The sequence below is a fragment of the Lynx rufus genome, unplaced genomic scaffold (assembly GCF_022079265.1).
Source record: "Lynx rufus isolate CCGP_SWC_20201006 ecotype Redwood Valley unplaced genomic scaffold, mLynRuf1.p SCAF_18, whole genome shotgun sequence".
Lineage (NCBI taxonomy): Eukaryota > Metazoa > Chordata > Mammalia > Carnivora > Felidae > Lynx > Lynx rufus.
The window spans coordinates 27175742-27245598 of NW_025814832.1; the positions used below are offsets into that span (position 1 = coordinate 27175742).

A 69857-nucleotide genomic window follows, 5' to 3' on the forward strand; every position below is an offset into this window, starting at 1 on the left:
TTGAGTTACAAAAGATTGTGACTTTCATCTTAATGCCAACTCTTTCTCTCTCACACTGGCTTTGATGAAGCCAGGTCCTACGTGAGAGATCCTTGCAGCAAAGAACTGAGCATAGTCTCCATTCAACAACCAGCAAGGAAGCGAGGGCCTCCCACCTGTGGCCCTAAAGGATCTGAATCCTGCCGCATAAATGTAGTTGGAAGTAGAGTCTTCCCCAGGCGAGACCTCAGATGAGACCCCAGTGCTAGCCAGCACCTTGAGTGCAGCCATGTGAAACCCTATGAAATGGAGAGTCTGGGTGGGCCATACCTGGATTTGGATCCGCAGAAATAGAGAAAATAAATGTCACTATAAGCTGCTAAATTTGGGGGTAATGTTACATAACAGTAGGTAACCAGTATAGATTTATCTAGGACCACGGCACACACAGGTGAGAAGGGAGGCATCGAAAGGTGCCAAGAAATAGAAATGCTAAAATGGATATAGTCACAAGGCCACAAAGCCCACGTAGCCATTCCCTAGGAGGGTCTGGGGCACTCTCTTTACCACGCTATTAGGGAATCATCAAGTACCGGTGTCAGCGGCCTCTTGGGAGAGGAGTGCCTATTGTCTAACGTTGGAGGTTGTGGTAGGGAATGCTGTGACCAAACTGTGCTCCCTAGGAAGAATGGGGATGGTCATAGCTCTGAATGACTGAGTCATGTGCAGGACTTAATTGTAGGAAGTAATGTGGGTATAATTATGTGATTGCCAACAAGGTTGGAATGACAAAGGGGACAGAATGATATGTGACCCTCAGGGATCTATCAATATGGATAATAAAGCATGATGTCCCTCATATAGGATATAGGCAGACAACTCAGATACACCTTTATAAAAGAGAGAGAGAGAGAGAGAGAGAGAGTGTGTGTGTGTGTGTGTGTGTGTGTGTGTGTGTGTGTATAGGTGTGTGCATGCAATTAAAGGAACAAGAATAAAAGAACAAAGGCTGAGACCGTGAACCAATGGAAAGTCATGATCCCTGGCAGAGTGTACAGAGTCAGGCTATTAGTAGACCTAGAAACCATTAACCTAGAAATGAAGAGGCCAGTCGTCTAGGATGAAGGGCTGCACAAGTATATATCATAGAATTTCTTTCATCCTTACTCAAGGAATCTATGGCCATTGGTTCAGCAGAAACAGGAATACTCATGTGTTTGCAGGCTGTCGGATGAGATCTGAGCTGAACTCACTACTGGATACGTACAATCGTTCATGGTTCCTATTTAAACACCTTGATCTAATGTCAGAGTTAAAGGAGAAGGTTCCTCACTACCTTCATCTCAGTGATCCATTGGGGGGAATTTGTGCCACCTTCTACCATAATCGTAGGCTGTGAACATCTAGAGGTCTCGGCTCTAAGACAGGAAAGCTACCTGGAAGGGACATGGTAAAGTTCTGTGTGGAATTAACCTCCGGCTGCCACCTTATCCTTTTGGACTTCTAGTGCCTAGACATAGGAGCTATGGGAGCCACAAGGAATATGCTTAGCATATTACATGTTTAGGCGATCTACAGGGACATTCGTGCAGATGGACAAGTAGTTGTAGTCTGAAGAGGACACAGGAACCATGGGTTCAGAACTCTCAGGAATGGAGACCATGGTCACTATACCAGGCAAGTCAGCTAAAGGAGTGCAGAAGCTGCCCATTAACTCTCATCTTCTAGGTTTTTATAGAAACTGTGGCAAACGACCCGGAGCAAGGTTACTGAGAGAAATGCATAGATATGGGCAGAAGCAGGAGTAGGTATACGATATCCCATTCTGATTCTCTTTGCCATACATGCCGCCATCCACAAGGTAGTGCGAGTGTGGGCTACGCGTGGTTCACACTGACCACGCACTATCTGCAGGTAACTGTCTCAGGCTCTAGGGTGGGGGACACCTGGAGTTCTTGCTCTCCATCCTTTCCACTCACCAAAGGATGTGGACAGGTAGCGATAGGTGACGTAGGAGCACAAAGGCCCAACCGCTTTTTCCACTAAGATGAGCAAGTCCGTGGCCCAGTACACACCCTTCATCTGTGGGTCAGAATACGGGGGTGGAGTTGAACTGAAAGCACCCTTTGTCTTAGCTTCTTTTACTACCCTGTGCTGACTCCGCTTTGCACTGGGTCTCCTGAGAGCACCTCCTTCCTTATGCAGTACTGATGCAGGAATACCCGCTGTAGGCTCTGGTGTTTTGAATGCAACGTGAGAATCGCAGTTTGGTGCGGTCCGCCTCAAGCATAGCCTCCTTGAGAGAGACACTTCCTAACATGGTGAGCTGTTTTATTCGTGGGAGTGTCTCCTGTCCCTCGGGATACATGATCTTTCAGGAATTGGACACAGGAAGTCTAAAACCAAGTGTGCACAAGCTGTGAGAAGCAACAGCATCCTATGAAAAGATTCAGTGGTTCAGCGGAGAATAAGGTCGAGAGCCCACGGTGTCACCCAGTGACCGTTCATATCATAGGGACATGTTTGAAGGCACTGTTCCTGAGACTTGGAACACTGGTGTCAGGTCGACCTCAGGGTCGGAGCTCAAAACAGAGGCTTGAGAGCAAGTAGATTGTCTGGGAGGTGGTGCCAAGTAGTGCTCTAGGGATACTGTGAAGTGATCCAGGGAAGGGTGGAAACCAATCCAGGTTGATTTCAAGAGCAGGTGAGTCCTGTGGGCATCGGGGGTTCGTTCAGTGCTACCGAGGCCCTCTGGTCTCACACGCCCACTCCAGGGGCAAGAGGCTAGAGCACTTATCCACCAACTACTGGCCACCTTTCGAACGCTTCTCCCAGGCACTTGCCTTCCCTGCTCTGTCCTGTGATATACGTTTCTTCACGTAGACCGAGCCCTCCGCAGAGTTCCAGGTGCTTGCTGCAAGCCACCATCCTACTCTGTTAGCGTGGGAAGCGCCGAGGTGATAGAGGTGAAAATCCTGAAATCGCCTGCTATGATCTGCTCGTTGTGCAGAGAATAGTAGAAGACCTGACAGCTAAGGGTGACCGTTGAAGAAGGAAAAAGAATGAGACACGATTTCTTATATTTATGCCTGGAAAATCAAGATTTATTTGACATACAGAAACGTCTCCATATGAGAAAATCTGGCAGTAGCTGATACATCAATCAGAATGGCATGTTAACATATATCAGATAATACAATCTTTGTAGTGATTTGGGGTGGAGTTAGTAACAAGGAGGTGAGGAGGGAGTGGGCGGTAGGGAGGTATATTCCAAGGCCAACCAGTTGAAAAATCACTGGGAACTGAGGTTTTACAGTTGGCCTCACATGATTCAGCTCCCAGTTGGACGACATGAAGGAGATTGGCTGATGAAAAGAGCAGGGTGCAGGTCAGGGCACTCAGCAGCAGCAAGAGCCACTAGAGCAGGTTGGTGGGTGGTGGCAGGGGGTCTAGCAACAGCTGGGGCGGCAGCAGCTGGACACACAGCAGGTGGGGCGGCAGCAGGTGGTCCGGCAGCAGGTGGTCTGGCAGCAGGTGGGGCGGCAGCAAGGCTGGCAGCAGCTGGAGCCACAGCAATTCGAGCCACAGCCGCTGGAGCCCCCACAGCAGGGGCGGCAGCAGCTGGACACACAGCAGGTGGGGCGGCAGCAGCTGGAACCACAGCAGCTGGAACCACAGCAGGTGGGGCGGCAGCAGGTGGTCCTGCAGCAGGTGGTCTGGCAGCAGGTGGGGCGGCAGCAAGGCTGGCAGCAGCTGGAGCCACAGCAGCTGGAACCCCCGCAGCAGGGGCGGCAGCAGCTAGAGATGCAGCAGCTGGGGCGGCAGCAGCTGGAACCACAGCAGCTGGAACCACAGCAGCTGGGGCGGCAGCAAGTGGTCCTGCAGCAGGTGGTCTGGCAGCAGGTGGGGCGGCAGCAAGGCTGGCAGCAGCTGGAGCCACAGCAGCTGGGGCGACAGCAGGTGGTCCTGCAGCAGGTGGTCTGGCAGCAGCTGGGGCGGCAACAAGTCTCCTGGCCACAGCCCTGGTCAGAGCAGACGGAGCCACAACAGGAGTTGACCATGGTGTCAGAGGGTGGAGGTTCTGGGATGGTTTCCAGGAGAGTGAGGGGCTTGAGTCTGACGTCTCCTCGTGCCATGGCCTCTTATATACTGCCCGTCCATGGTGAGTTGTCAACACATCTTCCTTGTGTTTGTTTACCTAATATTAACTAATTATCAGATTACACAATAATGTTTGTGCATGTAATGGTTTAAACTTGTGGGAAACAAAATTTCTTTTCTCGATGTGATGAATTCTCCCTGGTCTGTGTTTCCTCCTGATTCACACCCACTGGCATCTTCCTGACCACTTTCTCCTCATCTTCCTCCACCGTGGGCTGTCACGTGATAGGTGGCATTTGCAATTACATTTCGTACTCTCCCTCCTGTATCCCCTAGCAGGTGGGATAAGGGCAGTCCTATTTTTGGTGGTGCATTTCTTCCAATGGTCAGTGGCATGAGTAATGATCTGCGTGTGACAAGAAGAAAAGGCCCTCTTTTGTGGGGCAGTTTTGAGCAAAGGGGACAGCTGTATATTTATATGACGTTGCTGATTTCTAGCCACTGGACTGGATTTTGTTGGATGTTTCTACCTTGGATCACGTCCTCTACCCTACAACCGTGGCAGACAATTATCTGTATGGTTCCCATCACTGCCATGCTTCATAGTTCGTGAAGTGTTAACCTTGGTGTCATGTATGTTTGTTTTTATTTCTCCAGATGCTCTTATCTTGTGGAAGACATTGCTTTATTTTTGTTTCTTATTCTTTTCTTAATATGAAATTTGTTGTCAAATTGGTTTCCATCCAACACCCAGTGCTCATCCCAACAGGTGCCCCCCTCAATACCCATCACGAACCCACCCCTCCCTCCCACACCTCCCCCCCCCCATCAACCCTCAGTTTGTTCTCAGTTTTTAAGAGTCTCTTATCTTTTGGCTCCCTCCCTCTCTAACCTTTTTTTTTTTTTCCCTTCCCCTCCCCCATGGTCTTCTGGTAAGTTTCTCAGGATCCACATAAGAGTGAAAACATACGGTATCTGTCTTTGTATGACTTATTTCACTTAGCATAACACTCTTTTCACTTAGCCTAATACTCTCCAGTTCCATCCATGTTGCCACAAAAAGGCATATTTCGTTCTTTCTCATTGCCACGTAGTATTCCATTGTGTATACAAACCATAATTTCTTTATCCTTTCATCAGTTGGTGGACATTTAAAGGCTCTTTCCATAATTTGGCTATTGTTGAAAGTGCTGCTATCAGCACTGTCAACAATAGCCAAATTATGGAAAGAGCCTAAATGTCCATCAACTGATGAATGGATAAAGAAATTGTGGTTTATATACACAATGGAATACTACGTGGCAATGAGAAAAAATGAAATATGGCCTTTTGTAGCAACGTGGATGGAACTGGAGAGTGTGATGCTAAGTGAAATAAGCCATACAGAGAAAGACAGATGCCATATGGTTTCACTCTTATGTGGATCCTGAGAAACTTAACAGGAACCCATGGGGGAGGGGAAGGAAAAAAAAAAAAAAAAGGACGTTAGAGTGGGAGAGATCCAAAGCATAAGAGACTGTTAAAAACTGAGAACAAACTGAGGGTTGATGGGGGGTGGGAGGGAGGGGCGGGTGGGTAATGGGTATTGAGGAGGGCACCTGTTGGGATGAGCACTGGGTGTTGTATGGAAACCAATTTGTCAATAAACTTCATATATATATTAAAAAAAAAAAAAAAAAAAAGAAATGCTGCTATCAACATTGGGGTACAAGTGCCCCTGTGCATCAGCACTCCTGTATCCCTTGGGTAAATTCCTAGCAGTGCTATTGCTGGGTCATAGGGTAGATCTATTTTTAATTTTCTGAGGAACCTCCACACTGTTTTCCAGAGAGGCTGCACCAGTTTGCGTTCCCACCAAGAGTGCAAGAGGGTTCCCGTTTCCCCACATCCTCGCCAGCATCTATAGTTTCCCGATTTGTTCCTTTTTGCCACTCTGACTGGCGTGAGGTAGTATCTCAGTGCGGTTTTGATTGTGTTTCCCTCATGAGGAGCGACGTTGAGCATCTTTTCATGTGTCTGTTGGCCATCTGGGTGTCTTCTTTAGAGAAGTGTCTATTCATGTTTTCTGCCCATTTCTTCACTGGATTATTTCCTTTTCGGGTGTGGAGTTTGGTGAGCTCTTTATAGATTTTGGATACTAGCCCTTTGTCCGATATGTCATTTGCAAATATCTTTTCCCATTCCGTTGGTTGCCTTTTAGTTTTGTTGATTGTTTCCTTTGCAGTGCAGAAGCTTTTTATCTTCATGAGGTCCCAATAGTTCATTTTTGCTTTTAATTCCCTTGCCTTTGGGGATGTGTCAAGTAAGAAATTTCTGCGGCTGAGGTCAGAGAGGTGTTCTCCTGCTTTCTCCTCTAGGGGTTTGATGGTGTCCTGTCTCACATTCTGGTCCTTCATCCATTTTGAGTTTATTTTTGTGAATGGTGTAAGAAAGTGGTCTAGTTTCATCCTTCTGCATGTTGCTGTCAAGTTCTCCCGGCACCATTTGTTAAAGAGACTGTCTTTTTTCCGTTGGATATTCTTTCCTGCTTTGTCAAAGATTAGTTGGCCATACTTTTGTGGGTCTAATTCTGGGGTTTCTATTCTATTCCACTGGTCTGTGTGTCTGTTTTTGTGCCAATACCGTGCTGTCTTGATGATTATAGCTTTGTAGTAGAGGCTAAAGTCTGGGATTGTGATGCCTCCCGCTTTGGTCTTCTTCTTCAAAATTACTTTGGCTATTCGGGGTCTTTTGTGGTTGCATACACATTTGAGGATTGCTTGTTCTAGCTTCGAGAAGAATGCTGGTGCAATTTTGATTGGGATTCCATTGAATGTGTACATAGCTTTGGGTAGTATTGACATTTTAACAATATTTATTCTTTCAATCCAAGAGCAAGGAATGTTTTTCCATTTCTTGATATCTTCTTCAATTTCCTTCGTAAGCTTTCTATAGTTTTCAGCATACAGATCTTTTACATGTTTGTTTAGGTTTATTCCTAGGTATTTTATGCTTCTTGGTGCAATTGTGAATGGGATGAGTTTCTTTATTTGTCTTTCTGTTGCTTCATTATTAGTGTATAAGAATGCAACTGATTTCTGTACATTGAGTTTGTATCCTGCGACTTTGCTGAATTCATGTATCAGTCCTAGCAGACTTTTGGTGGAGTCTTTCGGGTTTTCCATGTATAATATCGTGTCATCTGCAAGAAGTGAAGGCTTGACTTCCTCTTTGCCAATTTTGATGTTTGATGTTTCCTTTTGTTGTCTGATTGCTGATGCTAGCACTTCCAACACTATGTTAAACAAGAGTGGTGAGAGTGGACATCCCTGTCGTGTTCCTGATCACAGGGGGAAAGCTCTCAGTGTTTCCCCATTGAGGATGATATTAGCTGTGGGCTTTTCATAGATGGCTTTTATGATGTTTAAGTATGCTCCTTCTATCCCGACTTTCTCGACGGTTTTTAATTAAGAAAGGATGCTGAATTTTGTCAAATACTTTTTCTGCATCGATGGACAGGGTCATATGGTTCTTATCTTTTCTTTTATTAATGTGATGTGTCACATTGATTGATTTGCAAATGTTAAATCAGCCCTGCAGCCCAGGAATGAATCCCACTTGATCATGGTGAATAATTCTTTTCATATGCTGTTGAATTCGATTTGCTAGTATCTTATTGACAATTTTTGCATCCATATTCATCAGGGATATTGGCCTGTAGTTTTCTTTTTTTTTTTTTTTTTTTTGCTGGATCTCTGTCTGGTTTAGGAATCAAAGTAATGCTGGAAGTTTTCCTTCCCTTTCTATGTTTTGGACTAGGTTGAGAAGGACAGGTATTATCTCTGCTTTGAATGTCTGGTAGAATTCCCCTGGGTAGGCATCTGGTCCTGGACTCTTGTTTGTTGGGAGATTTTTGATAGCTGATTCAATTTCTTTGCTGGTTATGGGTCTGTTCAAGTTTTCTATTTCTTCCTGTTTGAGTTTGGGAAGTGTGTGGGTGCTTAGGAATTTGTCCATTTCCTCCAGGTTGTCCAGTGTGTTGGCAGGACATAGTATTTTTCATAGTATTCCCTGATGATTGCTTGTATTTCTGAGGATTGGTTGTAATAATTCCATTTTCATTCACGATTTTGTCTATTTGGATTATCTCCCTTTTCTTTTTGAGAAGCCTGGCTAGAGGTTTATCAATTTTGTTTATTTTTTCAAAAAACCAACTCTTGGTTACATTGATCTGCTGTACAGTCTTTTTAGATTCTATATTGTTTATTTCTGCTGTGATCTTTATTATTTCTCTTCTTCTGCTGGGTTTGGGGTGTCTTTGCTGTTCTGCTTCTGTTTCCTTTAGGTGTGCTGTTAGATTTTGTATTTGGGATTTTTCTCGTTTCTTGAGATAGGCCTGGATTGCGATGTATTTTCGTCTCAGGACTGCCTTCGCTGTATCCCAAAGCGTTTGGATTGTTGTATTTTCATTTTCGTTTGTTTCCGTATAGTTTTTAATTTCTTCTCTGATTGCCTGGTTGACCCATTCATTCTTTAGTAAGGTGTTCTTTAACCCCCGTGCTTTTGGAGGTCTTCCAGACTTTTTCCTGTGGTTGATTTCAAGCTTCATAGCATTGTGGTCTGAAAGTGTGCACGGTATGATCTCAATTCTTTTATACTTATGAAGGGCTGTTTTGTGAGCCAGCATGTGATCTATCTTGGAGAATGTCCCATGTGCATTCGAGAAGAAAGTATATTCTGTTGCTTTGGGATGCAGAGTTCTAAATATATCTCTTAAGTCCATCTGATCCAGTGTATCATTCAGGGCCCTTGTTTCTTTATTGGTCCTGTGTCTAGATGATCTCTCCGTTCCTGTAAGTGGAGTGTTAAAGTCCCCTGCAATGACCACATTCTTATCAATAAAGTTGCTTATGTTTGTGATTAATTGTTTTATATATTTGGGGGCTCCCATATTCAGTGCATAGACATTTATAATTGTTAGCTCTTCCTGATGGATAGACCCTGAAATTATTACATAATGCCCTTCTTCGTCTCTTGTTACGGCCTTTAATTTAAAGTCTAGTTTGTCTGATGTAAGTATGGCTACTCCAGCTTTCTTTTGACTTCCAGTAGCATGATAGATAGTTCTCCATCCCCTCACTTTCAATCTGAAGATCTCCTCAGGTCTAAAATGAGTCTCTTGTAGACAGCAAATAGATGGGTCTTGTTTAGTTTAGTTTTGTTTTGTTTTGTTTTGTTGTTTTTATCCATTCTGATACCCTATGTCTTTTGGTTGGAGCATTTAGTCCATTGACATTTAGTGTTATTATAGAAAGATATGGGTTTAGGGTCATCGTGATGTCTGTAGGTTTCATGCTTGTAGTGACATCTCTGGTACTTTGTGGTCCTTGAACATTTCACTCACAGAATCCCCCTTAGGATCTCTTGTAGGGCTGGTTTAGTGGTGATGAATTCCTTCCGTTTTTGTTTGTTTGGGAAGACGTTTACTTCTCCTTCTATTCTGAATGACAGACTTGCCGGATAAAGGATTCTCGGCTGCAGATTTTTTTGTGTTCCTCACATTGAAGATTTCCTGCCATTCCTTTCTGGCCTGCCAAGTTTCAGTAGATAGGTCTGTCACTAGTCTTACCGGTCTCCCTTTATATGTTAGAGCGTGTTTATCCCTAGCTGCTTTCAGAATTTTCTCTTTCTCCTTGTATTTTGCCAGTTTCACTATGATATGTCGTGCAGAAGATCGATTCAAGTTACGTCTGAAGTGAGTTCTCTGTGCCTCTCGGATTTCAGTGCCTTTTTCCTTCCCCAGATCAGGGATGTTCTCAGCTATGATTTCTTCAAGTACACCTTCAGCCCCTTTCTCTCTGTCTTCCTCTTCTGGAATTCCTAGTATACGGATATTGTTGCGTTTTATTGCATCACTTAGTTCTCTAATTCTCCCCTCACACTCCTGGATTTTTTTATCTCTTTTTCTCAGCTTCCTCTTTTTCCATAATTTTATCTTCTAATTCACCTGTTCTCTCCTCTGCCTATTCAATCCGGGCTGTGGTCGCCTCCCTTTTATTTTGCACCTCATTTATAGCATTTTTTTTTTAGCTCCTCCTGACTATTTCTTCGTCCCTTGATCTCTGTAGCAATAGATTCTCTGCTGTCCTCTACACTTTTTTCAAGCCCAACGATGAATTTTAGGACTGTTATTCTAAATTCTTGTTCCGTTATGTTGCTTAAATCGTTTTTGATCAATTCGTTAGCTGTCGCTACTTCCTGGAGTTTCTTTTGAGGAGAATTCTTCCGTTTCGTCATTTTGGATAGTCCCTGGGGTGGTGCGGAACTGCAGGGCACTTCCCCTGTGCTGTCTGGAGTAACTTGTGTTGGTGGGCGGGGCCGCAGCCAGACCAGATGTGTGTCCCCAGCCCACCGCTGGGGCCACAGTCAGACTGGTGTGTACCTTATCTTCCCCTCGCCCAGGGGCAGGACTCACAGTGGAGTGGAGTGGCCCCTGTGTGGGCTACTTGCACACTGCCAGGCTTGTGGTGCTGCTTTCATGGGATCTGGCGTATTAACCGGGGTGGATCCGCAAGGTGCACGGGGGTGGGAGGGGCGGGCTCAGCTCGCTTTGCCGTCGGTGGTCCCCTGAGGGAGGGGCCCTGCAGCACCAGGGAGGGAGGCCGACCCGTCCGAGGGATGGATCCACACAAGCACAGCGTTGGGTGTTTGTGCAGTGCAAGCAAGTTCGGTGAACTGGTTCCCTTTGGGGTTTTGGCTGGGGGATGGGAGAGGGAGATGGCGCTGGCCAGCGCCTTTGTTCCCCGCCGAGCTGAGCTCTTGTCTTCCAGGGCTCAACACCTCTCCCTCCCGGTGTCCTCTCGCCCTAACTCTCTCCGAGCAGAGCTGTTGACTTATGACATGCCGGATGTTAAGTCCCGCTGGCTGTCAGAACTCACACAGTCCGGCCCCTCCGCTTTTGCAAGCCAGACTCGGGGGCTCTGCCTTGCCGGGCGGGCTTCCCCTCCACCGCCCCGGCTACCTCCCGCCAGTCCTTGTAGCCCGCACCGCCTCTCCGCCCTTCCTACCCTCTTCCGTGGGCCTCTTGTCTATGCTTGGCTCCAGAGAGTCCATTCTGCTAGTCTTCTGGTGGTTTACTGGGTTATTTAGGCAGGTGTGGGTGGAATCTAAGTGATCGGCAGGACGAGGTGAGCCCAGCGTACTCCTACGCCTCCATCTTCTCCCTGTTTCTTATCTTATTCTTAATAAAATTATTCTGCATCAATTCTGGAAAAAAAAAAAAAAAACCCAAGTTTGAATACTCAGCAAGTTCCTCTCCTGAGGATTTACCTTTCGCTGGCAAATCTACAGCAAACAGTTTTTGGATCTATTTCAAATGTGAATGGATTGTAGTCAGTTCGGGTTCTTTTAGTTACTATTTCTGCTTATTCTCCATTTTGTGATAGTCCAACATAGCACACAGCAAATCTTTTGAAAGACTTATTACATATGGTTGAGACACATCCGGGAAGACCACACTTAGAGACCTACTACTTTGTTCTGTTCATTTTAGCATTGGGGAAGTGCCTCTCTCAAATTACTGCCAGGTTTTAAAGCCTATATGTTGAGTGGATTTGTTGAGATACACACATTGACAGTTACTGGCATTACAGGTGTGATGTGGAGTCTCCTACCCAGGTATTTACAGTTAACTGAAAAGATTACACACACACACACACACACACACACACACACACACACACAACTGTAATAAAGTATGAAACGGTTACATCAAAGGTGGGAATAGTAGTGTAATTTAAGTAAAGAGTTGTGTTTTAGGCAAATTAGCCAAGATGACAGTTTAGTAAAGACATAGATTTTATTCATAAATAATTGTAGTCACCATTTCTAACTTACTTTTACGATTTACTATAAATTTTAGGTGAAATGTACACACATTGGAATGCACAAATCCTGACTGTATTCATCCAGTGCGATACGTTTTCAAAAACTGATGCACATCCATGTAATCCCCACGTTTATCAAGAAGAAGAACATGCCCTTAGACCAAAAAGTCCCCACTTGTCATTTAGTAAACTCCCTGGTACCAGAGGCAATTGCCGTCTCAATACATTTCTCACCGTCACATTGTTTTGATCTAGAACTCCAAACAAATGATAATATATAGTATAATTTCTGTTGTGTCCTCCACTTAGCTTGGCACATGCTAATGTTGATGCAGGTATCACTAGATCAGACCTGTCCTAACAAAGTACCAAGGTTTATGATAGCTATTACCAATTACTTTCATGGTAGGGTAACCAACTTTCATTTAAGCTCATCATTTTTAATAACATAAACAGAGTAAGAAATTGAGTTCCTCCTGGTTTTCAAAAAAATTTCATATTGTGGAAAACATACATATACTAAACCGTGTAAAACATATAAATACAAGTCATTATGGAGCAAATCGTCTCTATGCACAACACTTGAGTCGAGAAATAGAACACTGCTCTCAAGATGGCTCTTCCTATGTCTTTTCTTGGTCATAATTCTCCTTCCATCTTATAGATGGCTACTATGCTGATTTCTCAAGTAACCATTTCATCTATTTTCTTTATAGTTTTATTACCTAGGTATAACCCCGAAACAATAGAGTTTAGTTTTAAATGTTTTCACATTTTATATAAGGAAATCTTACTATGTATGTGTTTGGATTCCTTCACTCAATTATGTAATGGTTCTAGTAGGAAGCCTCCAAGGTGGCCCAATAATTTCAGCCTCTTGGTGTTCAGAGTCTCATGTAATTTCCTCCCCTTGAGTAACTTGCTTCTATCCACAGGATATGACAACATCGAGTGACTGAGTTACAAATGATTGTGATTTTCATGTTAATGCCAACTCTTTCTCCCTCTCTCGCTGGCTTTGATAAAGCCAGGCGCTATGTGGGAGAGATCCTTGCAGCAAAGAACTGAGCGCAGTCTCATTCGACGACCAGCAAGGAAGTGAGGTCCTCCCTCCTGTGGACTGTGAAGAATTGAATCCTGCCAATGACCACATAAGTGAACGTGGAAGTGGATTCTTCCCCAGACCATACCTAGATGAGACCTTAGTGCCAGCCAGCACTTTGAGTGCAGACTTGTGAAACCCTATGAAATGGAGAGCCTGGGTGGGCCGTACCTGGATTTTGGATCCACAGAAACAGAGAAAATAAATTTGAGTGTCACTCTGAGCTACTAAATTTTTAGGTAATGTTACATAACAGTAGGTAACCGGTACAGATTTATCTAGGGCCACGGCCCACACAGTTGAGAAGGGAGGGATCAGAAGGTGCAGAGAGAAATAGAAATGCTGAAATGGATATAGTCATAAGGTCACAAAGCCCACGTAGCCATTCCCTAGGAGGGTCTGGGGCACTCTCTTTACCACGCTATTAGGGACTCATCAAGTACCAGTGTCAGCAGCCTCTTGGGAGAGGAGTGCCTATTGTCTAACGTTGGAGGTTGTGGTAGGGAATGCTGTGACCAAACTGTGCTCCCTAGGAAGAATGGGGATGGTCATAGCTCTGAATGACTGAGTCATGTGCAGGACTTAATTGTAGGAAGTAATGTGGGTATAATTATGTGATTGCCAACAAGGTTGGAATGACAAAGGGGGCAGAATGATATGTGACCCTCAGGGATCTATCAATATGGATAATAGAGCATGGTTTCCCTCATAATAGGAAATAGGCAGCCAACTCAGTTTCACCCTCATATACGCAAAAGCCTACAAGCACGTGTGTGCGCGTGCGCGCACGCACACACACACACACACACACACACACACACACACGCACATACAAACACACACAGACATATACACCTACCCCTGGTTCTGCCCGTGTCTGTGCATTTCTGTCATTAACCTTGCTCCAGGTGGTTTGTCACAGTTTCTATAAAAACCTACAAGTAGAGAGTTAATGGTCGGCTTCTCTGCTCCTTAGCTGACTTGCCTGGCACAGTGACCAAGGTCTTCATTCCTTATATTCCTTATTCCTTGTATAGGTGTGTGTGTGTGTGTGTGTGTGTGTGTGTGTGTGTGGCATTAAAAGAACATAAGAATAAAGAACAAAGGCTGAGGTCATTGATCCAATGGAAAGTCATGTTCCCTGACACAGTTGGCAGAGTCAGGCTATTAGCAGACCTAGAAACCATTAACCTACAAATGGAGAGGCCAGTCCTCTAGGTTGAAGGGCTGCACGAGTCCATATCTTAGAAATTCTTTCATCCTTCTTCCAGAAGTCTATGGCCATTGGTTCAGCGGAAGCTGGAATACTCATGGGTTTGCAGGCTGTTGGACATGGGATCTCAGTTGAACTCACTGCTGGATACCCACAATCCTTTATGTCCCCTATTTAAATACCTTGATCTAGATGTGAGAGTTAAAGGAGAACTTTCCCCATTACCTTCATCTGAATGATCCACTAGGGGGAATTTGTGCCTCCTTCTACCATAATTGTAGGCTGTGTGCCTCTAGAGGTCTCAGCTCTAAGACAGGAAAGCTCATTGGAAGGCACGTGGGTAGTTCTGATTGGAAGTAAAATTCTGGCTGCCACCTTACCCCTTTGGGTTTCTAGTGCCAGGAAGGCAGCAGTCAACGTTAGGAGCTACAGGGGCCACAGGGAATATTTTTAGCATTCAGGTGATCTGCAGGGACATTTGTGGCATTCCTATTCCCGGCATTCACTGCAGATGGGCAAGTAGTGTAGCCTGAAGAGGACATAGGACCCATGGGTTCAGAACTCTCAGGGATGGGGACCTTGGTCACAACACCAGGCAAGGAAGCTAAAGGCAGAGAGGAACTGCCCACTAACCCTCATGCTGTAGGTTTTTACAGAAACTGTGACAAACCACATGGAGCAAGGTTAATGAGAGAAATCCACAGACATGAGCAGAACCAGGGGTAGGTATACAATATCCCATTCTGATGCTCTTTGCCGTACGTGCCCTCATCCACAAGATAGTGTGAGTATGGACTATGAGTGGCTCACACTGATCACACACTGTAGGTAAGGGTCTCAGTCTCTGGGGTGGGGGACGCCAGGAGTTCTTCCTCTCCATCCGTTCCACCCATCAGAGGATGTCAAAACGTAGTGACAGTGATGTAGGAGTACAATGGCCTAACCCCTTCGCCCCTGTGACGAGCAAGTCCGTGGCCCAGTACACACCCCTCATGTGTGGGTCAGAATACGAGGGCGGAGTTGAACTGAAAGCACCCTTTGTCTTAGCTTCTTTTACTACCCTGTGCTGACTCCGCTTTGCACTGGGTCTCCTGAGAGCACCTCCTTCCTTATGCAGTACTGATGCAGGAATACCCGCTGTAGGCTCTGGTGTTTTGAATGCAACGTGAGAATCGCAGTTTGGTGCGGTCCACCTCAAGCATAGCCTCCTTGAGAGAGACACTTCCTAACATGGTGAGCTGTTTTATTCGTGGGAGTGTCTCCTGTCCCTCGGGATACATGATCTTTCAGGAATTGGACACAGGAAGTCTAAAACCAAGTGTGCACAAGCTGTGAGAAGCAACAGCATCCTATGAAAAGATTCAGTGGTTCAGCGGAGAATAAGGTCGAGAGCCCACGGTGTCACCCAGTGACCGTTCATATCATAGGGACATGTTTGAAGGCACTGTTCCTGAGACTTGGAACACTGGTGTCAGGTCGACCTCAGGGTCGGAGCTCAAAACAGAGGCTTGAGAGCAAGTAGATTGTCTGGGAGGTGGTGCCAAGTAGTGCTCTAGGGATACTGTGAAGTGATCCAGGGAAGGGTGGAAACCAATCCAGGTTGATTTCAAGAGCAGGTGAGTCCTGTGGGCATCGGGGGTTCGTTCAGTGCTACTGAGGCCCTCTGGTCTCACATGTCCCACTAGAGGGGATAGAGGCTAGAGCACTTATCCACCAACTACTGGCCACTGTTTGAACGCTTCTCCCAGGCACGTGCCTTCCCTATTGTGTCCTTTGCGATCTGCTCCTTCATGTAGACCGAGCCCTCTGCAGAGAGTTCCAGGTGCTTGCTGTAAGTCACCATCCTACACTGTTTGCGTGGGAAGGACTGAGGTGATAGAAGTGAAAATCCTGAAATCGCCTGCTATGATCTCCTCGTTGTGCAGAGAATAGAAGACCTGGCAGCTAAGGGTGACCATTCACGAAGGAAAAAAGAATGAGACACGATTGTTTATATTTAATGCCTGGAAAGTTAAGATTTATTTGCTATATAGAAGCATCTCCATAGAGAACATCTGACAGTAACAGATACATCAGTTAGGATGATATGTTATCGTATATCAGGGAAAATACAACCTTTGTACTGAATTGGGATGGACATCATAAGAAAGAGTTGGGAGGGAATTGGGCGGTGGGGTGGTACATTCCAAGGCCAACCGGTTGAAAAATCATTGGGAACTGAGGTTTTACATGATTCAGCTCCCAGTTGGACGACATGAAGGAGATTGGCTGATGAAAACAGCAGGGGGTCTAGCAACAGCTGGGGCGGCAGCAGCTGGACACACAGCAGGTGGGGCGGCAGCAGGTGGTCCGGCAGCAGGTGGTCTGGCAGCAGGTGGGGCGGCAGCAAGGCTGGCAGCAGCTGGAGCCACAGCAATTCGAGCCACAGCAGCTGGAACCCCCACAGCAGGGGCGGCAGCAGCTGGACACACAGCAGGTGGGGCGGCAGCAGGTGGTCCGGCAGCAGGTGGTCTGGCAGCAGGTGGGGCGGCAGCAAGGCTGGCAGCAGCTGGAGCCACAGCAGCTGGAACCCCCACAGCAGGGGCGGCAGCAGCTGGAGCCACAGCAGGTGGGGCGGCAGCAGGTGGTTCTGCAGCAGGTGGTCTGGCAGCAGGTGGGGCGGCAGCAGCTAGAGATGCAGCAGCTGGGTCTGCAGCAGCTGGAGCCACAGCAGGAGGGGCAGCAGCAGCTGGACACACAGCAGGTGGGCCGGCAGCAGGTGGTCCTGCAGCAGGTGGTCTGGCAGCAGGCGGGGCGGCAGCAAGGCTGGCAGCAGCTGGAGCCACAGCAGCTGGAGCCACAACAGGAGTTGACCATGGTGTCAGAGGGTGGAGGTTCTGGGCTGGTTTCCAGGAGAGTGAGGGGCTGGACTTTGGAAGTCTCCTTGTGCCCTGGCCTCTTATATACTGCTCGTACCGGGTGATTTGTCAACACATCTTCCTTGTGTTTGTTTACCTAATATTTAAGTAACTGTCAGATTACAGAATAATGTGTGTCTATGTATTGGTGTAAACTGATGGGAAAGAGATTTTCTTGTTGGATGTGAGAAAGTCTTTGTGGTCTGTTTTTCCTCCTGACCTACACCCACTGGCATCCTCTGGACCACTCTCCTCTTCTTCCTGCACAGCAGGCTGTCATGTGGTAGGTGGCATTTGCAATTACATTTCTTGTTTTGCTCTCCTACACCCCTAGCAGCAAAGGGTTAAGGCAAACCTGTTTTGGTTTGTGCATTTCTTCCAATGGTCAGTGGGAGGGAACCCCATCTGCATAGTGTGGAGGTGGCATGGGACAAGAGGAAAAGGTCCCATTTTATGGGTCAGTTTTAATGAGGAAGGGAGTCAGTGTCGATGAACGCGTGATGTTGGTAACCTCTGCCACTGGAATGGGTTTTCTTGTTTCTAACTTTAATGTTTCTATCTTTGGATCACGTTCTCTACCCCAAAGCCACGGCAGACAATTAGGTGCATGGTTCCCATCACTGCCATGATTTGTAGTTCATTGAGTGTTATCATTGCCGTCATGTATCTTTGCATTACATTTCTCTGGAAGGTCTTTAGATTGTGGAAGACACAGCCTTTACAAATTCTTATCTCATTCTTAATTAAGAATATTCTTCAATAGAGAAAAAAAAAGTTGAATAATCAGAATGCACTCTCCTCAGATCTTATCTCCATAGCTGGGAATTCTAGAGTGCACGTTTGTTTGGATCCATTTAAATTGTGAATGGATTTTAGTGCAGTCAAGTTACATAGTTGGTCTTTATGCTTATTCCCCATTTACTAATAGTCCAACTTGAGGATGCAGCAAGTATCTGAAGGGCTCATAAGATATGGTGCGACAAATCTCAGAAGTTCTGAATATGGCGCTAGGGGTGTGGGCTGAAATTTGGCATTTCTGACAAGTACCCAGATGATGCTGAAGGCCCCAGGATGACACTTAGAGGCCTGTTCCTTTGTCCTGGTCCTTTAAGCTCTGAGGAGGTGCCTCTGTGTAGTTCCTGCGTGCTTTTAAAGCCGACTTGTTGAATGGCTAACCCGAGATACACACATTGCCAGTTGTTGATGTTCTATGTACCGCTTAGGGTCTCCTCCCCGGAAATCCACAAGCTACTGAGAAGCCCCACCATGAACACACTTACAGATAACTGCAATGTAGTATTGAAAGAACCGTCAAAGGAGTTCGCAGGAGTATGATTTAACTAGAAGAATTGTGTTTGAGGCAAATCAGCCAAGAAGACAGTTTGGTAAAACCATAGAGTTACTCATAAATAAATTACTTAGTCACTGTTTCTTGTTTACATTTTGTGATTTATTTCACAACGTAGAAGGAATTTACACACAGTTGAACCTATTTATCCTAAGTGTACTCATCCATAGTGATGAGTTACGATACACAGAAGCAGGTCCATGTAATCCCCCCATCTCTCAGTAGAACATTTCCATTATGGCAGAAAGTCCCCACTTGTCCCTTACTAAAGTCTGAACTACCATAGAGGCAATCACTGTTTTCATGTATTTTTCACTGTAGAATAGTTTTGATCTAGACCTTTGAATAGATGATATGTAGTATATATCTCTAGCATATATACTGTTTCTAGAGAATATGTTATTTCTCCTCTGTTTGGCACCATTAACATGCCTATGCCTATGTGAATCACTAACATTGGTGCATATATTAGTGGTTCATTTTGTGCTATACGAGAGAAGTATCAAGACTTATCCTAACTGTTTCCAATGTATGTCATGGTAGGGTAACCAGGCATTCCTTAAGCCCATCTTTCATTTTTAATCTTAAATAGAGATGCATTTCGGTTCACCCTCAAATTTAAAAAAAGTCTTTCATATTATTTAAAATGCACATATGCAGTGTGTGCAGCATGGTCTTGGCTTTGGGAGTTGATTCCCTTGGTTTGTCACTTGCATGCAGCACTTGGTGCTTGTCCCATTGGGTGCCTCCTCTGTGCCCATCACCCATTTTCCCCACCCCACTGACCCTCGGTTTGTTCTCTGTATTTAGGACTCTCTTGGGCTTTGCCTCCCTCTCTAGAGACAGAGGCTGTTAAGGGCACAGAACTAACTAAGGATCCCTGGAGGGGCTTGAGTGGGGGGATGGGCTAAGTGGGTGATGGCATTGGGGAGGGCACTTGTTCGGATGGGCACTGGGTGTTGTATGTAAGTCAGGAATCACTAACTTCTATTGCTGAAACCATTACTACCCTGTATGTTCACTAACTTGGATGCAAGAAAAGAAAGAAAAGAAAACAAAAGGAAAGAAAGAAAGAAAGAAAGAAAGAAAGAAAGAAAGAAAGAAAGAAACAGAGGGAGGGAGAAGAAAGGGCGGAAGGAAGGAAGGAAGGAAGGAAGGAGGAAATCTGAGACTCGGCAATGAGTGGGTGGCCCTTCGCTGTTTCCATTGCAGATCCTAGATCTATAGAAACTATACAATTCATCTACAGAGGGAAAAGAAACAAAAAACCAGTATGATCTCTGATGTCAAAATATAGGTCTACATGTCACTACTCTGTAGACAACCAGGCTTGATTTCCATTTCTGGCTGCACTCTGAAAGCTGGGTTCCTGGCCATGTAAGAGGAAGTGCTTAAGGAGGCCAAGACATGGCCAAGTAAGTACTGGTAATTCATCTCCGCATGGCAAACAGAATAAACCCATTATAAAAGGCATTATTTTAGCTTAAGAGCAATATATTCCCATGTGTTTAAGTAAGAGTAGGTGGTATTTTTACTTTACATTTTGGCAGATTTGTTGTGAAAAAATTCAGGCCATACCACATCATCTGAAGAGCAGAGAATACGTCCAATAGTTGGACAAGGATCTGTCCCTTGGTACTGAGCTAGAGTTAGAAGGAAAGCATGGACATTGAAGAGCCCATCAAGAAATAGAAAATTTGGGGGCGCCTGGGTGGCGCAGTCGGTTAAGCGTCCGACTTGAGCCAGGTCACGATCTCGCGGTCCGTGAATTCGAGCCCCGCGTCAGGCTCTGGGCTGATGGCTCAGAGCCTGGAGCCTGCTTCCGATTCTGTGTCTCCCTCTCTCTCTGACCCTCCCCCGTTCATGCTCTGTCTCTCTCTGTCTCAAAAATAAATAAAAACGTTAAAAAAAAAAAGAAAGAGAAAATTTGAACAGACCCATAACCAGTAAAGAAATCGAATTAGTAGTCAAAAATGCCCCAAAACACAAGAGTCCAGAGCCAGATGGCTTTCCAGGGGACTTCTACCAAACATTTAAGGAAGAGTTCATACCTATTCTCTTGAAGCTGTTCCAAAAAATAGAAATGGAAGGAAAACTTTCATACCCTTTCTATGAAGCCAGCATTACCTTGATTCCAAAACCAACCCCATTAAAAAGGGGAACTATAGACCAATTTCCCTGATGAACATGGATGCAAAAATCCTCAAGATATTAGCCAACTGGATCCAACAATACTTAAAAAAAATTATTCACCTCGCCCAAGTGGGATTTATACCTGGGATGCAGGGCTGGTTCAATATCTGCAAAAAAATTAACGTGATTCATCACATCAATGGAAGAAAGTTCAAGAACCGTATGATCCTCTCAATAGATGCAGAGAAAGCATTTGACAAGATACAGCATCCTTTCTTGATAAAAACCCTCAAGATAGTAGGGGCAGAAGGATCATACCTCGAGGTCATAAAAGCTATATATGAACAACCCAACACTCATACCATCCTCAATGGGGAAAAACTGAGAGCTTTCCCCCTACAGTCAGGAACACGACAGGGATGTCCACTCTCACCAGTGTTATTCAACATAGTATTGGAAGTCTTAGCCTCAGCAGTCAGACAACACAGAGAAATAAAAGGCATCCAAATGGGCCAGGAGGGAGTCAAACTTTCACTCTTCGCAGATGACATGATACTCTATATGGAAAACCCAAAAGATTCCACCAAAAAACTGCTAGAACTGATTCATGAATTCAGCAAAGTTGCAGTGTATAAAATCAATGCACAGAAATCGGTTGCATTCCTATACACCAACAACGAAGCAACAGAAAGAGATATCAATGAATCGATCCTGTTTACAACTGCACCCAAAACCATAAGATACCTAGGAATAAATCTAACCAAAGAAGTGAAAAATCTATACACTGAAAACTATAGAAAGCTTATGAAAGAAATTGAAGAAGACAAACCCAAAAAAGGAAAAATATTCCACGCTCCTGGATAGGAAGAACAAATATTGTTAAAAGGTCAATACTACCCAAAGCAACCTACATATTCAATGCAATCCCTATGAAAATACCACCAGCATTCTTCACAGAGGTAGAACAAACAATCCTAAAATTTGTGTAGAACCAGAAAAGACCCCGAATAGCCAAAGCATTCTTGAAGAAGAAACCCAATGCAGGAGACATCACAATTCTGGACATCAAGCTGTATTACAAAGCAGTAATCATCAAGACAGTATGGCACAAAAACAGACACTCAGGTCAGTGGAGCACAATAGAGAACCCAGGGAGGGATCCACAGACTTATGGCCAACTAATCTTTGACAAAGCAGGAAAGAATACCCAATGGAATAAAGACAGTCTCTTCAGCAAGTGGTGCTGAGAAAACTGGGCAGCGACATGCAGAAAAACGAACCTGGACGACTTTCTTACACCATCCACAACAATAAACTCAAAATGGATGAAAGGCCTAAATGTAAGACAGGAAGCCATCAAAATCCTCAAAGAGAAAGCGGGCAAAAACCTCTTTGACCTTGGCCACAGGAGCTTCTTACTCAGCATGTCTCTGGAGGCAAGGGAGACAACAGCAAAAATGAACTACTGGGACCTCATCAAAATAAAAGTTGCTGCACAGCAAAGAAAACAATCAGCAAAACTAACAGGCAACGCACGGAATGCACGGAGAAGATATTTGCAAACGACATATCAGATAAAGGGTTAGTATCCAAAATCTATAAAGAACTTATCAAACTCAACACCCCCAAAACAAATAATCCAGTGAAGAAATGGGCAAAAGGCATGAACAGACACTTCTCCAAAGAAGACATCTGGGAAATACAAATCAAAACCACCATGAGATACCACCTCACACCTATCAGAATGGCTAACATTAACGACTCAGGTATAAACAGGTGTTGGCGAGGATGTGGAGAAAGAGGATCTCTTTTGCACTGCTGGTGGGAATGCAAACTGGTGCAGCCACCTTGGAAACCAGTATGGCGGTTCCTCAACAAATTACAAGTAGAACTACCCCACGACCCAGCAATTGCACTACTAGGTATTTACCCAAGGGATACAGGTGGGCTGTTTCGAAGGGACATATGCACCCTAATGTTTATATATATGTATATATATATGTGTGTGTGTGTGTGTGTGTGTGTGTGTGTATATATGCGTGTGTGTATATATACATATATATACACCCACACACATCCACAATGGAGTATTACTCGGCAATCAAAGAGAATGGAATCTTGCCATTTGCAACTATGTGGATGGAACTAGAGGATATTATGCTAAGCAGAACTAGCAAGTCAGAGAAAGACAACTATTACATGACTTCACTCATTTGAGGACTTTAAGATACAAGACAGATGAACATAAGGGAAGGGAAGAAAAATATAAAAACAGGGAGGGGGACAAAACATAAGAGACTCATAAATATGGAGAACACAGAGAGGGTTACTGGAGGGGTTGAGGGAGGGGGGATGGGCTAAATGGGTAAGGGACGTTAAGGAATCTACTCCTGAAATCACTGTTACACTATCTGCTAACTAACTTGGATGTAAATTAAAAAAAGTAAATTAAATAAAAATTGTTTTTTAAAAAAGAGCCCATCTGTGACCCACTGGCAAATGCAATCTCTTTCTAAACCTTTCTAAATCTCTTACCCACTGGTAAATGTCAGTGGATCTCACCGTGAAAACTGAGAAATAGAAGAAAGCTTACCACTTCTCAAATCCTATTAGAAAAAAACAACTGTTATATATTATATTTTTCCACGGAGGAGCCAGCTCACATATTAACATATGCATTCTTTTTCTTGCGAAGACGCCATGGACGCGTTCATTTGACTAACAACACCCTAATATTGCATTTTTACAATGGAAAAAAAATGCACATATGGTGTAAAGCATACAAAGTACATGTACGTGATAAAAAATAGTTATAGGGGCGCCTGGGTGGCTCAGTTGGTTGAGCGTCCAGCTTCGGCTCAGGTCATGATCTCGCATTCTGTGGGTTCGAGCCCCATGTCGGCCTCTGTGCTGACAGCTCAGAGCCTGGAGCCTGCATCCGATTCTGTGTCTCCCTCTCCTGCCACTCCCCCGCTCGTGCCCTGTCTCTCTCTCTCTCGCTCCCTCAAAAATAAGTAACCATTAAAAAAATAGTTATAGAGCAAACATGCACGTATCAAAACCTGGAGTCAAGAAATAGAACCTTGTTACTACTAAGAAGGCTCTTCTGTGCCTTTTCTTGACCACGAACATTTTTCCACCCTCCAGATGATTATTATGCTGATTTTTCAAGTAATCTCTTCATTTATTTTTCTTGCAGTTTCATTACCTATGTAGGCATCCCTATATGATACAGCTTTATTTCGCATCTTTCTGAATTTTTATAGGAATGAAATCTTACTGTAAGTGTAACTTTTTTACTCAGTATTATGGAAGAGTTTGGGTAGGTAGCTTCCAAGAAGGTCCAATGTTTTCCACCTCTTGGAGTTCATGGTCTCATGTAATTCCCACCCCTCAAGTAAACTGCCTATCAACAGGATATGACAACATCAAGTGATTGAGTTACAAAAGATTGTGACTTTCATCTTAATGCCAACTCTTTCTCTCTCACACTGGCTTTGATGAAGCCAGGTCCTACGTGAGAGATCCTTGCAGCAAAGAACTGAGCATAGTCTCCATTCAACAACCAGCAAGGAAGCGAGGGCCTCCCACCTGTGGCCCTAAAGGATCTGAATCCTGCCGCATAAATGTAGTTGGAAGTAGAGTCTTCCCCAGGCGAGACCTCAGATGAGACCCCAGTGCTAGCCAGCACCTTGAGTGCAGCCATGTGAAACCCTATGAAATGGAGAGTCTGGGTGGGCCATACCTGGATTTGGATCCGCAGAAATAGAGAAAATAAATGTCACTATAAGCTGCTAAATTTGGGGGTAATGTTACATAACAGTAGGTAACCAGTATAGATTTATCTAGGACCACGGCACACACAGGTGAGAAGGGAGGCATCGAAAGGTGCCAAGAAATAGAAATGCTAAAATGGATATAGTCACAAGGCCACAAAGCCCACGTAGCCATTCCCTAGGAGGGTCTGGGGCACTCTCTTTACCACGCTATTAGGGAATCATCAAGTACCGGTGTCAGCGGCCTCTTGGGAGAGGAGTGCCTATTGTCTAACGTTGGAGGTTGTGGTAGGGAATGCTGTGACCAAACTGTGCTCCCTAGGAAGAATGGGGATGGTCATAGCTCTGAATGACTGAGTCATGTGCAGGACTTAATTGTAGGAAGTAATGTGGGTATAATTATGTGATTGCCAACAAGGTTGGAATGACAAAGGGGACAGAATGATATGTGACCCTCAGGGATCTATCAATATGGATAATAAAGCATGATGTCCCTCATATAGGATATAGGCAGACAACTCAGATACACCTTTATAAAAGAGAGAGAGAGAGAGAGAGAGTGTGTGTGTGTGTGTGTGTGTGTGTGTGTGTATAGGTGTGTGCATGCAATTAAAGGAACAAGAATAAAAGAACAAAGGCTGAGACCGTGAACCAATGGAAAGTCATGATCCCTGGCAGAGTGTACAGAGTCAGGCTATTAGTAGACCTAGAAACCATTAACCTAGAAATGAAGAGGCCAGTCGTCTAGGATGAAGGGCTGCACAAGTATATATCATAGAATTTCTTTCATCCTTACTCAAGGAATCTATGGCCATTGGTTCAGCAGAAACAGGAATACTCATGTGTTTGCAGGCTGTCGGATGAGATCTGAGCTGAACTCACTACTGGATATGTACAATCGTTCATGGTTCCTATTTAAACACCTTGATCTAATGTCAGAGTTAAAGGAGAAGGTTCCTCACTACCTTCATCTCAGTGATCCATTGGGGGGAATTTGTGCCACCTTCTACCATAATCGTAGGCTGTGAACATCTAGAGGTCTCGGCTCTAAGACAGGAAGGCTACCTGGAAGGGACATGGTAAAGTTCTGTGTGGAATTAACCTCCGGCTGCCACCTTATCCTTTTGGACTTCTAGTGCCTAGACATAGGAGCTATGGGAGCCACAAGGAATATGCTTAGCATATTACATGTTTAGGCGATCTACAGGGACATTCGTGCAGATGGACAAGTAGTTGTAGTCTGAAGAGGACACAGGAACCATGGGTTCAGAACTCTCAGGAATGGAGACCATGGTCACTATACCAGGCAAGTCAGCTAAAGGAGTGCAGAAGCTGCCCATTAACTCTCATCTTCTAGGTTTTTATAGAAACTGTGGCAAACGACCCGGAGCAAGGTTACTGAGAGAAATGCATAGATATGGGCAGAAGCAGGAGTAGGTATACGATATCCCATTCTGATTCTCTTTGCCATACATGCCGCCATCCACAAGGTAGTGCGAGTGTGGGCTACGCGTGGTTCACACTGACCACGCACTATCTGCAGGTAACTGTCTCAGGCTCTAGGGTGGGGGACACCTGGAGTTCTTGCTCTCCATCCTTTCCACTCACCAAAGGATGTGGACAGGTAGCGATAGGTGACGTAGGAGCACAAAGGCCCAACCGCTTTTTCCACTAAGATGAGCAAGTCCGTGGCCCAGTACACACCCTTCATCTGTGGGTCAGAATACGGGGGTGGAGTTGAACTGAAAGCACCCTTTGTCTTAGCTTCTTTTACTACCCTGTGCTGACTCCGCTTTGCACTGGGTCTCCTGAGAGCACCTCCTTCCTTATGCAGTACTGATGCAGGAATACCCGCTGTAGGCTCTGGTGTTTTGAATGCAACGTGAGAATCGCAGTTTGGTGCGGTCCGCCTCAAGCATAGCCTCCTTGAGAGAGACACTTCCTAACATGGTGAGCTGTTTTATTCGTGGGAGTGTCTCCTGTCCCTCGGGATACATGATCTTTCAGGAATTGGACACAGGAAGTCTAAAACCAAGTGTGCACAAGCTGTGAGAAGCAACAGCATCCTATGAAAAGATTCAGTGGTTCAGCGGAGAATAAGGTCGAGAGCCCACGGTGTCACCCAGTGACCGTTCATATCATAGGGACATGTTTGAAGGCACTGTTCCTGAGACTTGGAACACTGGTGTCAGGTCGACCTCAGGGTCGGAGCTCAAAACAGAGGCTTGAGAGCAAGTAGATTGTCTGGGAGGTGGTGCCAAGTAGTGCTCTAGGGATACTGTGAAGTGATCCAGGGAAGGGTGGAAACCAATCCAGGTTGATTTCAAGAGCAGGTGAGTCCTGTGGGCATCGGGGGTTCGTTCAGTGCTACCGAGGCCCTCTGGTCTCACACGCCCACTCCAGGGGCAAGAGGCTAGAGCACTTATCCACCAACTACTGGCCACCTTTCGAACGCTTCTCCCAGGCACTTGCCTTCCCTGCTCTGTCCTGTGATATACGTTTCTTCACGTAGACCGAGCCCTCCGCAGAGTTCCAGGTGCTTGCTGCAAGCCACCATCCTACTCTGTTAGCGTGGGAAGCGCCGAGGTGATAGAGGTGAAAATCCTGAAATCGCCTGCTATGATCTGCTCGTTGTGCAGAGAATAGTAGAAGACCTGACAGCTAAGGGTGACCGTTGAAGAAGGAAAAAGAATGAGACACGATTTCTTATATTTATGCCTGGAAAATCAAGATTTATTTGACATACAGAAACGTCTCCATATGAGAAAATCTGGCAGTAGCTGATACATCAATCAGAATGGCATGTTAACATATATCAGATAATACAATCTTTGTAGTGATTTGGGGTGGAGTTAGTAACAAGGAGGTGAGGAGGGAGTGGGCGGTAGGGAGGTATATTCCAAGGCCAACCAGTTGAAAAATCACTGGGAACTGAGGTTTTACAGTTGGCCTCACATGATTCAGCTCCCAGTTGGACGACATGAAGGAGATTGGCTGATGAAAAGAGCAGGGTGCAGGTCAGGGCACTCAGCAGCAGCAAGAGCCACTAGAGCAGGTTGGTGGGTGGTGGCAGGGGGTCTAGCAACAGCTGGGGCGGCAGCAGCTGGACACACAGCAGGTGGGGCGGCAGCAGGTGGTCCGGCAGCAGGTGGTCTGGCAGCAGGTGGGGCGGCAGCAAGGCTGGCAGCAGCTGGAGCCACAGCAATTCGAGCCACAGCCGCTGGAGCCCCCACAGCAGGGGCGGCAGCAGCTGGACACACAGCAGGTGGGGCGGCAGCAGCTGGAACCACAGCAGCTGGAACCACAGCAGGTGGGGCGGCAGCAGGTGGTCCTGCAGCAGGTGGTCTGGCAGCAGGTGGGGCGGCAGCAAGGCTGGCAGCAGCTGGAGCCACAGCAGCTGGAACCCCCGCAGCAGGGGCGGCAGCAGCTAGAGATGCAGCAGCTGGGGCGGCAGCAGCTGGAACCACAGCAGCTGGAACCACAGCAGCTGGGGCGGCAGCAAGTGGTCCTGCAGCAGGTGGTCTGGCAGCAGGTGGGGCGGCAGCAAGGCTGGCAGCAGCTGGAGCCACAGCAGCTGGGGCGACAGCAGGTGGTCCTGCAGCAGGTGGTCTGGCAGCAGCTGGGGCGGCAACAAGTCTCCTGGCCACAGCCCTGGTCAGAGCAGACGGAGCCACAACAGGAGTTGACCATGGTGTCAGAGGGTGGAGGTTCTGGGATGGTTTCCAGGAGAGTGAGGGGCTTGAGTCTGACGTCTCCTCGTGCCATGGCCTCTTATATACTGCCCGTCCATGGTGAGTTGTCAACACATCTTCCTTGTGTTTGTTTACCTAATATTAACTAATTATCAGATTACACAATAATGTTTGTGCATGTAATGGTTTAAACTTGTGGGAAACAAAATTTCTTTTCTCGATGTGATGAATTCTCCCTGGTCTGTGTTTCCTCCTGATTCACACCCACTGGCATCTTCCTGACCACTTTCTCCTCATCTTCCTCCACCGTGGGCTGTCACGTGATAGGTGGCATTTGCAATTACATTTCGTACTCTCCCTCCTGTATCCCCTAGCAGGTGGGATAAGGGCAGTCCTATTTTTGGTGGTGCATTTCTTCCAATGGTCAGTGGCATGAGTAATGATCTGCGTGTGACAAGAAGAAAAGGCCCTCTTTTGTGGGGCAGTTTTGAGCAAAGGGGACAGCTGTATATTTATATGACGTTGCTGATTTCTAGCCACTGGACTGGATTTTGTTGGATGTTTCTACCTTGGATCACGTCCTCTACCCTACAACCGTGGCAGACAATTATCTGTATGGTTCCCATCACTGCCATGCTTCATAGTTCGTGAAGTGTTAACCTTGGTGTCATGTATGTTTGTTTTTATTTCTCCAGATGCTCTTATCTTGTGGAAGACATTGCTTTATTTTTGTTTCTTATTCTTTTCTTAATATGAAATTTGTTGTCAAATTGGTTTCCATCCAACACCCAGTGCTCATCCCAACAGGTGCCCCCCTCAATACCCATCACGAACCCACCCCTCCCTCCCACACCTCCCCCCCCCCATCAACCCTCAGTTTGTTCTCAGTTTTTAAGAGTCTCTTATCTTTTGGCTCCCTCCCTCTCTAACCTTTTTTTTTTTTTCCCTTCCCCTCCCCCATGGTCTTCTGGTAAGTTTCTCAGGATCCACATAAGAGTGAAAACATACGGTATCTGTCTTTGTATGACTTATTTCACTTAGCATAACACTCTTTTCACTTAGCCTAATACTCTCCAGTTCCATCCATGTTGCCACAAAAAGGCATATTTCGTTCTTTCTCATTGCCACGTAGTATTCCATTGTGTATACAAACCATAATTTCTTTATCCTTTCATCAGTTGGTGGACATTTAAAGGCTCTTTCCATAATTTGGCTATTGTTGAAAGTGCTGCTATCAGCACTGTCAACAATAGCCAAATTATGGAAAGAGCCTAAATGTCCATCAACTGATGAATGGATAAAGAAATTGTGGTTTATATACACAATGGAATACTACGTGGCAATGAGAAAAAATGAAATATGGCCTTTTGTAGCAACGTGGATGGAACTGGAGAGTGTGATGCTAAGTGAAATAAGCCATACAGAGAAAGACAGATGCCATATGGTTTCACTCTTATGTGGATCCTGAGAAACTTAACAGGAACCCATGGGGGAGGGGAAGGAAAAAAAAAAAAAAAAGGACGTTAGAGTGGGAGAGATCCAAAGCATAAGAGACTGTTAAAAACTGAGAACAAACTGAGGGTTGATGGGGGGTGGGAGGGAGGGGCGGGTGGGTAATGGGTATTGAGGAGGGCACCTGTTGGGATGAGCACTGGGTGTTGTATGGAAACCAATTTGTCAATAAACTTCATATATATATAAAAAAAAAAAAAAAAAAAAAAGAAATGCTGCTATCAACATTGGGGTACAAGTGCCCCTGTGCATCAGCACTCCTGTATCCCTTGGGTAAATTCCTAGCAGTGCTATTGCTGGGTCATAGGGTAGATCTATTTTTAATTTTCTGAGGAACCTCCACACTGTTTTCCAGAGAGGCTGCACCAGTTTGCGTTCCCACCAAGAGTGCAAGAGGGTTCCCGTTTCCCCACATCCTCGCCAGCATCTATAGTTTCCCGATTTGTTCCTTTTTGCCACTCTGACTGGCGTGAGGTAGTATCTCAGTGCGGTTTTGATTGTGTTTCCCTCATGAGGAGCGACGTTGAGCATCTTTTCATGTGTCTGTTGGCCATCTGGGTGTCTTCTTTAGAGAAGTGTCTATTCATGTTTTCTGCCCATTTCTTCACTGGATTATTTCCTTTTCGGGTGTGGAGTTTGGTGAGCTCTTTATAGATTTTGGATACTAGCCCTTTGTCCGATATGTCATTTGCAAATATCTTTTCCCATTCCGTTGGTTGCCTTTTAGTTTTGTTGATTGTTTCCTTTGCAGTGCAGAAGCTTTTTATCTTCATGAGGTCCCAATAGTTCATTTTTGCTTTTAATTCCCTTGCCTTTGGGGATGTGTCAAGTAAGAAATTTCTGCGGCTGAGGTCAGAGAGGTGTTCTCCTGCTTTCTCCTCTAGGGGTTTGATGGTGTCCTGTCTCACATTCTGGTCCTTCATCCATTTTGAGTTTATTTTTGTGAATGGTGTAAGAAAGTGGTCTAGTTTCATCCTTCTGCATGTTGCTGTCAAGTTCTCCCGGCACCATTTGTTAAAGAGACTGTCTTTTTTCCGTTGGATATTCTTTCCTGCTTTGTCAAAGATTAGTTGGCCATACTTTTGTGGGTCTAATTCTGGGGTTTCTATTCTATTCCACTGGTCTGTGTGTCTGTTTTTGTGCCAATACCGTGCTGTCTTGATGATTATAGCTTTGTAGTAGAGGCTGAAGTCTGGGATTGTGATGCCTCCCGCTTTGGTCTTCTTCTTCAAAATTACTTTGGCTATTCGGGGTCTTTTGTGGTTGCATACACATTTGAGGATTGCTTGTTCTAGCTTCGAGAAGAATGCTGGTGCAATTTTGATTGGGATTCCATTGAATGTGTACATAGCTTTGGGTAGTATTGACATTTTAACAATATTTATTCTTTCAATCCAAGAGCAAGGAATGTTTTTCCATTTCTTGATATCTTCTTCAATTTCCTTCGTAAGCTTTCTATAGTTTTCAGCATACAGATCTTTTACATGTTTGTTTAGGTTTATTCCTAGGTATTTTATGCTTCTTGGTGCAATTGTGAATGGGATGAGTTTCTTTATTTTTCTTTCTGTTGCTTCATTATTAGTGTATAAGAATGCAACTGATTTCTGTACATTGAGTTTGTATCCTGCGACTTTGCTGAATTCATGTATCAGTCCTAGCAGACTTTTGGTGGAGTCTTTCGGGTTTTCCATGTATAATATCGTGTCATCTGCAAGAAGTGAAGGCTTGACTCCCTCTTTGCCAATTTTGATGTTTGATGTTTCCTTTTGTTGTCTGATTGCTGATGCTAGCACTTCCAACACTATGTTAAACAAGAGTGGTGAGAGTGGACATCCCTGTCGTGTTCCTGATCACAGGGGGAAAGCTCTCAGTGTTTCCCCATTGAGGATGATATTAGCTGTGGGCTTTTCATAGATGGCTTTTATGATGTTTAAGTATGCTCCTTCTATCCCGACTTTCTCGACGGTTTTTAATTAAGAAAGGATGCTGAATTTTGTCAAATACTTTTTCTGCATCGATGGACAGGGTCATATGGTTCTTATCTTTTCTTTTATTAATGTGATGTGTCACATTGATTGATTTGCAAATGTTAAATCAGCCCTGCAGCCCAGGAATGAATCCCACTTGATCAGGTGAATAATTCTTTTCATATGCTGTTGAATTCGATTTGCTAGTATCTTATTGACAATTTTTGCATCCATATTCATCAGGGATATTGGCCTGTAGTTTTCTTTTTTTTTTTTTTTGCTGGATCTCTGTCTGGTTTAGGAATCAAAGTAATGCTGGAAGTTTTCCTTCCCTTTCTATGTTTTGGACTAGGTTGAGAAGGACAGGTATTATCTCTGCTTTGAATGTCTGGTAGAATTCCCCTGGGTAGTCATCTGGTCCTGGACTCTTGTTTGTTGGGAGATTTTTGATAGCTGATTCAATTTCTTTGCTGGTTATGGGTCTGTTCAAGTTTTCTATTTCTTCCTGTTTGAGTTTGGGAAGTGTGTGGGTGCTTAGGAATTTGTCCATTTCCTCCAGGTTGTCCAGTGTGTTGGCAGGACATAGTATTTTTCATAGTATTCCCTGATGATTGCTTGTATTTCTGAGGATTGGTTGTAATAATTCCATTTTCATTCACGATTTTGTCTATTTGGATTATCTCCCTTTTCTTTTTGAGAAGCCTGGCTAGAGGTTTATCAATTTTGTTTATTTTTTCAAAAAACCAACTCTTGGTTACATTGATCTGCTGTACAGTCTTTTTAGATTCTATATTGTTTATTTCTGCTGTGATCTTTATTATTTCTCTTCTTCTGCTGGGTTTGGGGTGTCTTTGCTGTTCTGCTTCTGTTTCCTTTAGGTGTGCTGTTAGATTTTGTATTTGGGATTTTTCTCGTTTCTTGAGACAGGCCTGGATTGCGATGTATTTTCGTCTCAGGACTGCCTTCGCTGTATCCCAAAGCGTTTGGATTGTTGTATTTTCATTTTCGTTTGTTTCCGTATAGTTTTTAATTTCTTCTCTGATTGCCTGGTTGACCCATTCATTCTTTAGTAAGGTGTTCTTTAACCCCCGTGCTTTTGGAGGTCTTCCAGACTTTTTCCTGTGGTTGATTTCAAGCTTCATAGCATTGTGGTCTGAAAGTGTGCACGGTATGATCTCAATTCTTTTATACTTATGAAGGGCTGTTTTGTGAGCCAGCATGTGATCTATCTTGGAGAATGTCCCATGTGCATTCGAGAAGAAAGTATATTCTGTTGCTTTGGGATGCAGAGTTCTAAATATATCTCTTAAGTCCATCTGATCCAGTGTATCATTCAGGGCCCTTGTTTCTTTATTGGTCCTGTGTCTAGATGATCTCTCCGTTCCTGTAAGTGGAGTGTTAAAGTCCCCTGCAATGACCACATTCTTATCAATAAAGTTGCTTATGTTTGTGATTAATTGTTTTATATATTTGGGGGCTCCCATATTCAGTGCATAGACATTTATAATTGTTAGCTCTTCCTGATGGATAGACCCTGAAATTATTATATAATGCCCTTCTTCGTCTCTTGTTACGGCCTTTAATTTAAAGTCTAGTTTGTCTGATGTAAGTATGGCTACTCCAGCTTTCTTTTGACTTCCAGTAGTATGATAGATAGTTCTCCATCCCCTCACTTTCAATCTGAAGATCTCCTCAGGTCTAAAATGAGTCTCTTGTAGACAGCAAATAGATGGGTCTTGTTTAGTTTTGTTTTGTTTTGTTTTGTTTTGTTTTGTTGTTTTTATCCATTCTGATACCCTATGTCTTTTGGGTGGAGCATTTAGTCCATTGACATTTAGTGTTATTATAGAAAGATATGGGTTTAGGGTCATCGTGATGTCTGTAGGTTTCATGCTTGTAGTGACATCTCTGGTACTTTGTGGTCCTTGAACATTTCACTCACAGAATCCCCCTTAGGATCTCTTGTAGGGCTGGTTTAGTGGTGATGAATTCCTTCCGTTTTTGTTTGTTTGGGAAGACGTTTACTTCTCCTTCTATTCTGAATGACAGACTTGCCGGATAAAGGATTCTCGGCTGCAGATTTTTTTGTGTTCCTCACATTGAAGATTTCCTGCCATTCCTTTCTGGCCTGCCAAGTTTCAGTAGATAGGTCTGTCACTAGTCTTACCGGTCTCCCTTTATATGTTAGAGCGTGTTTATCCCTAGCTGCTTTCAGAATTTTCTCTTTCTCCTTGTATTTTGCCAGTTTCACTATGATATGTCGTGCAGAAGATCGATTCAAGTTACGTCTGAAGTGAGTTCTCTGTGCCTCTCGGATTTCAGTGCCTTTTTCCTTCCCCAGATCAGGGATGTTCTCAGCTATGATTTCTTCAAGTACACCTTCAGCCCCTTTCTCTCTGTCTTCCTCTTCTGGAATTCCTAGTATACGGATATTGTTGCGTTTTATTGCATCACTTAGTTCTCTAATTCTCCCCTCACACTCCTGGATTTTTTTATCTCTTTTTCTCAGCTTCCTCTTTTTCCATAATTTTATCTTCTAATTCACCTGTTCTCTCCTCTGCCTATTCAATCCGGGCTGTGGTCGCCTGCCTTTTATTTTGCACCTCATTTATAGCATTTTTTTTAGCTCCTCCTGACTACTTCTTCGTCCCTTGATCTCTGTAGCAATAGATTCTCTGCTGTCCTCTACACTTTTTTCAAGCCCAACGATGAATTTTAGGACTGTTATTCTAAATTCTTGTTCCGTTATGTTGCTTAAATCGTTTTTGATCAATTCGTTAGCTGTCGCTACTTCCTGGAGTTTCTTTTGAGGAGAATTCTTCCGTTTCGTCATTTTGGATAGTCCCTGGGGTGGTGCGGAACTGCAGGGCACTTCCCCTGTGCTGTCTGGAGTAACTTGTGTTGGTGGGCGGGGCCGCAGCCAGACCAGATGTGTGTCCCCAGCCCACCGCTGGGGCCACAGTCAGACTGGTGTGTACCTTATCTTCCCCTCGCCCAGGGGCAGGACTCACAGTGGAGTGGAGTGGCCCCTGTGTGGGCTACTTGCACACTGCCAGGCTTGTGGTGCTGCTTTCATGGGATCTGGCGTATTAACCGGGGTGGATCCGCAAGGTGCACGGGGGTGGGAGGGGCGGGCTCAGCTCGCTTTGCCGTCGGTGGTCCCCTGAGGGAGGGGCCCTGCAGCACCAGGGAGGGAGGCCGACCCGTCCGAGGGATGGATCCACACAAGCACAGCGTTGGGTGTTTGTGCAGTGCAAGCAAGTTCGGTGAACTGGTTCCCTTTGGGGTTTTGGCTGGGGGATGGGAGAGGGAGATGGCGCTGGCCAGCGCCTTTGTTCCCCGCCGAGCTGAGCTCTTGTCTTCCAGGGCTCAACACCTCTCCCTCCCGGTGTCCTCTCGCCCTAACTCTCTCCGAGCAGAGCTGTTGACTTATGACATGCCGGATGTTAAGTCCCGCTGGCTGTCAGAACTCACACAGTCCGGCCCCTCCGCTTTTGCAAGCCAGACTCGGGGGCTCTGCCTTGCCGGGCGGGCTTCCCCTCCACCGCCCCGGCTACCTCCCGCCAGTCCTTGTAGCCCGCACCGCCTCTCTGCCCTTCCTACCCTCTTCCGTGGGCCTCTTGTCTATGCTTGGCTCCAGAGAGTCCATTCTGCTAGTCTTCTGGTGGTTTACTGGGTTATTTAGGCAGGTGTGGGTGGAATCTAAGTGATCGGCAGGACGAGGTGAGCCCAGCGTACTCCTACGCCTCCATCTTCTCCCTGTTTCTTATCTTATTCTTAATAAAATTATTCTGCATCAATTCTGGAAAAAAAAAAAAAACCCAAGTTTGAATACTCAGCAAGTTCCTCTCCTGAGGATTTACCTTTCGCTGGCAAATCTACAGCAAACAGTTTTTGGATCTATTTCAAATGTGAATGGATTGTAGTCAGTTCGGGTTCTTTTAGTTACTATTTCTGCTTATTCTCCATTTTGTGATAGTCCAACATAGCACACAGCAAATCTTTTGAAAGACTTATTACATATGGTTGAGACACATCCGGGAAGACCACACTTAGAGACCTACTACTTTGTTCTGTTCATTTTAGCATTGGGGAAGTGCCTCTCTCAAATTACTGCCAGGTTTTAAAGCCTATATGTTGAGTGGATTTGTTGAGATTCACACATTGACAGTTACTGGCATTATAGATGTGATGTGGAGTCTCCTACCCAGGTATTTACAGTTAACTGAAAAGATTACACACACACACACACACACACACACACACACACAACTGTAATAAAGTATGAAACGGTTACATCAAAGGTGGGAATAGTAGTGTAATTTAAGTAAAGAGTTGTGTTTTAGGCAAATTAGCCAAGATGACAGTTTAGTAAAGACATAGATTTTATTCATAAATAATTGTAGTCACCATTTCTAACTTACTTTTACGATTTACTATAAATTTTAGGTGAAATGTACACACATTGGAATGCACAAATCCTGACTGTATTCATCCAGTGCGATACGTTTTCAAAAACTGATGCACATCCATGTAATCCCCACGTTTATCAAGAAGAAGAACATGCCCTTAGACCAAAAAGTCCCCACTTGTCATTTAGTAAACTCCCTGGTACCAGAGGCAATTGCCGTCTCAATACATTTCTCACCGTCACATTGTTTTGATCTAGAACTCCAAACAAATGATAATATATAGTATAATTTCTGTTGTGTCCTCCACTTAGCTTGGCACATGCTAATGTTGATGCAGGTATCACTAGATCAGACCTGTCCTAACAAAGTACCAAGGTTTATGATAGCTATTACCAATTACTTTCATGGTAGGGTAACCAACTTTCATTTAAGCTCATCATTTTTAATAACATAAACAGAGTAAGAAATTGAGTTCCTCCTGGTTTTCAAAAAAATTTCATATTGTGGAAAACATACATATACTAAACCGTGTAAAACATATAAATACAAGTCATTATGGAGCAAATCGTCTCTATGCACAACACTTGAGTCGAGAAATAGAACACTGCTCTCAAGATGGCTCTTCCTATGTCTTTTCTTGGTCATAATTCTCCTTCCATCTTATAGATGGCTACTATGCTGATTTCTCAAGTAACCATTTCATCTATTTTCTTTATAGTTTTATTACCTAGGTATAACCCCGAAACAATAGAGTTTAGTTTTAAATGTTTTCACATTTTATATAAGGAAATCTTACTATGTATGTGTTTGGATTCCTTCACTCAATTATGTAATGGTTCTAGTAGGAAGCCTCCAAGTGGCCCAATAATTTCAGCCTCTTGGTGTTCAGAGTCTCATGTAATTTCCTCCCCTTGAGTAACTTGCTTCTATCCACAGGATATGACAACATCGAGTGACTGAGTTACAAATGATTGTGATTTTCATGTTAATGCCAACTCTTTCTCCCTCTCTCGCTGGCTTTGATAAAGCCAGGCGCTATGTGGGAGAGATCCTTGCAGCAAAGAACTGAGCGCAGTCTCATTCGACGACCAGCAAGGAAGTGAGGTCCTCCCTCCTGTGGACTGTGAAGAATTGAATCCTGCCAATGACCACATAAGTGAACGTGGAAGTGGATTCTTCCCCAGACCATACCTAGATGAGACCTTAGTGCCAGCCAGCACTTTGAGTGCAGACTTGTGAAACCCTATGAAATGGAGAGTCTGGGTGGGCCGTACCTGGATTTTGGATCCACAGAAACAGAGAAAATAAATTTGAGTGTCACTCTGAGCTACTAAATTTTTAGGTAATGTTACATAACAGTAGGTAACCGGTACAGATTTATCTAGGGCCACGGCCCACACAGTTGAGAAGGGAGGGATCAGAAGGTGCAGAGAGAAATAGAAATGCTGAAATGGATATAGTCATAAGGTCACAAAGCCCACGTAGCCATTCCCTAGGAGGGTCTGGGGCACTCTCTTTACCACGCTATTAGGGACTCATCAAGTACCAGTGTCAGCAGCCTCTTGGGAGAGGAGTGCCTATTGTCTAACGTTGGAGGTTGTGGTAGGGAATGCTGTGACCAAACTGTGCTCCCTAGGAAGAATGGGGATGGTCATAGCTCTGAATGACTGAGTCATGTGCAGGACTTAATTGTAGGAAGTAATGTGGGTATAATTATGTGATTGCCAACAAGGTTGGAATGACAAAGGGGGCAGAATGATATGTGACCCTCAGGGATCTATCAATATGGATAATAGAGCATGGTTTCCCTCATAATAGGAAATAGGCAGCCAACTCAGTTTCACCCTCATATACGCAAAAGCCTACAAGCACGTGTGTGCGCGTGCGCGCGCGCGCACACACACACACACACACACACACATACAAACACACACATCCATATACACCTACCCCTGGTTCTGCCCGTGTCTGTGCATTTCTGTCATTAACCTTGCTCCAGGTGGTTTGTCACAGTTTCTATAAAAACCTACAAGTAGAGAGTTAATGGTCGGCTTCTCTGCTCCTTAGCTGACTTGCCTGGCACAGTGACCAAGGTCTTCATTCCTTATATTCCTTATTCCTTGTATAGGTGTGTGTATGTGTGTGTGTGTGTGTGTGTGTGTGTGTGTGTGTGTGTGGCATTAAAAGAACATAAGAATAAAGAACAAAGGCTGAGGTCATTGATCCAATGGAAAGTCATGTTCCCTGACACAGTTGGCAGAGTCAGGCTATTAGCAGACCTAGAAACCATTAACCTACAAATGGAGAGGCCAGTCCTCTAGGTTGAAGGGCTGCACGAGTCCATATCTTAGAAATTCTTTCATCCTTCTTCCAGAAGTCTATGGCCATTGGTTCAGCGGAAGCTGGAATACTCATGGGTTTGCAGGCTGTTGGACATGGGATCTCAGTTGAACTCACTGCTGGATACCCACGATCCTTTATGTCCCCTATTTAAATACCTTGATCTAGATGTGAGAGTTAAAGGAGAACTTTCCCCATTACCTTCATCTGAATGATCCACTAGGGGGAATTTGTGCCTCCTTCTACCATAATTGTAGGCTGTGTGCCTCTAGAGGTCTCAGCTCTAAGACAGGAAAGCTCATTGGAAGGCACGTGGGTAGTTCTGATTGGAAGTAAAATTCTGGCTGCCACCTTACCCCTTTGGGTTTCTAGTGCCAGGAAGGCAGCAGTCAACGTTAGGAGCTACAGGGGCCACAGGGAATATTTTTAGCATTCAGGTGATCTGCAGGGACATTTGTGGCATTCCTATTCCCGGCATTCACTGCAGATGGGCAAGTAGTGTAGCCTGAAGAGGACATAGGACCCATGGGTTCAGAACTCTCAGGGATGGGGACCTTGGTCACAACACCAGGCAAGGAAGCTAAAGGCAGAGAGGAACTGCCCACTAACCCTCATGCTGTAGGTTTTTACAGAAACTGTGACAAACCACATGGAGCAAGGTTAATGAGAGAAATCCACAGACATGAGCAGAACCAGGGGTAGGTATACAATATCCCATTCTGATGCTCTTTGCCGTACGTGCCCTCATCCACAAGATAGTGTGAGTATGGACTATGAGTGGCTCACACTGATCACACACTGTAGGTAAGAGTCTCAGTCTCTGGGGTGGGGGACGCCAGGAGTTCTTCCTCTCCATCCGTTCCACGCATCAGAGGATGTCAAAACGTAGTGACAGTGATGTAGGAGTACAATGGCCTAACCCCTTCGCCTCTGTGACGAGCAAGTCCGTGGCCCAGTACACACCCCTCATGTGTGGGTCAGAATACGAGGGCGGAGTTGAACTGAAAGCACCCTTTGTCTTAGCTTCTTTTACTACCCTGTGCTGACTCCGCTTTGCACTGGGTCTCCTGAGAGCACCTCCTTCCTTATGCAGTACTGATGCAGGAATACCCGCTGTAGGCTCTGGTGTTTTGAATGCAACGTGAGAATCGCAGTTTGGTGCGGTCCGCCTCAAGCATAGCCTCCTTGAGAGAGACACTTCCTAACATGGTGAGCTGTTTTATTCGTGGGAGTGTCTCCTGTCCCTCGGGATACATGATCTTTCAGGAATTGGACACAGGAAGTCTAAAACCAAGTGTGCACAAGCTGTGAGAAGCAACAGCATCCTATGAAAAGATTCAGTGGTTCAGCGGAGAATAAGGTCGAGAGCCCACGGTGTCACCCAGTGACCGTTCATATCATAGGGACATGTTTGAAGGCACTGTTCCTGAGACTTGGAACACTGGTGTCAGGTCGACCTCAGGGTCGGAGCTCAAAACAGAGGCTTGAGAGCAAGTAGATTGTCTGGGAGGTGGTGCCAAGTAGTGCTCTAGGGATACTGTGAAGTGATCCAGGGAAGGGTGGAAACCAATCCAGGTTGATTTCAAGAGCAGGTGAGTCCTGTGGGCATCGGGGGTTCGTTCAGTGCTACTGAGGCCCTCTGGTCTCACATGTCCCACTAGAGGGGATAGAGGCTAGAGCACTTATCCACCAACTACTGGCCACTGTTTGAACGCTTCTCCCAGGCACGTGCCTTCCCTATTGTGTCCTTTGCGATCTGCTCCTTCATGTAGACCGAGCCCTCTGCAGAGAGTTCCAGGTGCTTGCTGTAAGTCACCATCCTACACTGTTTGCGTGGGAAGGACTGAGGTGATAGAAGTGAAAATCCTGAAATCGCCTGCTATGATCTCCTCGTTGTGCAGAGAATAGAAGACCTGGCAGCTAAGGGTGACCATTCACGAAGGAAAAAAGAATGAGACACGATTGTTTATATTTAATGCCTGGAAAGTTAAGATTTATTTGCTATATAGAAGCATCTCCATAGAGAACATCTGACAGTAACAGATACATCAGTTAGGATGATATGTTATCGTATATCAGGGAAAATACAACCTTTGTACTGAATTGGGATGGACATCATAAGAAAGAGTTGGGAGGGAATTGGGCGGTGGGGTGGTACATTCCAAGGCCAACCGGTTGAAAAATCATTGGGAACTGAGGTTTTACATGATTCAGCTCCCAGTTGGACGACATGAAGGAGATTGGCTGATGAAAACAGCAGGGGGTCTAGCAACAGCTGGGGCGGCAGCAGCTGGACACACAGCAGGTGGGGCGGCAGCAGGTGGTCCGGCAGCAGGTGGTCTGGCAGCAGGTGGGGCGGCAGCAAGGCTGGCAGCAGCTGGAGCCACAGCAATTCGAGCCACAGCAGCTGGAACCCCCACAGCAGGGGCGGCAGCAGCTGGACACACAGCAGGTGGGGCGGCAGCAGGTGGTCCGGCAGCAGGTGGTCTGGCAGCAGGTGGGGCGGCAGCAAGGCTGGCAGCAGCTGGAGCCACAGCAGCTGGAACCCCCACAGCAGGGGCGGCAGCAGCTGGAGCCACAGCAGGTGGGGCGGCAGCAGGTGGTTCTGCAGCAGGTGGTCTGGCAGCAGGTGGGGCGGCAGCAGCTAGAGATGCAGCAGCTGGGTCTGCAGCAGCTGGAGCCACAGCAGGAGGGGCAGCAGCAGCTGGACACACAGCAGGTGGGCCGGCAGCAGGTGGTCCTGCAGCAGGTGGTCTGGCAGCAGGCGGGGCGGCAGCAAGGCTGGCAGCAGCTGGAGCCACAGCAGCTGGAGCCACAACAGGAGTTGACCATGGTGTCAGAGGGTGGAGGTTCTGGGCTGGTTTCCAGGAGAGTGAGGGGCTGGACTTTGGAAGTCTCCTTGTGCCCTGGCCTCTTATATACTGCTCGTACCGGGTGATTTGTCAACACATCTTCCTTGTGTTTGTTTACCTAATATTTAAGTAACTGTCAGATTACAGAATAATGTGTGTCTATGTATTGGTGTAAACTGATGGGAAAGAGATTTTCTTGTTGGATGTGAGAAAGTCTTTGTGGTCTGTTTTTCCTCCTGACCTACACCCACTGGCATCCTCTGGACCACTCTCCTCTTCTTCCTGCACAGCAGGCTGTCATGTGGTAGGTGGCATTTGCAATTACATTTCTTGTTTTGCTCTCCTACACCCCTAGCAGCAAAGGGTTAAGGCAAACCTGTTTTGGTTTGTGCATTTCTTCCAATGGTCAGTGGGAGGGAACCCCATCTGCATAGTGTGGAGGTGGCATGGGACAAGAGGAAAAGGTCCCATTTTATGGGTCAGTTTTAATGAGGAAGGGAGTCAGTGTCGATGAACGCGTGATGTTGGTAACCTCTGCCACTGGAATGGGTTTTCTTGTTTCTAACTTTAATGTTTCTATCTTTGGATCACGTTCTCTACCCCAAAGCCACGGCAGACAATTAGGTGCATGGTTCCCATCACTGCCATGATTTGTAGTTCATTGAGTGTTATCATTGCCGTCATGTATCTTTGCATTACATTTCTCTGGAAGGTCTTTAGATTGTGGAAGACACAGCCTTTACAAATTCTTATCTCATTCTTAATTAAGAATATTCTTCAATAGAGAAAAAAAAAGTTGAATAATCAGAATGCACTCTCCTCAGATCTTATCTCCATAGCTGGGAATTCTAGAGTGCACGTTTGTTTGGATCCATTTAAATTGTGAATGGATTTTAGTGCAGTCAAGTTACATAGTTGGTCTTTATGCTTATTCCCCATTTACTAATAGTCCAACTTGAGGATGCAGCAAGTATCTGAAGGGCTCATAAGATATGGTGCGACAAATCTCAGAAGTTCTGAATATGGCGCTAGGGGTGTGGGCTGAAATTTGGCATTTCTGACAAGTACCCAGATGATGCTGAAGGCCCCAGGATGACACTTAGAGGCCTGTTCCTTTGTCCTGGTCCTTTAAGCTCTGAGGAGGTGCCTCTGTGTAGTTCCTGCGTGCTTTTAAAGCCGACTTGTTGAATGGCTAACCCGAGATACACACATTGCCAGTTGTTGATGTTCTATGTACCGCTTAGGGTCTCCTCCCCGGAAATCCACAAGCTACTGAGAAGCCCCACCATGAACACACTTACAGATAACTGCAATGTAGTATTGAAAGAACCGTCAAAGGAGTTCGCAGGAGTATGATTTAACTAGAAGAATTGTGTTTGAGGCAAATCAGCCAAGAAGACAGTTTGGTAAAACCATAGAGTTACTCATAAATAAATTACTTAGTCACTGTTTCTTGTTTACATTTTGTGATTTATTTCACAACGTAGAAGGAATTTACACACAGTTGAACCTATTTATCCTAAGTGTACTCATCCATAGTGATGAGTTACGATACACAGAAGCAGGTCCATGTAATCCCCCCATCTCTCAGTAGAACATTTCCATTATGGCAGAAAGTCCCCACTTGTCCCTTACTAAAGTCTGAACTACCATAGAGGCAATCACTGTTTTCATGTATTTTTCACTGTAGAATAGTTTTGATCTAGACCTTTGAATAGATGATATGTAGTATATATCTCTAGCATATATACTGTTTCTAGAGAATATGTTATTTCTCCTCTGTTTGGCACCATTAACATGCCTATGCCTATGTGAATCACTAACATTGGTGCATATATTAGTGGTTCATTTTGTGCTATACGAGAGAAGTATCAAGACTTATCCTAACTGTTTCCAATGTATGTCATGGTAGGGTAACCAGGCATTCCTTAAGCCCATCTTTCATTTTTAATCTTAAATAGAGATGCATTTCGGTTCACCCTCAAATTTAAAAAAAGTCTTTCATATTATTTAAAATGCACATATGCAGTGTGTGCAGCATGGTCTTGGCTTTGGGAGTTGATTCCCTTGGTTTGTCACTTGCATGCAGCACTTGGTGCTTGTCCCATTGGGTGCCTCCTCTGTGCCCATCACCCATTTTCCCCACCCCACTGACCCTCGGTTTGTTCTCTGTATTTAGGACTCTCTTGGGCTTTGCCTCCCTCTCTAGAGACAGAGGCTGTTAAGGGCACAGAACTAACTAAGGATCCCTGGAGGGGCTTGAGTGGGGGGATGGGCTAAGTGGGTGATGGCATTGGGGAGGGCACTTGTTCGGATGGGCACTGGGTGTTGTATGTAAGTCAGGAATCACTAACTTCTATTGCTGAAACCATTACTACCCTGTATGTTCACTAACTTGGATGCAAGAAAAGAAAGAAAAGAAAACAAAAGGAAAGAACGAAAGAAAGAAACAGAGGGAGGGAGAAGAAAGGGCAGAAGGAAGGAAGGAAGGCAGGAAAGAAGGAAGGAAGGAGGAAATCTGAGACTCAGCAATGAGTGGGTGGCCCTTCGCTGTTTCCATTGCAGATCCTAGATCTATAGAAACTATACAATTCATCTACAGAGGGAAAAGAAACAAAAAACCAGTATGATCTCTGATGTCAAAATATAGGTCTACATGTCACTACTCTGTAGACAACCAGGCTTGATTTCCATTTCTGGCTGCACTCTGAAAGCTGGGTTCCTGGCCATGTAAGAGGAAGTGCTTAAGGAGGCCAAGACATGGCCAAGTAAGTACTGGTAATTCATCTCCGCATGGCAAACAGAATAAACCCATTATAAAAGGCATTATTTTAGCTTAAGAGCAATATATTCCCATGTGTTTAAGTAAGAGTAGGTGGTATTTTTACTTTACATTTTGGCAGATTTGTTGTGAAAAAATTCAGGCCATACCACATCATCTGAAGAGCAGAGAATACGTCCAATAGTTGGACAAGGATCTGTCCCTTGGTACTGAGCTAGAGTTAGAAGGAAAGCATGGACATTGAAGAGCCCATCAAGAAATAGAAAATTTGGGGGCGCCTGGGTGGCGCAGTCGGTTAAGCGTCCGACTTCAGCCAGGTCACGATCTCGCGGTCCGTGAATTCGAGCCCCGCGTCAGGCTCTGGGCTGATGGCTCAGAGCCTGGAGCCTGCTTCCGATTCTGTGTCTCCCTCTCTCTCTGACCCTCCCCCGTTCATGCTCTGTCTCTCTCTGTCTCAAAAATAAATAAAAACGTTAAAAAAAAAAAGAAAGAGAAAATTTGAACAGACCCATAACCAGTAAAGAAATCGAATTAGTAGTCAAAAATGTCCCAAAACACAAGAGTCCAGAGCCAGATGGCTTTCCAGGGGACTTCTACCAAACATTTAAGGAAGAGTTCATACCTATTCTCTTGAAGCTGTTCCAAAAAATAGAAATGAAAGGAAAACTTTCATACCCTTTCTATGAAGCCAGCATTACCTTGATTCCAAAACCAACCCCATTAAAAAGGGGAACTATAGACCAATTTCCCTGATGAACATGGATGCAAAAATCCTCAAGATATTAGCCAACTGGATCCAACAATACTTAAAAAAAATTATTCACCTCGCCCAAGTGGGATTTATACCTGGGATGCAGGGCTGGTTCAATATCTGCAAAAAAATTAACGTGATTCATCACATCAATGGAAGAAAGTTCAAGAACCGTATGATCCTCTCAATAGATGCAGAGAAAGCATTTGACAAGATACAGCATCCTTTCTTGATAAAAACCCTCAAGATAGTAGGGGCAGAAGGATCATACCTCGAGGTCATAAAAGCTATATATGAACAACCCAACACTCATACCATCCTCAATGGGGAAAAACTGAGAGCTTTCCCCCTACAGTCAGGAACACGACAGGGATGTCCACTCTCACCAGTGTTATTCAACATAGTATTGGAAGTCTTAGCCTCAGCAGTCAGACAACACAGAGAAATAAAAGGCATCCAAATGGGCCAGGAGGGAGTCAAACTTTCACTCTTCGCAGATGACATGATACTCTATATGGAAAACCCAAAAGATTCCACCAAAAAACTGCTAGAACTGATTCATGAATTCAGCAAAGTTGCAGTGTATAAAATCAATGCACAGAAATCGGTTGCATTCCTATACACCAACAACGAAGCAACAGAAAGAGATATCAATGAATCGATCCTGTTTACAACTGCACCCAAAACCATAAGATACCTAGGAATAAATCTAACCAAAGAAGTGAAAAATCTATACACTGAAAACTATAGAAAGCTTATGAAAGAAATTGAAGAAGACAAACCCAAAAAAGGAAAAATATTCCACGCTCCTGGATAGGAAGAACAAATATTGTTAAAAGGTCAATACTACCCAAAGCAACCTACATATTCAATGCAATCCCTATGAAAATACCACCAGCATTCTTCACAGAGGTAGAACAAACAATCCTAAAATTTGTGTAGAACCAGAAAAGACCCCGAATAGCCAAAGCATTCTTGAAGAAGAAACCCAATGCAGGAGACATCACAATTCTGGACATCAAGCTGTATTACAAAGCAGTAATCATCAAGACAGTATGGCACAAAAACAGACACTCAGGTCAGTGGAGCACAATAGAGAACCCAGGGAGGGATCCACAGACTTATGGCCAACTAATCTTTGACAAAGCAGGAAAGAATATCCAATGGAATAAAGACAGTCTCTTCAGCAAGTGGTGCTGAGAAAACTGGGCAGCGACATGCAGAAAAACGAACCTGGACGACTTTCTTACACCATCCACAACAATAAACTCAAAATGGATGAAAGGCCTAAATGTAAGACAGGAAGCCATCAAAATCCTCAAAGAGAAAGCGGGCAAAAACCTCTTTGACCTTGGCCACAGGAGCTTCTTACTCAGCATGTCTCTGGAGGCAAGGGAGACAACAGCAAAAATGAACTACTGGGACCTCATCAAAATAAAAGTTGCTGCACAGCAAAGAAAACAATCAGCAAAACTAACAGGCAACGCACGGAATGCACGGAGAAGATATTTGCAAACGACATATCAGATAAAGGGTTAGTATCCAAAATCTATAAAGAACTTATCAAACTCAACACCCCCAAAACAAATAATCCAGTGAAGAAATGGGCAAAAGGCATGAACAGACACTTCTCCAAAGAAGACATCTGGGAAATACAAATCAAAACCACCATGAGATACCACCTCACACCTATCAGAATGGCTAACATTAACGACTCAGGTATAAACAGGTGTTGGCGAGGATGTGGAGAAAGAGGATCTCTTTTGCACTGCTGGTGGGAATGCAAACTGGTGCAGCCACCTTGGAAACCAGTATGGCGGTTCCTCAACAAATTACAAGTAGAACTACCCCACGACCCAGCAATTGCACTACTAGGTATTTACCCAAGGGATACAGGTGGGCTGTTTCGAAGGGACATATGCACCCTAATGTTTATATATATGTATATATATATATATGTGTGTGTGTGTGTGTGTGTGTGTGTGTGTATATATGCGTGTGTGTATATATACATATATATACACCCACACACATCCACAATGGAGTATTACTCGGCAATCAAAGAGAATGGAATCTTGCCATTTGCAACTATGTGGATAGAACTAGAGGATATTATGCTAAGCAGAACTAGCAAGTCAGAGAAAGACAACTATTACATGACTTCACTCATTTGAGGACTTTAAGATACAAGACAGATGAACATAAGGGAAGGGAAGAAAAATATAAAAACAGGGAGGGGGACAAAACATAAGAGACTCATAAATATGGAGAACACAGAGAGGGTTACTGGAGGGGTTGAGGGAGGGGGGATGGGCTAAATGGGTAAGGGACGTTAAGGAATCTACTCCTGAAATCACTGTTACACTATCTGCTAACTAACTTGGATGTAAATTAAAAAAAGTAAATTAAATAAAAATTGTTTTTTAAAAAAGAGCCCATCTGTGACCCACTGGCAAATGCAATCTCTTTCTAAACCTTTCTAAATCTCTTACCCACTGGTAAATGTCAGTGGATCTCACCGTGAAAACTGAGAAATAGAAGAAAGCTTACCACTTCTCAAATCCTATTAGAAAAAAACAACTGTTATATATTATATTTTTCCACGGAGGAGCCAGCTCACATATTAACATATGCATTCTTTTTCTTGCGAAGACGCCATGGACGCATTCATTTGACTAACAACACCCTAATATTGCATTTTTACAATGGAAAAAAAATGCACATATGGTGTAAAGCATACAAAGTACATGTACGTGATAAAAAATAGTTATAGGGGCGCCTGGGTGGCTCAGTTGGTTGAGCGTCCAGCTTCGGCTCAGGTCATGATCTCGCATTCTGTGGGTTCGAGCCCCATGTCGGCCTCTGTGCTGACAGCTCAGAGCCTGGAGCCTGCATCCGATTCTGTGTCTCCCTCTCCTGCCACTCCCCCGCTCGTGCCCTGTCTCTCTCTCTCTCGCTCCCTCAAAAATAAGTAACCATTAAAAAAATAGTTATAGAGCAAACATGCACGTATCAAAACCTGGAGTCAAGAAATAGAACCTTGTTGCTACTAAGAAGGCTCTTCTGTGCCTTTTCTTGACCACGAACATTTTTCCACCCTCCAGATGATTATTATGCTGATTTTTCAAGTAATCTCTTCATTTATTTTTCTTGCAGTTTCATTACCTATGTAGGCATCCCTATATGATACAGCTTTATTTCGCATCTTTCTGAATTTTTATAGGAATGAAATCTTACTGTAAGTGTAACTTTTTTACTCAGTATTATGGAAGAGTTTGGGTAGGTAGCTTCCAAGAAGGTCCAATGTTTTCCACCTCTTGGAGTTCATGGTCTCATGTAATTCCCACCCCTCAAGTAAACTGCCTATCAACAGGATATGACAACATCAAGTGATTGAGTTACAAAAGATTGTGACTTTCATCTTAATGCCAACTCTTTCTCTCTCACACTGGCTTTGATGAAGCCAGGTCCTACGTGAGAGATCCTTGCAGCAAAGAACTGAGCATAGTCTCCATTCAACAACCAGCAAGGAAGCGAGGGCCTCCCACCTGTGGCCCTAAAGGATCTGAATCCTGCCGCATAAATGTAGTTGGAAGTAGAGTCTTCCCCAGGCGAGACCTCAGATGAGACCCCAGTGCTAGCCAGCACCTTGAGTGCAGCCATGTGAAACCCTATGAAATGGAGAGTCTGGGTGGGCCATACCTGGATTTGGATCCGCAGAAATAGAGAAAATAAATGTCACTATAAGCTGCTAAATTTGGGGGTAATGTTACATAACAGTAGGTAACCAGTATAGATTTATCTAGGACCACGGCACACACAGGTGAGAAGGGAGGCATCGAAAGGTGCCAAGAAATAGAAATGCTAAAATGGATATAGTCACAAGGCCACAAAGCCCACGTAGCCATTCCCTAGGAGGGTCTGGGGCACTCTCTTTACCACGCTATTAGGGAATCATCAAGTACCGGTGTCAGCGGCCTCTTGGGAGAGGAGTGCCTATTGTCTAACGTTGGAGGTTGTGGTAGGGAATGCTGTGACCAAACTGTGCTCCCTAGGAAGAATGGGGATGGTCATAGCTCTGAATGACTGAGTCATGTGCAGGACTTAATTGTAGGAAGTAATGTGGGTATAATTATGTGATTGCCAACAAGGTTGGAATGACAAAGGGGACAGAATGATATGTGACCCTCAGGGATCTATCAATATGGATAATAAAGCATGATGTCCCTCATATAGGATATAGGCAGACAACTCAGATACACCTTTATAAAAGAGAGAGAGAGAGAGAGAGAGAGTGTGTGTGTGTGTGTGTGTGTGTGTGTGTGTGTGTGTATAGGTGTGTGCATGCAATTAAAGGAACAAGAATAAAAGAACAAAGGCTGAGACCGTGAACCAATGGAAAGTCATGATCCCTGGCAGAGTGTACAGAGTCAGGCTATTAGTAGACCTAGAAACCATTAACCTAGAAATGAAGAGGCCAGTCGTCTAGGATGAAGGGCTGCACAAGTATATATCATAGAATTTCTTTCATCCTTACTCAAGGAATCTATGGCCATTGGTTCAGCAGAAACAGGAATACTCATGTGTTTGCAGGCTGTCGGATGAGATCTGAGCTGAACTCACTACTGGATACGTACAATCGTTCATGGTTCCTATTTAAACACCTTGATCTAATGTCAGAGTTAAAGGAGAAGGTTCCTCACTACCTTCATCTCAGTGATCCACTGGGGGGAATTTGTGCCACCTTCTACCATAATCGTAGGCTGTGAACATCTAGAGGTCTCGGCTCTAAGACAGGAAAGCTACCTGGAAGGGACATGGTAAAGTTCTGTGTGGAATTAACCTCCGGCTGCCACCTTATCCTTTTGGACTTCTAGTGCCTAGACATAGGAGCTATGGGAGCCACAAGGAATATGCTTAGCATATTACATGTTTAGGCGATCTACAGGGACATTCGTGCAGATGGACAAGTAGTTGTAGTCTGAAGAGGACACAGGAACCATGGGTTCAGAACTCTCAGGAATGGAGACCATGGTCACTATACCAGGCAAGTCAGCTAAAGGAGTGCAGAAGCTGCCCATTAACTCTCATCTTCTAGGTTTTTATAGAAACTGTGGCAAACGACCCGGAGCAAGGTTACTGAGAGAAATGCATAGATATGGGCAGAAGCAGGAGTAGGTATACGATATCCCATTCTGATTCTCTTTGCCATACATGCCGCCATCCACAAGGTAGTGCGAGTGTGGGCTACGCGTGGTTCACACTGACCACGCACTATCTGCAGGTAACTGTCTCAGGCTCTAGGGTGGGGGACACCTGGAGTTCTTGCTCTCCATCCTTTCCACTCACCAAAGGATGTGGACAGGTAGCGATAGGTGACGTAGGAGCACAAAGGCCCAACCGCTTTTTCCACTAAGATGAGCAAGTCCGTGGCCCAGTACACACCCTTCATCTGTGGGTCAGAATACGGGGGTGGAGTTGAACTGAAAGCACCCTTTGTCTTAGCTTCTTTTACTACCCTGTGCTGACTCCGCTTTGCACTGGGTCTCCTGAGAGCACCTCCTTCCTTATGCAGTACTGATGCAGGAATACCCGCTGTAGGCTCTGGTGTTTTGAATGCAACGTGAGAATCGCAGTTTGGTGCGGTCCGCCTCAAGCATAGCCTCCTTGAGAGAGACACTTCCTAACATGGTGAGCTGTTTTATTCGTGGGAGTGTCTCCTGTCCCTCGGGATACATGATCTTTCAGGAATTGGACACAGGAAGTCTAAAACCAAGTGTGCACAAGCTGTGAGAAGCAACAGCATCCTATGAAAAGATTCAGTGGTTCAGCGGAGAATAAGGTCGAGAGCCCACGGTGTCACCCAGTGACCGTTCATATCATAGGGACATGTTTGAAGGCACTGTTCCTGAGACTTGGAACACTGGTGTCAGGTCGACCTCAGGGTCGGAGCTCAAAACAGAGGCTTGAGAGCAAGTAGATTGTCTGGGAAGTGGTGCCAAGTAGTGCTCTAGGGATACTGTGAAGTGATCCAGGGAAGGGTGGAAACCAATCCAGGTTGATTTCAAGAGCAGGTGAGTCCTGTGGGCATCGGGGGTTCGTTCAGTGCTACCGAGGCCCTCTGGTCTCACACGCCCACTCCAGGGGCAAGAGGCTAGAGCACTTATCCACCAACTACTGGCCACCTTTCGAACGCTTCTCCCAGGCACTTGCCTTCCCTGCTCTGTCCTGTGATATACGTTTCTTCACGTAGACCGAGCCCTCCGCAGAGTTCCAGGTGCTTGCTGCAAGCCACCATCCTACTCTGTTAGCGTGGGAAGCGCCGAGGTGATAGAGGTGAAAATCCTGAAATCGCCTGCTATGATCTGCTCGTTGTGCAGAGAATAGTAGAAGACCTGACAGCTAAGGGTGACCGTTGAAGAAGGAAAAAGAATGAGACACGATTTCTTATATTTATGCCTGGAAAATCAAGATTTATTTGACATACAGAAACGTCTCCATATGAGAAAATCTGGCAGTAGCTGATACATCAATCAGAATGGCATGTTAACATATATCAGATAATACAATCTTTGTAGTGATTTGGGGTGGAGTTAGTAACAAGGAGGTGAGGAGGGAGTGGGCGGTAGGGAGGTATATTCCAAGGCCAACCAGTTGAAAAATCACTGGGAACTGAGGTTTTACAGTTGGCCTCACATGATTCAGCTCCCAGTTGGACGACATGAAGGAGATTGGCTGATGAAAAGAGCAGGGTGCAGGTCAGGGCACTCAGCAGCAGCAAGAGCCACTAGAGCAGGTTGGTGGGTGGTGGCAGGGGGTCTAGCAACAGCTGGGGCGGCAGCAGCTGGACACACAGCAGGTGGGGCGGCAGCAGGTGGTCCGGCAGCAGGTGGTCTGGCAGCAGGTGGGGCGGCAGCAAGGCTGGCAGCAGCTGGAGCCACAGCAATTCGAGCCACAGCCGCTGGAGCCCCCACAGCAGGGGCGGCAGCAGCTGGACACACAGCAGGTGGGGCGGCAGCAGCTGGAACCACAGCAGCTGGAACCACAGCAGGTGGGGCGGCAGCAGGTGGTCCTGCAGCAGGTGGTCTGGCAGCAGGTGGGGCGGCAGCAAGGCTGGCAGCAGCTGGAGCCACAGCAGCTGGAACCCCCGCAGCAGGGGCGGCAGCAGCTAGAGATGCAGCAGCTGGGGCGGCAGCAGCTGGAACCACAGCAGCTGGAACCACAGCAGCTGGGGCGGCAGCAAGTGGTCCTGCAGCAGGTGGTCTGGCAGCAGGTGGGGCGGCAGCAAGGCTGGCAGCAGCTGGAGCCACAGCAGCTGGGGCGACAGCAGGTGGTCCTGCAGCAGGTGGTCTGGCAGCAGCTGGGGCGGCAACAAGTCTCCTGGCCACAGCCCTGGTCAGAGCAGACGGAGCCACAACAGGAGTTGACCATGGTGTCAGAGGGTGGAGGTTCTGGGATGGTTTCCAGGAGAGTGAGGGGCTTGAGTCTGACGTCTCCTCGTGCCATGGCCTCTTATATACTGCCCGTCCATGGTGAGTTGTCAACACATCTTCCTTGTGTTTGTTTACCTAATATTAACTAATTATCAGATTACACAATAATGTTTGTGCATGTAATGGTTTAAACTTGTGGGAAACAAAATTTCTTTTCTCGATGTGATGAATTCTCCCTGGTCTGTGTTTCCTCCTGATTCACACCCACTGGCATCTTCCTGACCACTTTCTCCTCATCTTCCTCCACCGTGGGCTGTCACGTGATAGGTGGCATTTGCAATTACATTTCGTACTCTCCCTCCTGTATCCCCTAGCAGGTGGGATAAGGGCAGTCCTATTTTTGGTGGTGCATTTCTTCCAATGGTCAGTGGCATGAGTAATGATCTGCGTGTGACAAGAAGAAAAGGCCCTCTTTTGTGGGGCAGTTTTGAGCAAAGGGGACAGCTGTATATTTATATGACGTTGCTGATTTCTAGCCACTGGACTGGATTTTGTTGGATGTTTCTACCTTGGATCATGTCCTCTACCCTACAACCGTGGCAGACAATTATCTGTATGGTTCCCATCACTGCCATGCTTCATAGTTCGTGAAGTGTTAACCTTGGTGTCATGTATGTTTGTTTTTATTTCTCCAGATGCTCTTATCTTGTGGAAGACATTGCTTTATTTTTGTTTCTTATTCTTTTCTTAATATGAAATTTGTTGTCAAATTGGTTTCCATCCAACACCCAGTGCTCATCCCAACAGGTGCCCCCCTCAATACCCATCACGAACCCACCCCTCCCTCCCACACCTCCCCCCCCCCATCAACCCTCAGTTTGTTCTCAGTTTTTAAGAGTCTCTTATCTTTTGGCTCCCTCCCTCTCTAACCTTTTTTTTTTTTTCCCTTCCCCTCCCCCATGGTCTTCTGGTAAGTTTCTCAGGATCCACATAAGAGTGAAAACATACGGTATCTGTCTTTGTATGACTTATTTCACTTAGCATAACACTCTTTTCACTTAGCCTAATACTCTCCAGTTCCATCCATGTTGCCACAAAAAGGCATATTTCGTTCTTTCTCATTGCCACGTAGTATTCCATTGTGTATACAAACCATAATTTCTTTATCCTTTCATCAGTTGGTGGACATTTAAAGGCTCTTTCCATAATTTGGCTATTGTTGAAAGTGCTGCTATCAGCACTGTCAACAATAGCCAAATTATGGAAAGAGCCTAAATGTCCATCAACTGATGAATGGATAAAGAAATTGTGGTTTATATACACAATGGAATACTACGTGGCAATGAGAAAAAATGAAATATGGCCTTTTGTAGCAACGTGGATGGAACTGGAGAGTGTGATGCTAAGTGAAATAAGCCATACAGAGAAAGACAGATGCCATATGGTTTCACTCTTATGTGGATCCTGAGAAACTTAACAGGAACCCATGGGGGAGGGGAAGGAAAAAAAAAAAAAAAAAGGACGTTAGAGTGGGAGAGATCCAAAGCATAAGAGACTGTTAAAAACTGAGAACAAACTGAGGGTTGATGGGGGGTGGGAGGGAGGGGCGGGTGGGTAATGGGTATTGAGGAGGGCACCTGTTGGGATGAGCACTGGGTGTTGTATGGAAACCAATTTGTCAATAAACTTCATATATATATTAAAAAAAAAAAAAAAAAAAGAAAGTGCTGCTATCAACATTGGGGTACAAGTGCCCCTGTGCATCAGCACTCCTGTATCCCTTGGGTAAATTCCTAGCAGTGCTATTGCTGGGTCATAGGGTAGATCTATTTTTAATTTTCTGAGGAACCTCCACACTGTTTTCCAGAGAGGCTGCACCAGTTTGCGTTCCCACCAAGAGTGCAAGAGGGTTCCCGTTTCCCCACATCCTCGCCAGCATCTATAGTTTCCCGATTTGTTCCTTTTTGCCACTCTGACTGGCGTGAGGTAGTATCTCAGTGCGGTTTTGATTGTGTTTCCCTCATGAGGAGCGACGTTGAGCATCTTTTCATGTGTCTGTTGGCCATCTGGGTGTCTTCTTTAGAGAAGTGTCTATTCATGTTTTCTGCCCATTTCTTCACTGGATTATTTCCTTTTCGGGTGTGGAGTTTGGTGAGCTCTTTATAGATTTTGGATACTAGCCCTTTGTCCGATATGTCATTTGCAAATATCTTTTCCCATTCCGTTGGTTGCCTTTTAGTTTTGTTGATTGTTTCCTTTGCAGTGCAGAAGCTTTTTATCTTCATGAGGTCCCAATAGTTCATTTTTGCTTTTAATTCCCTTGCCTTTGGGGATGTGTCAAGTAAGAAATTTCTGCGGCTGAGGTCAGAGAGGTGTTCTCCTGCTTTCTCCTCTAGGGGTTTGATGGTGTCCTGTCTCACATTCTGGTCCTTCATCCATTTTGAGTTTATTTTTGTGAATGGTGTAAGAAAGTGGTCTAGTTTCATCCTTCTGCATGTTGCTGTCAAGTTCTCCCGGCACCATTTGTTAAAGAGACTGTCTTTTTTCCGTTGGATATTCTTTCCTGCTTTGTCAAAGATTAGTTGGCCATACTTTTGTGGGTCTAATTCTGGGGTTTCTATTCTATTCCACTGGTCTGTGTGTCTGTTTTTGTGCCAATACCGTGCTGTCTTGATGATTATAGCTTTGTAGTAGAGGCTAAAGTCTGGGATTGTGATGCCTCCCGCTTTGGTCTTCTTCTTCAAAATTACTTTGGCTATTCGGGGTCTTTTGTGGTTGCATACACATTTGAGGATTGCTTGTTCTAGCTTCGAGAAGAATGCTGGTGCAATTTTGATTGGGATTCCATTGAATGTGTACATAGCTTTGGGTAGTATTGACATTTTAACAATATTTATTCTTTCAATCCAAGAGCAAGGAATGTTTTTCCATTTCTTGATATCTTCTTCAATTTCCTTCGTAAGCTTTCTATAGTTTTCAGCATACAGATCTTTTACATGTTTGTTTAGGTTTATTCCTAGGTATTTTATGCTTCTTGGTGCAATTGTGAATGGGATGAGTTTCTTTATTTGTCTTTCTGTTGCTTCATTATTAGTGTATAAGAATGCAACTGATTTCTGTACATTGAGTTTGTATCCTGCGACTTTGCTGAATTCATGTATCAGTCCTAGCAGACTTTTGGTGGAGTCTTTCGGGTTTTCCATGTATAATATCGTGTCATCTGCAAGAAGTGAAGGCTTGACTTCCTCTTTGCCAATTTTGATGTTTGATGTTTCCTTTTGTTGTCTGATTGCTGATGCTAGCACTTCCAACACTATGTTAAACAAGAGTGGTGAGAGTGGACATCCCTGTCGTGTTCCTGATCACAGGGGGAAAGCTCTCAGTGTTTCCCCATTGAGGATGATATTAGCTGTGGGCTTTTCATAGATGGCTTTTATGATGTTTAAGTATGCTCCTTCTATCCCGACTTTCTCGACGGTTTTTAATTAAGAAAGGATGCTGAATTTTGTCAAATACTTTTTCTGCATCGATGGACAGGGTCATATGGTTCTTATCTTTTCTTTTATTAATGTGATGTGTCACATTGATTGATTTGCAAATGTTAAATCAGCCCTGCAGCCCAGGAATGAATCCCACTTGATCATGGTGAATAATTCTTTTCATATGCTGTTGAATTCGATTTGCTAGTATCTTATTGACAATTTTTGCATCCATATTCATCAGGGATATTGGCCTGTAGTTTTCTTTTTTTTTTTTTTTTTTTTGCTGGATCTCTGTCTGGTTTAGGAATCAAAGTAATGCTGGAAGTTTTCCTTCCCTTTCTATGTTTTGGACTAGGTTGAGAAGGACAGGTATTATCTCTGCTTTGAATGTCTGGTAGAATTCCCCTGGGTAGGCATCTGGTCCTGGACTCTTGTTTGTTGGGAGATTTTTGATAGCTGATTCAATTTCTTTGCTGGTTATGGGTCTGTTCAAGTTTTCTATTTCTTCCTGTTTGAGTTTGGGAAGTGTGTGGGTGCTTAGGAATTTGTCCATTTCCTCCAGGTTGTCCAGTGTGTTGGCAGGACATAGTATTTTTCATAGTATTCCCTGATGATTGCTTGTATTTCTGAGGATTGGTTGTAATAATTCCATTTTCATTCACGATTTTGTCTATTTGGATTATCTCCCTTTTCTTTTTGAGAAGCCTGGCTAGAGGTTTATCAATTTTGTTTATTTTTTCAAAAAACCAACTCTTGGTTACATTGATCTGCTGTACAGTCTTTTTAGATTCTATATTGTTTATTTCTGCTGTGATCTTTATTATTTCTCTTCTTCTGCTGGGTTTGGGGTGTCTTTGCTGTTCTGCTTCTGTTTCCTTTAGGTGTGCTGTTAGATTTTGTATTTGGGATTTTTCTCGTTTCTTGAGATAGGCCTGGATTGCGATGTATTTTCGTCTCAGGACTGCCTTCGCTGTATCCCAAAGCGTTTGGATTGTTGTATTTTCATTTTCGTTTGTTTCCGTATAGTTTTTAATTTCTTCTCTGATTGCCTGGTTGACCCATTCATTCTTTAGTAAGGTGTTCTTTAACCCCCGTGCTTTTGGAGGTCTTCCAGACTTTTTCCTGTGGTTGATTTCAAGCTTCATAGCATTGTGGTCTGAAAGTGTGCACGGTATGATCTCAATTCTTTTATACTTATGAAGGGCTGTTTTGTGAGCCAGCATGTGATCTATCTTGGAGAATGTCCCATGTGCATTTGAGAAGAAAGTATATTCTGTTGCTTTGGGATGCAGAGTTCTAAATATATCTCTTAAGTCCATCTGATCCAGTGTATCATTCAGGGCCCTTGTTTCTTTATTGGTCCTGTGTCTAGATGATCTCTCCGTTCCTGTAAGTGGAGTGTTAAAGTCCCCTGCAATGACCACATTCTTATCAATAAAGTTGCTTATGTTTGTGATTAATTGTTTTATATATTTGGGGGCTCCCATATTCAGTGCATAGACATTTATAATTGTTAGCTCTTCCTGATGGATAGACCCTGAAATTATTACATAATGCCCTTCTTCGTCTCTTGTTACGGCCTTTAATTTAAAGTCTAGTTTGTCTGATGTAAGTATGGCTACTCCAGCTTTCTTTTGACTTCCAGTAGCATGATAGATAGTTCTCCATCCCCTCACTTTCAATCTGAAGATCTCCTCAGGTCTAAAATGAGTCTCTTGTAGACAGCAAATAGATGGGTCTTGTTTAGTTTAGTTTTGTTTTGTTTTGTTTTGTTGTTTTTATCCATTCTGATACCCTATGTCTTTTGGTTGGAGCATTTAGTCCATTGACATTTAGTGTTATTATAGAAAGATATGGGTTTAGGGTCATCGTGATGTCTGTAGGTTTCATGCTTGTAGTGACATCTCTGGTACTTTGTGGTCCTTGAACATTTCACTCACAGAATCCCCCTTAGGATCTCTTGTAGGGCTGGTTTAGTGGTGATGAATTCCTTCCGTTTTTGTTTGTTTGGGAAGACGTTTACTTCTCCTTCTATTCTGAATGACAGACTTGCCGGATAAAGGATTCTCGGCTGCAGATTTTTTTGTGTTCCTCACATTGAAGATTTCCTGCCATTCCTTTCTGGCCTGCCAAGTTTCAGTAGATAGGTCTGTCACTAGTCTTACCGGTCTCCCTTTATATGTTAGAGCGTGTTTATCCCTAGCTGCTTTCAGAATTTTCTCTTTCTCCTTGTATTTTGCCAGTTTCACTATGATATGTCGTGCAGAAGATCGATTCAAGTTACGTCTGAAGTGAGTTCTCTGTGCCTCTCGGATTTCAGTGCCTTTTTCCTTCCCCAGATCAGGGATGTTCTCAGCTATGATTTCTTCAAGTACACCTTCAGCCCCTTTCTCTCTGTCTTCCTCTTCTGGAATTCCTAGTATACGGATATTGTTGCGTTTTATTGCATCACTTAGTTCTCTAATTCTCCCCTCACACTCCTGGATTTTTTTATCTCTTTTTCTCAGCTTCCTCTTTTTCCATAATTTTATCTTCTAATTCACCTGTTCTCTCCTCTGCCTATTCAATCCGGGCTGTGGTCGCCTCCCTTTTATTTTGCACCTCATTTATAGCATTTTTTTTAGCTCCTCCTGACTATTTCTTCGTCCCTTGATCTCTGTAGCAATAGATTCTCTGCTGTCCTCTACACTTTTTTCAAGCCCAACGATGAATTTTAGGACTGTTATTCTAAATTCTTGTTCCGTTATGTTGCTTAAATCGTTTTTGATCAATTCGTTAGCTGTCGCTACTTCCTGGAGTTTCTTTTGAGGAGAATTCTTCCGTTTCGTCATTTTGGATAGTCCCTGGGGTGGTGCGGAACTGCAGGGCACTTCCCCTGTGCTGTCTGGAGTAACTTGTGTTGGTGGGCGGGGCCGCAGCCAGACCAGATGTGTGTCCCCAGCCCACCGCTGGGGCCACAGTCAGACTGGTGTGTACCTTATCTTCCCCTCGCCCAGGGGCAGGACTCACAGTGGAGTGGAGTGGCCCCTGTGTGGGCTACTTGCACACTGCCAGGCTTGTGGTGCTGCTTTCATGGGATCTGGCGTATTAACCGGGGTGGATCCGCAAGGTGCACGGGGGTGGGAGGGGCGGGCTCAGCTCGCTTTGCCGTCGGTGGTCCCCTGAGGGAGGGGCCCTGCAGCACCAGGGAGGGAGGCCGACCCGTCCGAGGGATGGATCCACACAAGCACAGCGTTGGGTGTTTGTGCAGTGCAAGCAAGTTCGGTGAACTGGTTCCCTTTGGGGTTTTGGCTGGGGGATGGGAGAGGGAGATGGCGCTGGCCAGCGCCTTTGTTCCCCGCCGAGCTGAGCTCTTGTCTTCCAGGGCTCAACACCTCTCCCTCCCGGTGTCCTCTCGCCCTAACTCTCTCCGAGCAGAGCTGTTGACTTATGACATGCCGGATGTTAAGTCCCGCTGGCTGTCAGAACTCACACAGTCCGGCCCCTCCGCTTTTGCAAGCCAGACTCGGGGGCTCTGCCTTGCCGGGCGGGCTTCCCCTCCACCGCCCCGGCTACCTCCCGCCAGTCCTTGTAGCCCGCACCGCCTCTCCGCCCTTCCTACCCTCTTCCGTGGGCCTCTTGTCTATGCTTGGCTCCAGAGAGTCCATTCTGCTAGTCTTCTGGTGGTTTACTGGGTTATTTAGGCAGGTGTGGGTGGAATCTAAGTGATCGGCAGGACGAGGTGAGCCCAGCGTACTCCTACGCCTCCATCTTCTCCCTGTTTCTTATCTTATTCTTAATAAAATTATTCTGCATCAATTCTGGAAAAAAAAAAAAAAACCCAAGTTTGAATACTCAGCAAGTTCCTCTCCTGAGGATTTACCTTTCACTGGCAAATCTACAGCAAACAGTTTTTGGATCTATTTCAAATGTGAATGGATTGTAGTCAGTTCGGGTTCTTTTAGTTACTATTTCTGCTTATTCTCCATTTTGTGATAGTCCAACATAGCACACAGCAAATCTTTTGAAAGACTTATTACATATGGTTGAGACACATCCGGGAAGACCACACTTAGAGACCTACTACTTTGTTCTGTTCATTTTAGCATTGGGGAAGTGCCTCTCTCAAATTACTGCCAGGTTTTAAAGCCTATATGTTGAGTGGATTTGTTGAGATACACACATTGACAGTTACTGGCATTACAGGTGTGATGTGGAGTCTCCTACCCAGGTATTTACAGTTAACTGAAAAGATTACACACACACACACACACACACACACACACACACACACACACACAACTGTAATAAAGTATGAAACGGTTACATCAAAGGTGGGAATAGTAGTGTAATTTAAGTAAAGAGTTGTGTTTTAGGCAAATTAGCCAAGATGACAGTTTAGTAAAGACATAGATTTTATTCATAAATAATTGTAGTCACCATTTCTAACTTACTTTTACGATTTACTATAAATTTTAGGTGAAATGTACACACATTGGAATGCACAAATCCTGACTGTATTCATCCAGTGCGATACGTTTTCAAAGACTGATGCACATCCATGTAATCCCCACGTTTATCAAGAAGAAGAACATGCCCTTAGACCAAAAAGTCCCCACTTGTCATTTAGTAAACTCCCTGGTACCAGAGGCAATTGCCGTCTCAATACATTTCTCACCGTCACATTGTTTTGATCTAGAACTCCAAACAAATGATAATATATAGTATAATTTCTGTTGTGTCCTCCACTTAGCTTGGCACATGCTAATGTTGATGCAGGTATCACTAGATCAGACCTGTCCTAACAAAGTACCAAGGTTTATGATAGCTATTACCAATTACTTTCATGGTAGGGTAACCAACTTTCATTTAAGCTCATCATTTGTAATAACATAAACAGAGTAAGAAATTGAGTTCCTCCTGGTTTTCAAAAAAATTTCATATTGTGGAAAACATACATATACTAAACCGTGTAAAACATATAAATACAAGTCATTATGGAGCAAATCGTCTCTATGCACAACACTTGAGTCGAGAAATAGAACACTGCTCTCAAGATGGCTCTTCCTATGTCTTTTCTTGGTCATAATTCTCCTTCCATCTTATAGATGGCTACTATGCTGATTTCTCAAGTAACCATTTCATCTATTTTCTTTATAGTTTTATTACCTAGGTATAACCCCGAAACAATAGAGTTTAGTTTTAAATGTTTTCACATTTTATATAAGGAAATCTTACTATGTATGTGTTTGGATTCCTTCACTCAATTATGTAATGGTTCTAGTAGGAAGCCTCCAAGGTGGCCCAATAATTTCAGCCTCTTGGTGTTCAGAGTCTCATGTAATTTCCTCCCCTTGAGTAACTTGCTTCTATCCACAGGATATGACAACATCGAGTGACTGAGTTACAAATGATTGTGATTTTCATGTTAATGCCAACTCTTTCTCCCTCTCTCGCTGGCTTTGATAAAGCCAGGCGCTATGTGGGAGAGATCCTTGCAGCAAAGAACTGAGCGCAGTCTCATTCGACGACCAGCAAGGAAGTGAGGTCCTCCCTCCTGTGGACTGTGAAGAATTGAATCCTGCCAATGACCACATAAGTGAACGTGGAAGTGGATTCTTCCCCAGACCATACCTAGATGAGACCTTAGTGCCAGCCAGCACTTTGAGTGCAGACTTGTGAAACCCTATGAAATGGAGAGCCTGGGTGGGCCGTACCTGGATTTTGGATCCACAGAAACAGAGAAAATAAATTTGAGTGTCACTCTGAGCTACTAAATTTTTAGGTAATGTTACATAACAGTAGGTAACCGGTACAGATTTATCTAGGGCCACGGCCCACACAGTTGAGAAGGGAGGGATCAGAAGGTGCAGAGAGAAATAGAAATGCTGAAATGGATATAGTCATAAGGTCACAAAGCCCACGTAGCCATTCCCTAGGAGGGTCTGGGGCACTCTCTTTACCACGCTATTAGGGACTCATCAAGTACCAGTGTCAGCAGCCTCTTGGGAGAGGAGTGCCTATTGTCTAACGTTGGAGGTTGTGGTAGGGAATGCTGTGACCAAACTGTGCTCCCTAGGAAGAATGGGGATGGTCATAGCTCTGAATGACTGAGTCATGTGCAGGACTTAATTGTAGGAAGTAATGTGGGTATAATTATGTGATTGCCAACAAGGTTGGAATGACAAAGGGGGCAGAATGATATGTGACCCTCAGGGATCTATCAATATGGATAATAGAGCATGGTTTCCCTCATAATAGGAAATAGGCAGCCAACTCAGTTTCACCCTCATATACGCAAAAGCCTACAAGCACGTGCGTGCGCGTGTGCGCGCGCACACACACACACACACACACACACACACGCACATACAAACACACACAGACATATACACCTACCCCTGGTTCTGCCCGTGTCTGTGCATTTCTGTCATTAACCTTGCTCCAGGTGGTTTGTCACAGTTTCTATAAAAACCTACAAGTAGAGAGTTAATGGTCGGCTTCTCTGCTCCTTAGCTGACTTGCCTGGCACAGTGACCAAGGTCTTCATTCCTTATATTCCTTATTCCTTGTATAGGTGTGTGTATGTGTGTGTGTGTGTGTGTGTGTGTGTGTGTGTGTGTGTGGCATTAAAAGAACATAAGAATAAAGAACAAAGGCTGAGGTCATTGATCCAATGGAAAGTCATGTTCCCTGACACAGTTGGCAGAGTCAGGCTATTAGCAGACCTAGAAACCATTAACCTACAAATGGAGAGGCCAGTCCTCTAGGTTGAAGGGCTGCACGAGTCCATATCTTAGAAATTCTTTCATCCTTCTTCCAGAAGTCTATGGCCATTGGTTCAGCGGAAGCTGGAATACTCATGGGTTTGCAGGCTGTTGGACATGGGATCTCAGTTGAACTCACTGCTGGATACCCACGATCCTTTATGTCCCCTATTTAAATACCTTGATCTAGATGTGAGAGTTAAAGGAGAACTTTCCCCATTACCTTCATCTGAATGATCCACTAGGGGGAATTTGTGCCTCCTTCTACCATAATTGTAGGCTGTGTGCCTCTAGAGGTCTCAGCTCTAAGACAGGAAAGCTCATTGGAAGGCACGTGGGTAGTTCTGATTGGAAGTAAAATTCTGGCTGCCACCTTACCCCTTTGGGTTTCTAGTGCCAGGAAGGCAGCAGTCAACGTTAGGAGCTACAGGGGCCACAGGGAATATTTTTAGCATTCAGGTGATCTGCAGGGACATTTGTGGCATTCCTATTCCCGGCATTCACTGCAGATGGGCAAGTAGTGTAGCCTGAAGAGGACATAGGACCCATGGGTTCAGAACTCTCAGGGATGGGGACCTTGGTCACAACACCAGGCAAGGAAGCTAAAGGCAGAGAGGAACTGCCCACTAACCCTCATGCTGTAGGTTTTTACAGAAACTGTGACAAACCACATGGAGCAAGGTTAATGAGAGAAATCCACAGACATGAGCAGAACCAGGGGTAGGTATACAATATCCCATTCTGATGCTCTTTGCCGTACGTGCCCTCATCCACAAGATAGTGTGAGTATGGACTATGAGTGGCTCACACTGATCACACACTGTAGGTAAGAGTCTCAGTCTCTGGGGTGGGGGACGCCAGGAGTTCTTCCTCTCCATCCGTTCCACCCATCAGAGGATGTCAAAACGTAGTGACAGTGATGTAGGAGTACAATGGCCTAACCCCTTCGCCCCTGTGACGAGCAAGTCCGTGGCCCAGTACACACCCCTCATGTGTGGGTCAGAATACGAGGGCGGAGTTGAACTGAAAGCACCCTTTGTCTTAGCTTCTTTTACTACCCTGTGCTGACTCCGCTTTGCACTGGGTCTCCTGAGAGCACCTCCTTCCTTATGCAGTACTGATGCAGGAATACCCGCTGTAGGCTCTGGTGTTTTGAATGCAACGTGAGAATCGCAGTTTGGTGCGGTCCGCCTCAAGCATAGCCTCCTTGAGAGAGACACTTCCTAACATGGTGAGCTGTTTTATTCGTGGGAGTGTCTCCTGTCCCTCGGGATACATGATCTTTCAGGAATTGGACACAGGAAGTCTAAAACCAAGTGTGCACAAGCTGTGAGAAGCAACAGCATCCTATGAAAAGATTCAGTGGTTCAGCGGAGAATAAGGTCGAGAGCCCACGGTGTCACCCAGTGACCGTTCATATCATAGGGACATGTTTGAAGGCACTGTTCCTGAGACTTGGAACACTGGTGTCAGGTCGACCTCAGGGTCGGAGCTCAAAACAGAGGCTTGAGAGCAAGTAGATTGTCTGGGAGGTGGTGCCAAGTAGTGCTCTAGGGATACTGTGAAGTGATCCAGGGAAGGGTGGAAACCAATCCAGGTTGATTTCAAGAGCAGGTGAGTCCTGTGGGCATCGGGGGTTCGTTCAGTGCTACTGAGGCCCTCTGGTCTCACATGTCCCACTAGAGGGGATAGAGGCTAGAGCACTTATCCACCAACTACTGGCCACTGTTTGAACGCTTCTCCCAGGCACGTGCCTTCCCTATTGTGTCCTTTGCGATCTGCTCCTTCATGTAGACCGAGCCCTCTGCAGAGAGTTCCAGGTGCTTGCTGTAAGTCACCATCCTACACTGTTTGCGTGGGAAGGACTGAGGTGATAGAAGTGAAAATCCTGAAATCGCCTGCTATGATCTCCTCGTTGTGCAGAGAATAGAAGACCTGGCAGCTAAGGGTGACCATTCACGAAGGAAAAAAGAATGAGACACGATTGTTTATATTTAATGCCTGGAAAGTTAAGATTTATTTGCTATATAGAAGCATCTCCATAGAGAACATCTGACAGTAACAGATACATCAGTTAGGATGATATGTTATCGTATATCAGGGAAAATACAACCTTTGTACTGAATTGGGATGGACATCATAAGAAAGAGTTGGGAGGGAATTGGGCGGTGGGGTGGTACATTCCAAGGCCAACCGGTTGAAAAATCATTGGGAACTGAGGTTTTACATGATTCAGCTCCCAGTTGGACGACATGAAGGAGATTGGCTGATGAAAACAGCAGGGGGTCTAGCAACAGCTGGGGCGGCAGCAGCTGGACACACAGCAGGTGGGGCGGCAGCAGGTGGTCCGGCAGCAGGTGGTCTGGCAGCAGGTGGGGCGGCAGCAAGGCTGGCAGCAGCTGGAGCCACAGCAATTCGAGCCACAGCAGCTGGAACCCCCACAGCAGGGGCGGCAGCAGCTGGACACACAGCAGGTGGGGCGGCAGCAGGTGGTCCGGCAGCAGGTGGTCTGGCAGCAGGTGGGGCGGCAGCAAGGCTGGCAGCAGCTGGAGCCACAGCAGCTGGAACCCCCACAGCAGGGGCGGCAGCAGCTGGAGCCACAGCAGGTGGGGCGGCAGCAGGTGGTTCTGCAGCAGGTGGTCTGGCAGCAGGTGGGGCGGCAGCAGCTAGAGATGCAGCAGCTGGGTCTGCAGCAGCTGGAGCCACAGCAGGAGGGGCAGCAGCAGCTGGACACACAGCAGGTGGGCCGGCAGCAGGTGGTCCTGCAGCAGGTGGTCTGGCAGCAGGCGGGGCGGCAGCAAGGCTGGCAGCAGCTGGAGCCACAGCAGCTGGAGCCACAACAGGAGTTGACCATGGTGTCAGAGGGTGGAGGTTCTGGGCTGGTTTCCAGGAGAGTGAGGGGCTGGACTTTGGAAGTCTCCTTGTGCCCTGGCCTCTTATATACTGCTCGTACCGGGTGATTTGTCAACACATCTTCCTTGTGTTTGTTTACCTAATATTTAAGTAACTGTCAGATTACAGAATAATGTGTGTCTATGTATTGGTGTAAACTGATGGGAAAGAGATTTTCTTGTTGGATGTGAGAAAGTCTTTGTGGTCTGTTTTTCCTCCTGACCTACACCCACTGGCATCCTCTGGACCACTCTCCTCTTCTTCCTGCACAGCAGGCTGTCATGTGGTAGGTGGCATTTGCAATTACATTTCTTGTTTTGCTCTCCTACACCCCTAGCAGCAAAGGGTTAAGGCAAACCTGTTTTGGTTTGTGCATTTCTTCCAATGGTCAGTGGGAGGGAACCCCATCTGCATAGTGTGGAGGTGGCATGGGACAAGAGGAAAAGGTCCCATTTTATGGGTCAGTTTTAATGAGGAAGGGAGTCAGTGTCGATGAACGCGTGATGTTGGTAACCTCTGCCACTGGAATGGGTTTTCTTGTTTCTAACTTTAATGTTTCTATCTTTGGATCACGTTCTCTACCCCAAAGCCACGGCAGACAATTAGGTGCATGGTTCCCATCACTGCCATGATTTGTAGTTCATTGAGTGTTATCATTGCCGTCATGTATCTTTGCATTACATTTCTCTGGAAGGTCTTTAGATTGTGGAAGACACAGCCTTTACAAATTCTTATCTCATTCTTAATTAAGAATATTCTTCAATAGAGAAAAAAAAAGTTGAATAATCAGAATGCACTCTCCTCAGATCTTATCTCCATAGCTGGGAATTCTAGAGTGCACGTTTGTTTGGATCCATTTAAATTGTGAATGGATTTTAGTGCAGTCAAGTTACATAGTTGGTCTTTATGCTTATTCCCCATTTACTAATAGTCCAACTTGAGGATGCAGCAAGTATCTGAAGGGCTCATAAGATATGGTGCGACAAATCTCAGAAGTTCTGAATATGGCGCTAGGGGTGTGGGCTGAAATTTGGCATTTCTGACAAGTACCCAGATGATGCTGAAGGCCCCAGGATGACACTTAGAGGCCTGTTCCTTTGTCCTGGTCCTTTAAGCTCTGAGGAGGTGCCTCTGTGTAGTTCCTGCGTGCTTTTAAAGCCGACTTGTTGAATGGCTAACCCGAGATACACACATTGCCAGTTGTTGATGTTCTATGTACCGCTTAGGGTCTCCTCCCCGGAAATCCACAAGCTACTGAGAAGCCCCACCATGAACACACTTACAGATAACTGCAATGTAGTATTGAAAGAACCGTCAAAGGAGTTCGCAGGAGTATGATTTAACTAGAAGAATTGTGTTTGAGGCAAATCAGCCAAGAAGACAGTTTGGTAAAACCATAGAGTTACTCATAAATAAATTACTTAGTCACTGTTTCTTGTTTACATTTTGTGATTTATTTCACAACGTAGAAGGAATTTACACACAGTTGAACCTATTTATCCTAAGTGTACTCATCCATAGTGATGAGTTACGATACACAGAAGCAGGTCCATGTAATCCCCCCATCTCTCAGTAGAACATTTCCATTATGGCAGAAAGTCCCCACTTGTCCCTTACTAAAGTCTGAACTACCATAGAGGCAATCACTGTTTTCATGTATTTTTCACTGTAGAATAGTTTTGATCTAGACCTTTGAATAGATGATATGTAGTATATATCTCTAGCATATATACTGTTTCTAGAGAATATGTTATTTCTCCTCTGTTTGGCACCATTAACATGCCTATGCCTATGTGAATCACTAACATTGGTGCATATATTAGTGGTTCATTTTGTGCTATACGAGAGAAGTATCAAGACTTATCCTAACTGTTTCCAATGTATGTCATGGTAGGGTAACCAGGCATTCCTTAAGCCCATCTTTCATTTTTAATCTTAAATAGAGATGCATTTCGGTTCACCCTCAAATTTAAAAAAAGTCTTTCATATTATTTAAAATGCACATATGCAGTGTGTGCAGCATGGTCTTGGCTTTGGGAGTTGATTCCCTTGGTTTGTCACTTGCATGCAGCACTTGGTGCTTGTCCCATTGGGTGCCTCCTCTGTGCCCATCACCCATTTTCCCCACCCCACTGACCCTCGGTTTGTTCTCTGTATTTAGGACTCTCTTGGGCTTTGCCTCCCTCTCTAGAGACAGAGGCTGTTAAGGGCACAGAACTAACTAAGGATCCCTGGAGGGGCTTGAGTGGGGGGATGGGCTAAGTGGGTGATGGCATTGGGGAGGGCACTTGTTCGGATGGGCACTGGGTGTTGTATGTAAGTCAGGAATCACTAACTTCTATTGCTGAAACCATTACTACCCTGTATGTTCACTAACTTGGATGCAAGAAAAGAAAGAAAAGAAAACAAAAGGAAAGAAAGAAAGAAAGAAAGAAAGAAAGAAAGAAAGAAAGAAAGAAACAGAGGGAGGGAGAAGAAAGGGCGGAAGGAAGGAAGGAAGGAAGGAAGGAAGGAAGGAAGGAGGAAATCTGAGACTCGGCAATGAGTGGGTGGCCCTTCGCTGTTTCCATTGCAGATCCTAGATCTATAGAAACTATACAATTCATCTACAGAGGGAAAAGAAACAAAAAACCAGTATGATCTCTGATGTCAAAATATAGGTCTACATGTCACTACTCTGTAGACAACCAGGCTTGATTTCCATTTCTGGCTGCACTCTGAAAGCTGGGTTCCTGGCCATGTAAGAGGAAGTGCTTAAGGAGGCCAAGACATGGCCAAGTAAGTACTGGTAATTCATCTCCGCATGGCAAACAGAATAAACCCATTATAAAAGGCATTATTTTAGCTTAAGAGCAATATATTCCCATGTGTTTAAGTAAGAGTAGGTGGTATTTTTACTTTACATTTTGGCAGATTTGTTGTGAAAAAATTCAGGCCATACCACATCATCTGAAGAGCAGAGAATACGTCCAATAGTTGGACAAGGATCTGTCCCTTGGTACTGAGCTAGAGTTAGAAGGAAAGCATGGACATTGAAGAGCCCATCAAGAAATAGAAAATTTGGGGGCGCCTGGGTGGCGCAGTCGGTTAAGCGTCCGACTTCAGCCAGGTCACGATCTCGCGGTCCGTGAATTCGAGCCCCGCGTCAGGCTCTGGGCTGATGGCTCAGAGCCTGGAGCCTGCTTCCGATTCTGTGTCTCCCTCTCTCTCTGACCCTCCCCCGTTCATGCTCTGTCTCTCTCTGTCTCAAAAATAAATAAAAACGTTAAAAAAAAAAAAGAAAGAGAAAATTTGAACAGACCCATAACCAGTAAAGAAATCGAATTAGTAGTCAAAAATGTCCCAAAACACAAGAGTCCAGAGCCAGATGGCTTTCCAGGGGACTTCTACCAAACATTTAAGGAAGAGTTCATACCTATTCTCTTGAAGCTGTTCCAAAAAATAGAAATGAAAGGAAAACTTTCATACCCTTTCTATGAAGCCAGCATTACCTTGATTCCAAAACCAACCCCATTAAAAAGGGGAACTATAGACCAATTTCCCTGATGAACATGGATGCAAAAATCCTCAAGATATTAGCCAACTGGATCCAACAATACTTAAAAAAAATTATTCACCTCGCCCAAGTGGGATTTATACCTGGGATGCAGGGCTGGTTCAATATCTGCAAAAAAATTAACGTGATTCATCACATCAATGGAAGAAAGTTCAAGAACCGTATGATCCTCTCAATAGATGCAGAGAAAGCATTTGACAAGATACAGCATCCTTTCTTGATAAAAACCCTCAAGATAGTAGGGGCAGAAGGATCATACCTCGAGGTCATAAAAGCTATATATGAACAACCCAACACTCATACCATCCTCAATGGGGAAAAACTGAGAGCTTTCCCCCTACAGTCAGGAACACGACAGGGATGTCCACTCTCACCAGTGTTATTCAACATAGTATTGGAAGTCTTAGCCTCAGCAGTCAGACAACACAGAGAAATAAAAGGCATCCAAATGGGCCAGGAGGGAGTCAAACTTTCACTCTTCGCAGATGACATGATACTCTATATGGAAAACCCAAAAGATTCCACCAAAAAACTGCTAGAACTGATTCATGAATTCAGCAAAGTTGCAGTGTATAAAATCAATGCACAGAAATCGGTTGCATTCCTATACACCAACAACGAAGCAACAGAAAGAGATATCAATGAATCGATCCTGTTTACAACTGCACCCAAAACCATAAGATACCTAGGAATAAATCTAACCAAAGAAGTGAAAAATCTATACACTGAAAACTATAGAAAGCTTATGAAAGAAATTGAAGAAGACAAACCCAAAAAAGGAAAAATATTCCACGCTCCTGGATAGGAAGAACAAATATTGTTAAAAGGTCAATACTACCCAAAGCAACCTACATATTCAATGCAATCCCTATGAAAATACCACCAGCATTCTTCACAGAGGTAGAACAAACAATCCTAAAATTTGTGTAGAACCAGAAAAGACCCCGAATAGCCAAAGCATTCTTGAAGAAGAAACCCAATGCAGGAGACATCACAATTCTGGACATCAAGCTGTATTACAAAGCA

At 44.9% G+C, this 69857-nt stretch overlaps 6 protein-coding genes across 12 annotated transcripts; all 6 read right to left on the bottom strand.

Annotated features, from left to right (window-relative positions):
• Positions 1-3428: 3428 nt before the first annotated feature.
• Positions 3429-13620, bottom strand: LOC124513061 (keratin-associated protein 4-2-like). Of its 3 annotated transcripts, none has more exons than XM_047080778.1 (2): positions 13613-13620; positions 3429-3909 (listed from the first exon to the last, which is right to left on the bottom strand). In XM_047080778.1, exons 1-2 carry the CDS (start codon positions 13618-13620, stop codon positions 3429-3431), a joined length of 489 nt encoding a protein of 162 aa, XP_046936734.1. The 3 variants fall into 3 exon arrangements, with proteins under 3 accessions (XP_046936734.1, XP_046936735.1, XP_046936733.1); XM_047080779.1 differs by lacking the exon at positions 13613-13620 and adding an exon at positions 5851-5858; XM_047080777.1 differs by lacking the exon at positions 13613-13620 and having other exon boundaries at positions 3429-4040.
• A 2929-nt stretch (positions 13621-16549) lies between these two features.
• On the bottom strand, positions 16550-17116 carry LOC124513348 (keratin-associated protein 4-2-like). 2 transcript variants are annotated; one of them, XM_047081267.1, is made up of 2 exons: positions 17010-17116; positions 16550-16949 (listed from the first exon to the last, which is right to left on the bottom strand). In XM_047081267.1, exons 1-2 carry the CDS (start codon positions 17114-17116, stop codon positions 16550-16552), a joined length of 507 nt encoding a protein of 168 aa, XP_046937223.1. The 2 variants fall into 2 exon arrangements, with proteins under 2 accessions (XP_046937223.1, XP_046937222.1); XM_047081266.1 differs by having other exon boundaries at positions 16550-17116.
• A 10376-nt stretch (positions 17117-27492) lies between these two features.
• LOC124513122 (keratin-associated protein 4-2-like) lies at positions 27493-29923 on the bottom strand. Of its 2 annotated transcripts, XM_047080879.1 has the most exons (2): positions 29916-29923; positions 27493-27973 (listed from the first exon to the last, which is right to left on the bottom strand). In XM_047080879.1, the coding sequence occupies exons 1-2, from the start codon at positions 29921-29923 to the stop codon at positions 27493-27495; spliced, it is 489 nt and encodes a 162-aa protein (XP_046936835.1). The 2 variants fall into 2 exon arrangements, with proteins under 2 accessions (XP_046936835.1, XP_046936834.1); XM_047080878.1 differs by lacking the exon at positions 29916-29923 and having other exon boundaries at positions 27493-28104.
• Positions 29924-40602: 10679 nt separating this feature from the next.
• Positions 40603-41169, bottom strand: LOC124513368 (keratin-associated protein 4-2-like). Its single transcript, XM_047081292.1, has 2 exons — positions 41063-41169; positions 40603-41002 (listed from the first exon to the last, which is right to left on the bottom strand). Exons 1-2 carry the CDS (start codon positions 41167-41169, stop codon positions 40603-40605), a joined length of 507 nt encoding a protein of 168 aa, XP_046937248.1.
• A 10372-nt stretch (positions 41170-51541) lies between these two features.
• Positions 51542-61735, bottom strand: LOC124513075 (keratin-associated protein 4-2-like). 3 transcript variants are annotated; one of them, XM_047080813.1, is made up of 2 exons: positions 61728-61735; positions 51542-52022 (listed from the first exon to the last, which is right to left on the bottom strand). In XM_047080813.1, exons 1-2 carry the CDS (start codon positions 61733-61735, stop codon positions 51542-51544), a joined length of 489 nt encoding a protein of 162 aa, XP_046936769.1. The 3 variants fall into 3 exon arrangements, with proteins under 3 accessions (XP_046936769.1, XP_046936768.1, XP_046936767.1); XM_047080812.1 differs by lacking the exon at positions 61728-61735 and adding an exon at positions 53965-53972; XM_047080811.1 differs by lacking the exon at positions 61728-61735 and having other exon boundaries at positions 51542-52153.
• A 2935-nt stretch (positions 61736-64670) lies between these two features.
• LOC124513423 (keratin-associated protein 4-2-like) lies at positions 64671-65237 on the bottom strand. The gene is made up of 2 exons (XM_047081409.1): positions 65131-65237; positions 64671-65070 (listed from the first exon to the last, which is right to left on the bottom strand). The coding sequence occupies exons 1-2, from the start codon at positions 65235-65237 to the stop codon at positions 64671-64673; spliced, it is 507 nt and encodes a 168-aa protein (XP_046937365.1).
• Between the last annotated feature and the right edge of the window lie 4620 nt (positions 65238-69857).

Excerpts from the sequence above, each read along its gene's own strand:
- LOC124513423 (XM_047081409.1), bottom strand. The coding sequence starts at position 65,237 with ATGGTCAACTCCTGTTGTGGCTCCAGCTGCTGTGGCTCCAGCTGCTGC. Across the intron at positions 65,071-65,130 it reads TGCAGGACCACCTGCTGCCG|ACCCAGCTGCTGCATCTCTA; the intron begins GCCCACCTGCTG and ends CAGCTGCTGCAG.
- LOC124513368 (XM_047081292.1), bottom strand. The coding sequence starts at position 41,169 with ATGGTCAACTCCTGTTGTGGCTCCAGCTGCTGTGGCTCCAGCTGCTGC. Across the intron at positions 41,003-41,062 it reads TGCAGGACCACCTGCTGCCG|ACCCAGCTGCTGCATCTCTA; the intron begins GCCCACCTGCTG and ends CAGCTGCTGCAG.
- LOC124513122 (XM_047080878.1), bottom strand. The coding sequence starts at position 28,104 with ATGGTCAACTCCTGTTGTGGCTCCGTCTGCTCTGACCAGGGCTGTGGC.
- LOC124513348 (XM_047081266.1), bottom strand. The coding sequence starts at position 17,116 with ATGGTCAACTCCTGTTGTGGCTCCAGCTGCTGTGGCTCCAGCTGCTGC.
- LOC124513075 (XM_047080811.1), bottom strand. The coding sequence starts at position 52,153 with ATGGTCAACTCCTGTTGTGGCTCCGTCTGCTCTGACCAGGGCTGTGGC.
- LOC124513061 (XM_047080777.1), bottom strand. The coding sequence starts at position 4,040 with ATGGTCAACTCCTGTTGTGGCTCCGTCTGCTCTGACCAGGGCTGTGGC.